Source organism: Myotis nattereri (assembly GCF_964212035.1).
Source record: "Myotis nattereri genome assembly, chromosome: X".
Taxonomy (NCBI): Eukaryota; Metazoa; Chordata; class Mammalia; order Chiroptera; family Vespertilionidae; genus Myotis; species Myotis nattereri.
Genome location: NC_138078.1, coordinates 142,133,727 through 142,205,358, shown reverse-complemented (window position 1 = coordinate 142,205,358; position 71,632 = coordinate 142,133,727). Strand labels below are relative to the sequence as shown.

The following is a 71,632-nucleotide window of genomic DNA, read 5'->3' as shown; positions in this document are numbered from 1 at the left end:
CCTCTAGCAAAAAGGATTAGAACTCCTGGACTTGTGTGAACACAATATTTGAGGAAGAGAGAGCAGAGGATCCACCAAGCCTCCTGACCAAGCCTCCTATGAGATTTCCCTTCAAGCTAAATGGGACCTGACCACAGGTGGAAAGCAACTGCCTCGTCATTCAAGGGCAGAAGGATGACAGTGTGGTGGCACAGGAAAAGGTCCTTGGGACAATTTTGTTTTACCCACTTAAGCTCACTACTCAAGATCTTGTGCCCCTTCTCACCCAGAGGCTGGGTCTGAAAGACCTGCAATGGTTTTCTCCCACATCTTCAACCAGCAAATTATTACTCTTCAAGGTAGAGAAGAAAGAAAGTGAAGGTTGGAAGGTCAGGGGGTATCCAAGGGAGGGACCCTAAGGACTACCTTGCTGGGTGCCTCTTTGTTCCTTTCTGATTCTCAGGGGCCTGTGAACAGGTGGGTGGGACTAGCAGGCCTGGCCAGTGCTGTCTGGTCTTGGTTGCAAGTATTCTCTTTGGTTGGCAATGTCTAGACTGACCTCCCTTGCACTAGAACAGGGGTGGGCAAACTTTTTGACTCAAGGGCCACAATGGGTTCTTAAACTAGACCGGAGGGCCGGAACAAAAGCATGGACGGAGTGTTTGTGTGAACTAATATAAATTCAAAGTAAACATCATTACATAAAAGGGTACGGTCTTTTTTTTTTTTTTTTTAGTTTTATTCATTTCAAATGGGCCGGATCCAGCCCGCGGGCCCTAGTTTGCCCACGGCTGCACTAGAATGATGAGATCTGAGATCTTGGTGTGACTACTGGCATGTATCTGATTCTCATGTCTGTGCTTTTGACTGTGCTCCTAACTACTGTACTGTAATTTATAATCAATAAATCTCCAGATGTGCACCTCCATCTGGGCATTTGCCATCACCTTAAATATCACTTCACCAATGTCAAGCTCATTCATATGCCCTACTCCCCTCTCAGTCAATGCCATTTTCAACTTTGCTATTTATTAGTGTCTGGCACATAGTAGGTGCTCACCAAATGTTAGCTCCCTTCTGTAACTTACCCTCCATATCTCATCAGTCAAAAATCCCCGTTAATATGTCCATTTAATTGAATAAGCATTTACGGACACCTGTTGTGGAATGGGCACTGAGAAGAATATTCCTTTACAATATCTCTCATATCTATCCATTCTTCTTTATTCTGATGTTTTTAGAGTCCAGGAATTTATCACCTTACACCAAGATTTACTACTAACAACCTCCCGGACACAGTCTCTGCCCTCAAGGGGTTCCCTATCTGATGGGAGTGACAGAAACGGAAGCAGGCTAGTTATTATAATACACTTTGATCTGTAGTATATTGGGGGAGGTTCAAGGTCCTACAAAACACCCAGGAAGGGTGCTTTTGACTATGATTTTTCCCAATTCTGATCAGGAAAGAAGTGACATCTCAGCAAAGACATTAAGAATGAGTGAGAACTAGCCAGTCAGTTCCTTCTACAGCAAGTCAGAGATGAGGAGGGAAGAGAGCAGAGACAAAGGCCAATACATCAGTCTCTGCTGACCATCCATGGATTGAGAAAATCTGACCATCTCAAGTTCGGATGAGGAGGGGTAGACAGAGGGAGGCACCAAAGTTGAAAGAGCTAACTCTGTTCATAACTGGCTCAACTCAGTTACCACAGACAGATGCATGTGGTTAGAGCAGATCTTCTCTACATCGGGTCTATGGACCAGCAGTATCAGCATCTTCTGGGACTTGGTAGAGTTTCAGACTCTCGCGTCTCACCCCAGGCCTACTGAGTCAGAAACTCTGAGGGTAGAGCCTAGAATTTGGGGAGTAGAGACGTGCACGGGGGGCGGCGGGGGGGAGGTGGTTCTGGTGCCTCTAAAGTTTGAGAACCACTGGCTTCACGTACAGCTTGCTCATTTCCTGGTGGCTTTCAACTTTTGTTCAGAAGCAAAAATGAGAGAAGAAACAGACATAGACAACTTTTCAGATGTTTAATAATTGTAAGGTCCCAAAGTCAGAATGAGAGAGAAGAGTATTCGCCTGAGTCCTAGAGAAACCAGCCTGCCCCCTACCCCTCTTCTGTACCCAAGTCTTCAGACAGCCAGGTCTTGTAAAGGAAATGAGCCCTCCTTGCTGTTCCGCAGGGCTGTTAAGCCACATTTCTGTCATGTGACTCCAGCTTTTCACATTTCTCAGTTTCATTTCCCACATGAAGCTTTCATGCTTTCATGGCATTAGATTCTAAAAATACTGAGATGTCCTAGAAGCAGTTTCCATCTTTGCTCCTTGGATCCAGCAGTGAGGAACTCACAGATGGGGAGAGGGGAGGGAATTCACTTTCCTGTGAGGCACTATGGAATGGACTGTCATATCTATTTGCTGTGCTCCACTCTCAGAGGGGACAAGTGAGAGGGCTGAAGGCCAGGCCCAAGGTTCTATCCGCAACCTCACTAGACTTCAAGTAGTTTTGTCACTTCCCTCCAAGAGTTTTGTGAAACTATGTCGCACGCACACACACACACACACACACACACACACATTTTTAAGCTAGCATTTGAAATTTTTTATAAGTTTAGATAGTTGTAAAGCTTTTATTTCTGGCTTACTGTAAATATTCACAATTTTAAATATCTCTGCCCGCATTTTCCTTGAGAAAGCTTTATTTACCCTCCGCGGTGTGCGCACATGGACTTGAAGAACAGGCACTAAGACCACACAATCTTTCAAAAGGCACTGATGGGGCTTGTTTCACAGCGAGCTCCTGGGGAAGATGGTGCTGCCATGTTGTAAGGCACAAAACAGGCTAGTTATTTTGGAAGGTGGTCACTTCTTTTCTTTTAATATATTTTTATTGATTTCAGAGAGGAAGGGGGAGGGAAAGAGAGAAACATCAATGATGAGAGAGAATCATTGACTGGCTGCCTCCTGCACGCCCCACACTGGGGTTCGAGCCCACAACCCGGGCATGTGCTCTGACTGGGAAGCGAACTGTGACCTCCTGGTTCATAGGTTGACACTGAGCCACACCGGCCGGGCTAGCTGGTCACTTCTTATTGCCATCAGGCCAACTTCAACCTTATGCAGTTGTGGCTCTGTGAGCACACTGAATCTTCTGTTGTGGGGACTCCATCTGGAGGACTAAAGAAAGTAGCCTCTTCACTCAAACATGTCCTGTATCATTGAGACATTTGGCAACATCATCCCCAAGGAAAAGATCCTGATATGTTCCATGAGAACTCCATAGGTGGCATGTATTTCTAAAAGTGGCATCCCAGCCCCGCAGGCATAGGATGGAATCATGACTAAATTGTATCTGTGAGAGGGGCTGAGCAGCTGGCTCAAATCAGCCAGGCTTCTCCCAGCTCAGTAGCCAGGCCTCCTTGCCTACAGGGGCCCACATTCTCAGTGATGGTGGCGGAGAAAATGAAAAAGAGGACCCCTTCCTGCTCTCACTTTGAGCCAAATTTTGTTTTCTTGAGATTAAAAATGCTTTGGTATGAACATAATGGTATTTTTGTAGCCCTTCTCTTGTCAAGTCATAACACATTTGCCTGATTTCAACCATGATGTTCTCACTCACCTAAAATGTTGACTTCTATTTCAGCTGGAGGATATAAAGAACTATGGTCACTGCTCAGTGAGTGCTTTCCTTCACACAGAGGCCAGCAGACCTAATCATTAGTGACTTGAAGGGCTCCATAGTAAGGTATTAAAATAAAATAACCTTAAGGATCTAAGGGCTGTACATACCAATAGGCAATGGATTATCCCCTGGTAACTTTTTCAGGGACTGGGTGCTTGGTAGGTAATTCCCTTGTACTTCTGAAAAGTAGGCAATGTGAATGAACACGTGAGCAGAGATGAATACTTCTTCTTTCCCCAGGGTGTAGGCTAAATGTCACTTCTTTTCTATAACTATCAACATTTCCTGACTAGTCAGTCCCCAGATTCTGAGGTCCACCTGGGGCAGGTGCAAAGGACATCCCTCTAGGCACAAGCTTGCCAAGGACTTCAGAGTCCTCAGTTACCCAGCAGTGGTTCTCAACCTTCTGGCCCTTTAAATACAGTTCCTCATGTTGTGACCCAACCATAAAATTATTTTCGTTGCTACTTCATCACTGTCATGTTGCTACTGTTATGAATCGTAATGTACATATCTGATATGCAGGATGGTCTTAGGCGACCCCTGTGAAAGGGTCATTTGACCGCCAAAGGGGTCGCGACCCACAGGTTGAGAACCGCTGCCCTACAGCCTTCAGCTTCTATCCATTGCCCACAGTTCAGGATTGCAGTGATGTCAGGATAGGTAATAGGAAAGTCCAGCCTTCTGCCCAGCCAGTGTGGCTCAGTGGTTGTGTCTAGATTTATGAACCAGGAGGTCACAGTTCAATTCCCGGTCAGGGCACATGGCCAGGTTGCAGGCTCGATCCCCAGTGTGGGGTGTGCAGGAGGCTGCCAATCAATGATTCTCTCTTATCTACGATGTTTCTATCTCTTACTCCCTCTCTCTTTCTCTCTGCAATCAAGTTTAAAAATATTTTAAAATAAGAAAGTCCAGTCTTCTTGCTAAGGACACACAAAGGCCAACCATACATCTAGACTAACACTCTATGACAGGGGTGGGCAAACTTTTTGACTCGAGGGCCACAGTGGGTTCTTAAACTGGACCGGAGGGCCAGAACAAAAGCATGGATGGAGTGTTTGTGTGAACTAATATAAATTCAAAGTAAACATCATTACATAAAAGGGTACGGTCTTTTTTTTTTTTAGTTTTATTCATTTCAAACGGGCCGGATCCGGCACGCGGGCCGTAGTTTGCCCACGGCTGCTCTAGGAGGAGAGAGACACCTCCCAGAGTCCTGTGGTTCACAATGTAACTCAGGAAAATAATCACAATTTTCCAATCCACAGTCAATATGGAGAGGAGAGAGCTTACTTGGGGGTTACCTCTGTTGCCCTTATTAACCAGAGAGAGACAGAGTCTTAGAAAATACAAATTGATCTTGGCAAGAAAAACCTCGGGGAAAATAATTAGAGGTGTATGCCAACCACATTACTGAAGTTGTGAGTAGCCTCTAACGGCAGCCTCAATTATAAACGTGGCCTTGATGGAACAAACAGATTGACCCTTTGTGCCAAAGAGTGACAACAAATAACAAGTTCATGCTGCAACCTCACAGCCCAACACCTGGGACTTCTGCACTCCTTGTCCAAAGCTGCATTTCAGATCCTTTGAGGAATGAGTGATTCTTGTTCAGACACCAGAATTATTAGACCATTACCATCATTTACTATGCCTCTCTCCTGTGCCAGAGTCTATGCAAGAGTTACAGACTAATAAGGGACCAAACACGGACCCTTGAGGTACACAAGAATCGAACATCAGTCTGCTTAGAATAGAAACTGAGAGCAAGACTTGACTGAGGGGTAGACTGGAGCTGGAGTTTCAAGCTCAACTCCACCCCTTCCTGGCTGTGTGATTTGAGATGAGCTGTGATACTTAATCTCAGCTTTAGAATTTTTTCCTCCTTGACATGGGACAAATACTAGTTATCTCACCTCATTTGTGGTGAGCCAGCAAGGCCATGGCATACTCAGCCCCAGGGCACCTTATGTGCCACGCCAGCTCAGCCAGGTTCAGTGACCCTGAGAGGGGGCGATGAAGGATTGAGAAAAGACAGATAAGAAAAGAAGGCTGGGTCTGGGTAGGACACTGTCCTCTCTGATGGAGAGCCTCTCTGACGGAGAGCTACCGATAGCGCCACAGACTACAAGCTGAGTCTTTATTTTATAGCAGATTCCACGAGGCAAAGTCAGGGCGTGGTCAAGATGTTTACAACATCCTTGTGGGTTTTGACCCTAGTCAACTACATGCACCTGAACTCTATCAAGCCCACATCACTCAGGCACGTGGGGCCACGTGTTCGGACCATAGGTTCAAGCTTACAACTATAGCTGTTGGCTATAATTGTGCTGGGAGGGCTTTGCCCTCCAAGCTGGGACGTGCACGTGGCAATGAGAGGACTGTTGACCTCTCATTAGTCCGAGGCTTGAACCTGTCCAAACACTGTAGCCGCTCTCCACACTCGTTGTTTGGAGGAATATCGAGAAAATACATGTGTAACTAACTGGTCTGTAAATACAGGTGTTCATTCAGGAAAAAGCCCAGCATTTCCCCACCCACCCCAGCAGGGCATTTACACTGGAACACAGTTGCCTCATATCAGCACCAGCAGGTTGAGCATCAGTCGTCTAGGCCAGTGAATTCTCTTTGTCTCTTCCCTGGTGCCAAGGTGGAGACAGACCTCAGACATGTTTCCCATGAATGTTGAATGTTCAACATGTTCCCGAGGGACAGAGAGGTGGCTGAATGTAAACCAAACTGGACAGCCCTGTGGTCAGGAGTCAGGCATGATATCATAGTTACTGGGGATCAGACATGATGATGATGTACAACTCAGGAGTTCTCTACCATGATTAGTGTTCTTAGATGCACGGTGGTGATAGAGTTGCACTGATGAAAAGAATGTTTCCACTGAAGTTGAGAGAGGGTCTAAAAGTCAGGTGATGGTGCAGAGCCAGGAGTTAGGGATGCTGGCACTCAAAAGGGTTTTAATTAATGACACTTTCATATATCACCTAAGGTTAAACAGAAATTTTCAACTCTAGGTCAAATCTGGCATGGTTAAATACTCACGCAGGTTTGGACAATTTTCTTCATGTACACTTGAATGTAAGATTGCTAAGGAACGCCTGTGAAATGCATTTGTAAGTATTCACATAGCAATCATAGCCTAAATGCTGATTGATATCACTATACTGAGATGATGGGGAGGAGGAAGCATGTGTGTGGTGTGTGTGAGAAGGCTAACCCCTATTTTTGTAAAAAACTACTGTTTGAAATTCCCTGCTATTAGATGATCCCTTATTCTGTGAGTCAACTCTGTTATTTTTAGATGGCCCCTTACTCTGTAAATTAACTTTGCTGTCTAGCTGCTTGAATAATAGGGAAGATAAACTTGGCTGTCTGACCTTGTAGGCTAGTCACCTAACATAAGGTCTGGAATAACCCTTATTTGGGAGACAAAAGGGGTAGGAAGATATAAGTAGGGAAAGCTTCCTCCATGGTTTTGCCCAGAAATTTGAGAAACATCTCCCTCTGGTCCCACTGGCAAATAAATGGTGTAACTCCATTTCTCTGGGCATTGCTTGGTTTTTCTCCAGTCTTCTGTAAGCATCATTTCTTTCATAACATGTGCATGGTGGTTTCTATGAAAAGTGGTGAAACAGGGTTAGATTCTGAACTTCCAGCGTGGGATATAAAACAGAAAGCAACAAGTGAACTCATAGACACAGACAATGGTATGGTGGTTGCCAGAGGGTAGGGAGGTGGGAAGAGGAGAAACTGAAATAATATGATTTATGTTCTTTTCCATCTGACTTATTTCCCTTAGCATTATATTCTCAAGATCTTATCCATGTTGTCATCATTTCTTATGGCTGAGTAGTATTCCATTGTATAAATGTACCACGTCTTTATCCAAGCATTCATCAAAGGACACTTAGGTTGCTTCCATGTCTTGGCTACTGTGAATATTGCTGCAATGAACATGGGGTTACATAACATCTTTACAAATAAGTGTTTTCAAATTAGCCAGGTATCTAAGAGTGTTTGCTAGGTCATATGTTAGCTCTATTCTTAATTTTTAAAGGAACCTCCATACTATTTTCCATAGTGGTGTTACCAGTTTACATTCCCACCAGCAGCGAAAGAGGGTTCCTTTTTCTCCACATCCTCTCCAACGCTTGTTATTTCTTGTCTTATTGATAACTGGAGTCCCAGTGCACGAAATCCATGCACTGGTAGGGTCCCTAGCAGCTGCCAGCTGGGTACTCCCTCTCTTCCCCCAGCTGCCTGCTGCTGCCTGGGCCTCCCTCCCTTCCCCCAGCCAGCTGTCTCGTCAGACTCCTGGAAGAACTCCTGGTCAAGGGGATAATTTGCATACTACGCTGTGGCGAGCTAGCTCGGCCATGGCATACAGCCCCACATTGGGCGCCTTATGTGCCTCGCCAGCTCAGCCAGGTTCAGTGAGCCAGAGAGTAGGCAGTGAAGGATTGAGAAAAGACAGACAAGAGAAGAAAGCTGGGTCTTGGTGGGACGCTGTCCTCTCTGATAGAGAGCTAGTGACAGCGCCATGGACTACAAGCCGTGTCTTTATTTTATAGCCAAATTCCACAAGGCAAAGTAAGGGCGTGGTCAAGATGTTTACAGTATTCTCATGGGTTTCGATCCTACTCAATTACATGCACCTGAACTCTATCAAGCCCACATCACTCAGACACGTGGGGCCACGTGTTCGGACTTTGCCCTCCAAGCTGGGACTTGCACATGGCCATGACAGGACTGTGCCCTCTCATTAGTCTGAGGTTTGAACCTGTCCAAACACTGTAGCTGCTCTCCACACTACACTTTTATTATATAGGATAGCCACTCTAAAGTTGTGAGGCGGTATCTCATTGTGGTATTCATTTGCATTTCCCTTATAGCTAGTGAAGGTAAGCATCTTTTCACATATCGGTGGCCATTTGCATGTCTTTTTGGGAAAAGTGTCCCAAAGTACTCTGTCCATTTTTAAATTAGATTGTGTTTTGTTGTTATGTTGTATGAATTCTTTATATATTTTGGATGATTCCGTTTGCAAATATCTTCTCCCATTCTGTCGGTGGCCTTTTTGTTTTGTTGATGGTTTCTTTTGCTGTGCAGAAGCTTTTTAGTTTAATGTAGACTCATTCATTTATTTTTGCTTTTACTTCCCTTGCCTTTGGGGTCAAGTTCACAAAAACCTCTCTGAGACCAAGGTTCATACGTTCGGTAGCTATGTTTTCCTCTATGCATTTCATTAAGATCTTATATTTAAATCTTTAATCTATTCCAAGTTAATTTTTGTGTATGTTTTTAAAGAACAGTCCAGGTTGTGGCTTTCCAATTTTCCCAACACCAATAAATATCACTTTAAACAATTGGCTTCCCATGCACGTGCACACAAAGGTGGATCCCTATCTCACTACTTACTTCAAAATAAATCTCAGATGGCTCCAAGAGTAAATACAAAAAAAATGAAACATTAAAAGAACTGGAAAATCACAAGGGTGGATATGTTATATTCTGAGAGTGTTGCAATTAGTCTGAGCTCAGAAACCCCAGAGGAGAAAAACAATCAAGTCACTACTAAAATTTAAAATGTATGTGTGGCAAAAGGCAAATGGGAAAAATACCCATCTCGATTTAAAGGAGCTGATTTCGTTAACAAATATTTTTCAAGACAAAGCAAACAACCCAATATAAAAGTAAGCTACGAATCTGTCAATGTAAGTAACAATCAAACCTGTAGTGAATTTTTGTGAGCTTATTTGAGCCAAACTGGACAATTGCCGGGAAGCAAAATCTCAATGGATTGAGAAAATGTTCTGGAAAAAAATGGCAGTTCTGTACCCTGCTTCATACATTACAATGAATAGGTGGGTTACATGATATCCATTGGTGATAGATTAGAGAGGTGGGAGAAAGCAAAGCAGGGAAACCTCTGCGATTGGATAAAAAGGAAAATGATGGACATACACTTCTTTTACGCTGGTGGCTACGGGATAGTTAACAGTCAACAATTAACTCAATAACAGTGAGGGGATTTCTGGTCTCCGCTGTGGTGCAGTATCTGTGCTTTCAGGGCTCCAGAAAAAGGAAATTACTTTGACATTCCAAGGTAGGTGCAAAAAGATAACAGACAGGCTTAATTAAGGTAAAGACTGACTTTTGTCAGGGAAGATTTTAGCCTAGGACATGACCACCTGCCATAAACTGCTTTTAGTTGATAAGTTTCCATCTCAGGCCATCCTTTGTGCTTACTGTAGGTCTCTGAGTTTGGAAGGCTGCCATGCAGGCCTGCCCTGAGCTTGTCAGGGTTAGCATGTGGCCCCTTTTTGTCCACAAATCTATGAATGTGGACATGGAGGTCATAAGAAAAAAAATACAAAGGCAAATAAACCAAGAAAAATATGCTCAGCCTCGCTAATATATTTTTAAATGCAAATTAAAACAAAGAGTCGTTTTTGCCCATGAGATTGGCAAAATCGTAAACAACTGGTATCCGTTTGAGTGAGGCTGTTATGCTGTTGTTGGAGCAGCCTCTCTGGAGGCCAAGTTGGCAGCATTGTTCCAATGTGAAATGTGCACAGCAAGCTCAGCAGGGGGGAAGCAGAGAGGGTCCAGATGGTCGCGGGAGAAAGTTCGGAAGGAAAGAAAAAGACAGGCAGGCTTCCTGGGCTGCTATTTCTGTGTCTCGGTTGAAGGGCTTCCTGTCGGCCTCGCCCTGTGCACTGCAGAGAGTACAAGTGGAGACTGTGGAACAGCCTGAGCAGCAGAAAACCAGAATGCTTTATTTTTGATTTTTTAAATATATTTGTATTGATTTCAGAGAGGAAAGGAGAGGGAGAGATTAAATAGAAATATCAGTGATGAGAGAGAATCATTGACCGGCTTCCTCCTGCACGCCCCCTACTGGGGATCAAGCCTGCAACCTGGGCGTGTGCCCTGACCGGGAATCGAACCCAGGGCCCTTCAGTCCTCAGGCCGAGGCTCTATCCACTGAGCCAAATCAGTTAGGGCCAGAAGATGCTTTAGAACCTCTCTCAAACCCATGTTCAGCATCAGTCCTGTTTGGAGCTCCTTTCCTGGGGTTAGACACTCAGGTCTGGAGGACACAGGCCTTCAATCTCAAGGCCATGGTAGCACCCTTTGCTCTCCTCTTTACTCATTCAATGACTGAATGGTGCGCCTGATTGCAGACTCCCAGGGTAGCCACTAGGCAGAGACAGAGGAATGCTCAATAAATGCTCATTCCAGAACTGAGAGCGCGTGGTCTGGAGAGGAAACATGGAAAGAGGAAGTGGGGAAAAAAATAGATGTTTGCTGGTCAGCTTTGAATAGGTAATTCCCGTACTCTTGAGCTGCTTTTGCATGCCAAGACCCTCCCTTCTCATTCCTCCTGGTGGCCTAGGATATGACCTGGCATGAGAGTGTGGTGATAATGAGGCAGCTTTCACCATTAGATAACACCATAGTGGAAGGTGAAGGGAGGAATCAGACACACTTAGGTAGGTCTTCATTGACTGCTATGCCTTGACATCATCTTGCACATGAATTTATGCTTCGAGTTAGCTGGCCGACATCCATATTCCCAACATCTCCTCCTACCATTCTCATTGACCAGCTTTTCTGGCTTCTGCGTGGAGATTTGGGACAGGCAGAGAATCCCGAGGTTGCTTGTGGCAGTAGGGTTTTGAAGTTATCCCACACCGGAACTGTCTCCTCTAAATTTGGGAACTGTTGGTAGTCATGTTTGCCGCCATTTGGGAGCTGAATCGCCCATAAAAGGGGCCACCCCAGAGTTGCAGCCACGTACTTTCCTTCCTTGCCACAATGTGCAATGCATAGTTTCCCAAACAAGTACATGAGACCGGCCAATGTTTTGGGGGTGTCCCCACACTCACACAGTCGTCCATGTGCATCTAGCATACAGGCCACCCCTCCCCACATGGAATTAGATGGCCAGCTCAGGATTTCCCCCACATAGGACCCTTTCCCAAGACCCATTTCATCAGTCTCCTGGATGGCTCGCCGATTGTTGGGATATACAGACCCAGGGCAAAATCCAGGACTGAAAACTCTACCTTGGTAGTCGGAGGGCAGGGGAAGACCAGAGGGAGGCTGGCTACTCCACTATGGTAATCGAGTTTATGAAGGGAATCTTACACCTGAGGCACATTTGGGGCGGCTGCAAGACCAAATGAATCCCCACACCACTTGACAGGCAGCAAAGAATTATGTAAAGGGAGGGAGAGTCACAGGTACTAGTACATGAGTGCTACCAATATGGAAATTGCATGCTTGATCAGGTCAGGACAGTGGCCTACACCAGGAACTAGCCACAGTGGGAGGCAGAGGAGGGGTATGGAACCCAAAGTGAGGGAGGTGAGTCTGGAACCCAAGATGATGGCAGCACAGAGGTTCTTTCACTACCTTAATTGGCAGCCAATAGGTAGATGGGCACATTTCCCCTCAGGAAGCCACTCCATGGCCGTGTCCAGCCCTTTCCCTGGCATTGTCAAATGCAATCAGTATCAGCTGGGAATAATGACTCTGATGGACTCCTATTTCATTCATTAAATAGTCGCTTGCACCCCAGTTGGTTGAGCGTTACCTGGTGCACTGAGAGGTCAGGTCAGCACTTGGTTTCCCGGTTTTCAGGCTCCATCTCCAGTAAGGGGCATGCGGGAGGCAGCCGATTACTCTCTCTCTTTCTCTCTCTCTCCAAAATCAATAAAACATTTTTTTTAAAAGTCTTTTGGTCTGTGAGCTAAAGATGAAAGAAACTGAAGTCCCGACTCACTCTCTCCAACCTCCCCCCGCTCAGACTCAGAGGTGCTTGGTGGTTAGCGGAGCCAGAGTTCTGCATCTGGGCCAGCATCTAGAGCAGCAGTTCTCAACCTGTGGGTCGCGACCCCTTTGGCGGTCGAACGACCCTTTCACAGGGGTCGCCTAAGACCATCCTGCATATCAGATATTTGCATGACGATTCATCACAGTAGCAACATTACAGTTATGAAGTAGCAACGAAAATAATTTTATGGGTGGGTCACAACATGAGGAACTGTATTTAAAGGGCCAGAAGGTTGAGAACCACTGATGGAGGAATTGGCCTTGACAATTAGGTTATTTCAGTGCCAACTCACCCAGGATTTTCTCTGTTAAAGAGTCCAAATAGTTAATAGGATGCACACAAATCTCTACCCCTGGCCATATAGTCCTAGCAGAATGATGGTCCCAGAACTCAGTGCCATATTGGTCAAGAATCTGTGATGTCTAGTGGGAAAGAGATACTGAAAATCTGGATGTTTTTGAGCCAGATGGTAGCTGAGCTATCACTGCTTTAGAACATCTGGGAATTTGCAAAGGTGGCAGCGCCAGTTACTTTGGTCTCATTTGAAGTGACTTTCTTTCAAAGTACTAAATTACTCTTTTAAAACCTCTTACTTTTGCCCTAGCCACTTTGGCTCAGTGGATAGAGCATTGGCCTTCAGACTGAAGGGTCCCTGGTTCGATTTTGGTGAAGGGCACATGCCTGGGTTGCGGGTTCAATCCCCAGTGAGGGGTGTGCAGGAGGCATCCGATCAATGATTCTCTCTCATCATTGATATTTCTATCTCTCCTTCTTTTATCCTCCCTGAAATCAATAAAGATATATTTAGAAAAAATACATAAAACCTCTTTCTATTCCTCCCTTTGGGCCCCATTTCTAGGTAATGCCGGCTCTAAAGCGAGTCTTTGCACTACCTGGTGCAAGCGCGGGCACTTTCAGCCCTGGGCCACGTGGTGTGTCCACGGTCCTTGCCAAAGAGCTGCTGCGGACTTGACCTCTGCCTCCAGACCAGATTTCTGTCTTGGGCTTCCGTTGGTTTTTGCGGAGCCAGCTTGCTCCAGGAAAGCTCAGTGACTGTGTTTTCCACACGTGCAGGACAAGGTCGCATTGAGAAGGTGTTCCCAAAGCCTGGTGCATGGCCTCTGTCTCCATTAGGAAGCAGAAGAGCTTTTGTGTTAAAAACTGTGGCCAGTCCAGCCAATGTTGCTCAGTGGTTGACCGTCGACCTATGAGCCAGGTGGTCACAGGTCAATTCCCAGTCAGGGCATGTGCCTGGGTTGCCGGGTAGATTCCCAGTGTGGGGAGTGAAGGCAGCCGATCAATGATTCTCTCTCATCAAGGATGTTTCTGACTTTCTTTCCCTCTCCTTTCCTCTCTGAAATCAATAACAATATACAGTGGGGCCTTGACTTACGAGTTTAATTCTTTCCAAGACCGAGCTCGTTAAGGAGCTCGTTAACTCAAATTACTCTATCAACTCAATGCAAAAAATCGGCCAAGAGACAGCTGGTATCTCAAAAAACTCGTTAGTCGGGACACTCGTAAGTCAAGGCCCCACTGTATTTTAAGAAAAGAAAGAAACTGTGGCTGAGAGGAGAGAGGGGGAAGAGGAAGGTGGAGGGACTGGAAAAGTGGCGCACACCCACCGTTGACAGTTGGAAGACCCTAGGCCCTAGGGTCTTTGGCCCCTTGAGTGTGGTCACGAAGTTTCAATCGCACTGTACATGTGCGCTCGCACGTGGTGTTTTGTGGAAGAGCCACACTCAAGGAGCCGCAGTTTGCTGACCACGGCCCTAGGGGAAAGGGTCGGAGACAGAGTGTATGGGAATGATTTAAGGGGATAGTATGTGATTCTAAGCACAAACAAGCCTGTTTTGGGGTCCTGTTTCCTTTTTCCGGGGTGTGGCAAAATGCTGGAAAGAGGACCTTCTTCCTGCTGCTGCTAGAAGCCAGCACCACCCTGGCCCTCAGAGGACTGGTAGATTCTAAGATATGACAATGGCCTTGGCTTGGGCAGTAGTGCTAAGGAGGCTTTTCTGAGCAAGCCCTGTGGGCAATGGAGGTGAACAAAATGGAAACCGGCGGCGGCCAGCCCAAAGTGGCTGCTTCATGAATGCAGGGGACCCCAGAAGTATCTTGGGTCCTGCTACTAAGATGCACAACATGGTGCAGGTTAGACATTGAGCTACCTGTAGACCAGGACTGGGGAGATGAAAGTATTAGATGGAAGTTTAGGGCAGCTGAGTAGGAGCATTCTCCAAGGTTCATAGCTCTTATTCTGCCACTTCATTCAGTGAAGCTACTTTGATGGCATGGAATAATGTGAAGCTGTTAAAACTTATTCGGGGGAGACAATACAGTTCAAAATTCTCCGTGCAAGATGAAGTTTAAAGACATTAGAGGAGCCAGAGCCGGTTTGGCTTAGCGGATAGAGTGTCGGCCTGTGGACTGAAGGGTCCCAGGTTCGATTCTGGTCAGGGGCATGTGCCTGGGTTGCGGGCACATCCCCAGTGGGGGATGTGCAGGAGGCAGCTGATCGATGTTTCTCTCTCATCGATGTTTCTGACTCTCTATCTCTCTCCCTTCCTCTCTGTAAAAAATCAATAAAATATATTTTTTAAAAAAAGACATTAGAGGAAAGCCCAGAATAAAAGTCTTTCAGCCCTGGCTAATCTTTATGCATGGTTGTCACTTTTAAGATTAGAAAACACAAGTTGTCACACAATAAGTATAATCTGGTGTCAATTTGTTAAATATATTTTTATTGATTTCAGATGGGAAGGGAGAGGGATAGAGAGATAGAAACATCAATGATGAGAAAGAGTCATTGATCAGCTGCCTCCTGCAGGCCCCACACTGGCGATCGAGCCTGCAACTTGGGCATGTCCCCTGACTGGGAATTGCGACCTCCTGGTTCATGGGTTATGCTCAACCACTGAGTCACACTGGCCGGGTTGGTGTCAATGTTTTTAAAAGAAAAATTACATATGTGTATGTATATGCACACATCTAGGTATGTTTGTGAAAAGGCCTGGCATCTTATACTCTGTAGATCCCTAAAAATAGGAGGTAGTGGTAGGTAATCACCCTCATTTTTATTCACTTCTGTGTCGTTTGAATTCTACAATGTCATGTGTTATATCTATCATTCAATATATATATACACTCTTCATTTAAAAAATGGAGGCCCTGATCACACTGATAATGTCCCTTGTGGACATTACAAAAAATAACAGAATCTTAGTGTTGACGGTTGAGGGGCTTAAAAGACCTCCAGTCTTGTGCTCCATTGCCCACTTTGTGCTTCTTGCTAGCAAGGCTTGATCACTTGATTCGAATCCAGCCAAGCCTGTGCATTTCTGCCTCTAAAATTAGCCCAAGACCCAGTCACATGCTGGTGATTGCACAATGGGGCTTTAAGTTTCAGCAGATCTGCGTTAAATCACATTGTCAAGATCTATATTGTATTTTTTGACAGTATGGCTCTGTTTATAGAAAGTCCAAGAACAGACAAATTTAATCAAAGGTGGTGGAAATCAATTCTGGTGTTGGGGGGGTGGGGGTATGGAACTACTAGGAGGGGACAGTAGAGAACATTCTGGGGTACTGGAAATGTTCCCTATGTATATTTAAAGAAACTTTTTTAATTTGTCAATTGGTTAGACAAATTATAAATTATATAAGTTACGAAGGATACCCCGATAAGTCTAGTACCCACAAGGTACGATACATAGTTATTACAATATCATTGACTATAGTCCCTATGCCAGGGGTGGGCAACCCCTGGCACGCGTGCCAAACATGGCACGCCAGTAACTTTTGCTGGCACGCGAAACCCTCTCTTATAATCTTCCATTTACAATTTTGTTCTTAATATCGGCTTTTTTATTTTTCAGATAAATTCAGTGTAGGTGCATCTTAGATAAATAAATAATTTTACATAACAAGTTATCTTAAAGACCATAGACATGGACTGACGAGAGAGGGGAAGAGCAATTTCTATGCCTCTGCCTTAACTCTCCCTGCCTTCCTAGATCCAACCAGTGTTTTGGTTTCAGCCTCAGATGCAATGGGTTTTCATTGACAAGACAACCGCCTCACCTACTTATTCAAAATTTCACTCTATAAAAATGAAACCTTCTCTCTCGCTTTGCCCACCAGTACTAACGAAAGGGGAATAAATTTCTATGTTTCTCTCAGCAGCAAAAGTCCCACTGATAATATCAAACGGAGTCATAAAGTTTTCTGTCGGACTATCAGTGTACATGTATACATTAAAAAATAAATGTATTTTTCATCATCATATGCTGTGTTTTTTGTCGCGCGAATGAATTTTATAATTTCTTCAAGGTTCTTCACATACGTACACCTTAAGAGATATCAAGTAGGCGTAACATGTTCTCAAAAAATTAGGGTTGGCACACAGAAGAACTCTGAGTCAGAGATGTTGCTGGTTTTGGCACGCACTCACAAAAAGGTTGCCCACCCCTGCCCTATGCTGAACTTCACATCCCTGTGACTATTTTATAACTGCCAATTTGTACTTCCTAATCCTTTCACCTTTTTCACCCAGCCCCTAACCCCCTGCCACATGGCAACCATCAGTTTGTTCTCTGTTTCCATGAGTCTGTTTCTGTTTTGTTTGTTCATTTATTTTTTCTTTAGATTCCACATATAAATGAAATCATATGGTATTTGCCTTTCTCTGTTTGACTTGTTTCACTCAGCATAATAGCCTCTATGTCCATCCATGTTGTCACAAAAGGTAACATTTCCTTCTTTTTTTATAGCTGAGTAGTATTCCATTGTGTGAATGTACCACAGCTTTTTTTATCCACTCATCTACTGATGGACACTTGGGCTGCTTTCAAATCTTGGCTATTGTAAATAATTCTGCAATGAATATAGTGGTGCATATATCTCTTTGAATTAGTATTTTGGGTTTCTTTGGGTAAATACCCGGAAGTGTAATTGCTGGGTCATAAGGTAGTTCTATTTAAAAAATTTTAAAGAACCTCCATACTGCTTTCCATAGTGGCTCTACCAACTTAAAATCCCACCAACAGTGCAGTAGGGTTCCCTTTTCTCCATATCCTCACCAGCACTTTTTGTTTGTTGATGATAGACACTCTGACAGGTATGAGGTATATTTTTATTGATTTCAGAGAGGAAGGGAAGGGAGAGATAGAAACACCAATGATGACAGAGAATCATTGATTGGCTGCCTCCTGCACACCCCCTACTGGGGATTGAGCCCGCAACCCAGGCATGTGCCCTTGACCAGAATCGAACCCGGGACCCTTCAGTCCGCAGGCCAACACTCTTTCCACTGAGCCAAACCAGCTAGGACAGGTATGAGGTTTTAATTTGCATTTCACTGATGATTAGTGATATTGAGCATTTTTTCATATGCCTATTGGTCATCTGTATGTCATCTTTGAAAAAGTGTCTATTCAGGTCCTTTGCCTGTTTTTAATCGGATTGTTTTTTTTTGGGGGGGGGGTTAATTATAAATTATAACATATGAGTTTCTTATAAATATTGGATATTAACCTCTTATTGGATGTATCTTTGGTGAACCTGTTCTCCCAATCACAAGGTTGTCTTTGCCTTTTGTTGATGGTTTCCTTTGTTGTGCATAAACTTTTTAGTTTGATGTAGTCCCATTTGCTTTCTTTGTTTTTTTGTTTGTTTTCTTTGTCTGAGGAAATATATAAGAAAATATATTACTAAGAGCAATTCAGAGAGTTTACTGCCTATGTTTTCTTCTAGGGGTTTTATGGTTTGGGGGTCTTACATGTCAGTCTTTAATCCATTTTGAGTTTATTTATGATGTAACAGGGTGGTCTGGTTTCATTTTTACTGTGTCTTTTGCGAAGGAAATGTAAGTAATTGGGTTTGCGCTGTGACCTGGGAAAAGCACTCCCCTCGATGGGGTGGACCACAGGGATGGCCTCCTTCCTGACCTCTCCCCTAGGACTTCTGGAGGCCTGCCTCCACTTCTATTTAACGTGAGTGACAAAGAATAGCAACTCCTCTAAGGACACTTTCTTCCTAATAGCTGTCAGGCAATACTTCTGAGAGCTGCTCCCTGTGGTCCAGACATGCAGGAAAGCCACTTTCTGGGCTCTGGGAATCTGTGCCACCAATCCAGGCCACTCACCCCACCGCTGCTCTCCTTCTTGCGCTTCTCACTAACAGCAGATGGTGACAGAAGAATCCCTGACAGGGCTTCTCCCCGGATTTCCACTTCAGCACTGATCTGCCCTTTCCAGGTAACACCAAGTCTGTTATCCAGGGCTGTTCAAGGGGCATGAGAAAAGAGCAGGGAGGACACACCAGTCATATTCCCAGAGGGACAGTTGCCCCACACTCTCTGTGAGGATGTAGGTTGTACCCCGGAGTGTGATAAATAGCTAAAAATTTCTTCAATGCCAAAGTAATAAAAGACTGATTAAGTTATCATCTATTTTGATTTTCTATTTACTTTTGTTTATAGACTTTGTTTGTTATTATGTTATTATTTAAATTATAATTAATTGCCTTAGAATGCATCCATACTGTAGAATGCAGTAGTTAAAAAGAATGCAGTAAACCCGTATGTACTGACTGAAAATCTCTCCCAGACATATTATTAGGTCAAAACACTAAGGGCAATAGGTTTGTACACTATGATCTCATTTAAGCTTTGTAATGTGTGAGTGTAGTGAATATGTGTATATATGAGTGTGTATGTTTTTATATGTGCATTGTGTATTGTGTGTGCCTATATGTGTATGTGCACATATGTATGTGTGTGTTTGGTGTTGTGTACATGTGTACATCTGTGTGCATCTGTGAATATGCACACATATGTGTGAATATGCATCTGTGTGTACATGTGAATGTGTGTGTGTGCATACCTGCGTGTGTGTGTGTGTACGAACGTGTGTGTGTGTGTACGAACGTGTGTGTACATGCATGTGAGGGTGTGCATGTGTGTGTGTGTGTGAGGTTTGTGTGTTTATATGCACAGGACAAACCAGGGAAGGAACTGAATCTCACAGCTAAGAATGTCTAGGAGAATGGGAAGCATCATTGAAGGAGCAGCAACTTTCACATTGTCTTTTACTTCTCCCTTTTAAGTGTTTAGATCATGTGTGACTTTTAATTCCATTTTTGTTTATCTCAATATTTTCAAGGTTTAGGGCCCAAATCAAATAAGAAGTCCCTACAGTCTTTCATGGCAGAAAGAGTGGAGTGAGTTGGTGTGGCAAAGCTAAAACAAGGGTCCAAGTGTGAGGAAGATAAATACCAACCCAGAAAGCACACTCTCACCCATAGACAGTTATCACAGGACGAACAAGAGGCTGAGAGCGGGGAGGTGGTGGAAGAGGAGATTCAGGCAGGGTTGTGTGATTTGTGGACAGGGCTGTTGATGGGGAAGAAGAATTCATGACCAGCTGTTCTAAAGGGTGGAGTGGGCAAGTTGCCCTCTAGGGAACCGTCCAGCTCAAAGACTCCAGGTGCCCATTAGGTCAATAAAAATCAAAATGATACTCAGTGAAACATGCAAGTGGCTGCAAAATTGGAATCACAACGACCGCCTGGGCCTATCATCAGAATGCGTTTTTGGGTCTCACTGCCCACTTTGAGTCTCAGTAGCCCTGGGAGAAATTGTATGTCCCTAAGTGAGTTCCTGTGCTTTAGGTGACAACTCCACTTCCACGGGACCCTTACCTCCTATTAATTTTAGATTTTTTAGCTCTCTAGAATCTTTAGAAATCTTGTCCTCTTTTCTTCTGGGAGGGAGGGACACACAGAAAGAAATTGAAGGCTAAACACAAGGCTTCCTACTTATAACTTGGGTCCTGCTAAGGGAAGAGAGAAGCAAACATGTCCCTATAGGCCAGGAAGCTGCCTGGCCTTATCCCCTTGCTCCCACACTCTAGACCAGCCGTAGGCAAACTACGGCCCGCGGGCCGGATCCGGCCCGTTTGAAATGAATAAAACTAAAAACAAAACAAAACAAAACAAAAAAAACCTGTACCCTTTTATGTAATGATGTTTACTTTGAATTTATATTAGTTCACACAAACACTCCATCCATGCTTTTGTTCCGGCCCTCCGGTCCAGTTTAAGAACCCATTGTGGCCCTCAAGTCAAAAAGTTTGCCCACCCCTGCACTAGACACAGAGCATTGAAAGTCACTGTCCTGCCAGGCACTCTTGCCCCATGGTCCTGAGAGTTCTCATTTCCACCCCAACTCTCTCTTAGCTCTGTCCTATTCGCTCCCACCTTCTGACCTGGCCCACCCTGTGCCTCTGCTCTTCTCACTCTACAACCTCCCTGGACGATCATGACCTCAGTCATCCCCAATACGTGAAAGATTTCCCTGCTTTTACTCAGCCATTTATTCAAGCATATATGGTAGTCAGCTCCTCAATGCCCGATGCTGTACTAACTCTAGAGGATGCAGAAAAAAAGCAAGAGGCATTTATTTATTCAACAAACATGATCAATGTTTCTGATATGTGCCAGCCACTATTTGAGAGGTTGAGTAAGACACCATTCTGGCCATTACAGAGCTCCCAGGCTGTTGAGGTAGACAGACAAATAGTCAAAGAATTACAGGACTCAATAGTGAGTAATAAGGTTGGGGAAGCCTGGAGTGCTGTTCGTATCTAAAGGAGGGACTAACTCAGCTTACGCATCAGGGCAGGTGTCTGGAAGGAGGCGACACATAAGCTAGGGTCCCCCTGCAACTGAGGAGCGCTGAAACAGGAGAGGCAGCAACTATTGCTGGTGACACTTCTTCCTCTCTGGGTATTGTGTTCACAGCCCTTTGGATGCAGGAGTCCTGGGAGATGGAGATTGCGGGGTGGGGGTGGTAAAGAAGGGACACTATAGCCAATGCGCAAAGTGAAAAGTGTGTTTAATATCAACCCGCCAGACCTTATATCCTACAGGAATTAGGGCCAGTCTCCTCTATTTAAACCTATTCAGTAACATCAACCTCAGCGCTTCCCCACCCAGGCAACTCTTCAAAATGTAAACAGAAAGACTATCATTAGGGTCTATGAAAAACAACTCCATATGTGGGCTTTACTTATCCCAGTTCATTTTTTTAATAATTCAACAGGTGAACTAAAGTGACATCACAAAAGCAGCTCTTTATTCTCATTGAACGGAGGGCAGAATGTAAGAAGCTCACAGAACGTAGACCAGGGCCAAGCCTGGCAAAGTGGGTTGGAGGCCCTGGAGGGGTGGCTACACTTCTATCTGTGGAAAGGGCTGCAGAGTCTCCCACAACTTGGACAATTGCTAGAAAACTCCCCAGGAGTTCTACAGGGGAATATAGGATGGCCCCGCTGCAGAAAAACCACACCTTCAGCTCAGAGTTTATTATCTTGGGCTTTGGGGATCTGGCAGAACTGCAAATCTTCTTTTTTGGACTCTTTTTAATCATGCATCTTGTCACCCTAGCAGGCCACACAACCATTGTGCTCATCACCCTCATTGACTCCTGCCTCCAGACCCCCATGTATTTCTTTCTTCGCAATCTGTCCACCATTGAAATGTGCTATACATTGGTCATTGTCCCCAACATGCTGGCCAGTTTCCTGTCCCGCAGCCAGCGGATGCCCATGCTGGGCTGTGCTCTGCAAATGCACCTCTTCATCGCTCTGGGAGGAGCAGAATGTTTCCTCCTGGCCGTGATGGCCTACGACCGCTTCGTGGCCATCTGCACGCCCCTGCGCTACACACTCATCGTCACCAGGGTCCTCTGTCTGCAGATGCTGGCTCTGGCATGCGTCAGCGGCTTTGCACTCTCGCTCACTCTTACCACCCTGATATTCCTCTTGCCCTTCTGTCAGTCCCATGAGATCAATCATTTCTTCTGTGACATCCCTGCTGTGCTGTTCCTGGCCTGCTCAGACACACGAGCCAATGAGATTGCCGTCTTCGTGGTCTGCACGCTCATCCTGTTGATTCCCTTCTTACTGATACTGCTCTCCTACGGATTCATTATCACCGCCATCCTCAGCATCCACTCAGCCCAGGGCAGGAGCAAAGCCTTCTCCACCTGTGCCGGGCACCTGCTGGTCTCTCTTCTGCACTACGGCTGTGCAATATTCATCTACATTCGCCCCAAGTCATGCTACACCCCAGAACAGGACAAGATCGTGTCCTTAATCTACACCAATGTAACTCCCATGCTCTACCCCATGATCTATAGCCTCAGGAACAAGGAAGTCAAGGGTGCCCTCAGGAGACTCCTAGGGAGCTATAACCAGATGAGGCGGCAGCCTAAAGCCAGGTGAAGGGCAAAGTGGAGTCCACCAGGACTAACCTGGCCCCTGACAAGAACCCAGTGGGTCATCGCACTGCACCCTTTGCGGCTCCACTCCCCCCACTGAGAGCTGCTCCCTGGTTCTGCATGCACCTGAACCTTACCACCCTCTTCTATGGTCACAGAGATGGAACGGATCCTGAGGCTGTCCAAAACGCAGCCGTCCAGGGGTATTTTGCTGTCCCTTCATGGACAATGACATTCATCATCTGGGACACTGTCAGTGGAATGGACACCGACAGGAAGAAGGTTATGAGCCTTAGCTGGTTTGGCTCAGTGGATAGAGCATCAGCCTGCAGACAGAAGGTTCCCAGGTTGGATTACAGTCAAGGGCACCTGTTTCGGTTGCAGGCTCCTCCCTGGCCCCGGCCCTGGTCAGGGAGCATGCAGGAGGCAACCAATCGCTGTGTTTCTCTCACTTTGGTATTTCTCTCTGTTTTTCCCTCTATCACTCTCTCTAAAAATTAAAAAATTAAAAGAGGTGATGAGATGACTCAACCAAAACATTAAGGCACCACTTCTCTGGACAAAGAGTTAGCAAGGATAAAATAGAAGAATTTCCCAAGCCTAAACTAGGCAAAGTGAAGGCGTGGAAAGGCAGAGCCTCCCAGAAATTTAATCTTGCATCACCACAAAACAACCTAGGGATCACTTGAGATACAACAGTGCAAAGCAAACAGCAGCAGCCCTGGGGGCCTGTGACCTGCTCTGCCCCATCAGCTCACCATCCTCACGAAGGCATTTCACTCACTGTCCACCCCAGTCCAGCCTCTGGGCCAGGTGACCCTCCTCCTTGCGTTGCTTAAAGGGCCACTTGCTCCTGGTAGGCAGTGCAGACTGCCCTTCCTCCCCCCTGCCCTGCCCTGATTGGGGAGGTGCCCCTCCACCGTGGCCACAAGTGCTTACTCATCGCCCAGCACTGAAATGAATTGTCCCTGCCTGGCCTGGGGGCACCTGCAGGCAAGAGGTGTGATTACTCTCTGTTACCAGAGACCTGGCACCTAACAGGCACTCAGTACACAGTAACCAAACTGTGAGCCCCATGGCTTCGGCTTACCTTCCCACCCCGGCTGCTAGTGAATGAAAGCCTTCACACCTGCTGAGCCGAGGCCACTGTGTTCAGGGACTCCTGTCAGACGGAAAGATCTCAAGAGAGTGTTTGCTGACCCCACTCCCACCCACAGGCTGGGCTCTGTGCCATGGACCCTGAATTTTCCTCCATCATGGCACTTAGCAAGCAAGAATTGTTGATGGAATAAATGAATGAATGATTGGGCACCTTGTGTGTAACAGGCACTGGGCATAGCACTGGGGCTACAGAAGAGCAACACAGACCCTGCCCTCAAGGAGCTCACCAATTATCCTGGGGGATTGGGCACCGAAACAACTTTATTTCACACAATTGTTACCAGCTCTTCAGAGGAAGGAGTGACTTGTCCCAACCCCAAACCTAGGAACACCCACATTCTGCTAAAAGGGTCAGGAATGGGGCGACTGGGTCCTTGATGACCCTTCATTGGACAAGTAAACCAGCATGATGACCCTCTCCCTGTAGACTTCACAATCAGTCAATACATGTCTTTATAGTTTAAGCCCCAAAAGCATTCCTTACTGACACACAAAAAAACAGTATCTTTAATTTTTACTCCAGTAGTCATAATATCTGCTCTGTTATGTTTGTAAACAGCTCCTTGGGACACAAAGGTGCCCTAAGCCCAGTGCAAAGGTTATTTTGCCCTGCTTTAACTTCCCAAAAGTTTAAGGCAAAAGACATGCAAGTCAGCCCTCTGGGATGGCATCTCCGGCTGCATTTTAAATTAGTTCCATTTAGCCCGGTTCATAGGTCAGATGTTGAGCATGGACCTATGAACCACGAGGTCACAATTCAATACCTGGTTAGGGCACATACCCGGGCTGCAGAGTGGAGGGCAGAGGCCCCTGACCCACTCTCAGGCCCAACGACAGGGACCCCCAGCGGCAAGCTGTTCACCGGGAGGGTAGCTGGGCGGGCACCCGCACAGGCTGTGAGGCTCACCCGCCAGCCTGTTGCTGGGCAGGCTTCGCGGGATACAGTCACGTGCCCAGGGCACTCATTGGCTGGGTTTCTGGCCAATGGCACAGGGCCTGTTTGCGCCAGCCTGTTGCTGGGCAGGCTTCGCGGGATACAGTCACGTGCCCAGGGCACTCATTGGCTGGGTTTCTGGCCAATGGTGCAGGGCCTCTTTGCGCCTGCGCTTTGGGGAGTTCAAGCTGGGTCACTGGCTAGGGGGCGGAGCTTCCTGTCAGACCATTAGTGCCTCAGGGGGAGCGGCTCTCAGAAGTCCCAAGGAGAGGCTGAGAGGCCATGGAGGATGACGACGGTGTCCCAGGCCACGGGGCCGAAGATGGGGAAGAACAGGCCATTCCGAGCGACCCTCGCAACCCAGATGGCCCTGGAGGCCACGAGGGCCCCGGGACAGGTGGCAGCGGGGAGGCCGGTGCTGTCGCCATGGAAGTGCCACAGGTCGCCTGGGCCCTCGACGCTCCTGGGCCAGACGCAGAAGCCGAGCCAGAGCCCATGGCCGGAAGGCCAAGAGCAGGCACTGTGCACTTGTATCCTATTTGAGGAGGGGCCGGGTGGTCAGGGGGACGGTCGTAGGCCAGACACTGGGTCGGGAGGAGGGGTCAGCCTGGGTAGGGAGGGAAGAGGGCCGGGGCCGGCCGGGGGTGGTTGGGCGGGGGGCTGAGGGGATGGGTAATGGCGGACAGTGGAGATGGTGGGGGAGGCGGCCTGAGGGACCAGGAAGGAGGGACCATACGTGAGGGGACTAAGACGCGGGAGAGTGGCCTGAGCGGAAGCAGCAAAGTCTGGATGGGATGATGCCTTAACTGACTCTCCTCTAGCGTCCTCCTGGTACCCTTCAGGTCATCCTTGGAGGCACAGATAGCCTATTTTTTCCTGACCCTTGGTTCCCAATCTGATGCTGCAGGAAGTCACCAGGAGGTCACGGTGTCTGGCAGACTTATTGTTATGTTAGTTCTAAAGAGGGTCATGGTGGGGACTGGAGGTAGGGCGGGCAGGTGGCTAGCGTGAGTCTCCCGAGGGTCTTTATAATATTGAATTGGAGATTTCCCCCAAAAGTCAGATCTAGCCCTGGCCAGTGAGGCTTAGTGGTTAGAGCCTGGGCAGGCACCCTGGAGGGTGGAAGGTCCTATTCCCTGTTAAGGGCACCTACCTGGGTTGCAGGTTCAATACCTTCCCCCCAGTCAGTTCATGGCCAGTGTGTAAGAGAAGCAACTGATCCACGTGTTTATCCTCTCACATTTGTATTTCTCTCTCTCCCTCTCTCTCTCTGCCCCTCTCTTCCTCTGTCTCTCTCTGGTCTCTCTTCCTCCCACATCCTTTCCACTCTCTCAAAAAAATAATAGCCCTAACGGGTTTGGCTCAGTGAATAGAGCGTCCGCCTGCAGACTGTAAGGTCCCAGGTTGGATTCAGGTCAAGGGCATGAACTTTGGTGCAGGCACATCCCCAGTAGGAAGTGTGGAGGAGGCAGCTGATCAATATTTGTCTCATTGATGTTTCTAACACTGTATCCCTCTCCCTTCCACTCTGTAAAAAAAAAAAAATGAAAATCAAAAAAATTATTTTAAAAAATAATAATAAACAAATAAAAAGTTCTAGGGATGTACTCATAGTGAACTGGGCCTGTCGCCCCCTGAGGGGACAGAGAGCGCTACGTGAAAATTTATCATATTTTATTTGATTTTCTTTTTCCCTCATTTAGCCTGCTGACTGCTGAAGACATTGATCAACTGGATATTTACATCTCTGCCTGTCTCCATGAGCTTTTCTTGCTGATTCAAACCATGCAGAATATTTTACCCCCATTTTTTCCTTGTTAATGCCAGGACAGTACATGGGGACTAAGACTTAGAGTCCCTATTGGTGCATGCTTCCCTGAGGCATGGAACCCTACAGAGTTGCCACATCATCATGGGGGCCTAATTGTTTACTTGTACAAGCCCTTCGGTACTCTCAATTCTATTGTTTCCCCATTTCTAGATTAGGGGGTTCTAAATTGCTTGTTATAGCAGAAATTAAAAGTGAACTGCTACTCTTCTCTGAGTGTGTTTTGTTATAAGAGCCTCCACATTCACTTGACTTTGCCCCTCGTGTGGAACTGAGGTGTGCAATTCAGTTACTCTAGTCAGTGGGGAACAATTTAGGAAATGGAGGAAAATGAAAATGAATTGTGTCATGCCATTCAGCATGAACAGCTGTCAGTATTTTGGAACATTTTCTTGGGTTTATGGATGCATTTACAGATTGGATGCACAAAAATAACATGCAATGTGTACTGGTAAGGTTTTCACGTTCAGGGTTACATTTTTCCGAACTACTTGTATTTAACATACTAGTAGCCTGGTGCATGAAATTCGTGCACATTAAAAGGGAATTAATTGCCCTAACTGGTTTGGCACAGTGGATAGAGCATCGGCCTGCAGACTCAAGGGTTCCAGGTTCGATTCCAGCCAAGGGCATGTACCTTGGTTGCGGGCACATCCCCAGTGGGAAGTGTGCAGGAGGCAGCTGGTCGATGTTTCTCTCTCATGGATGTTTCTAACTCTCTATCTCTCTTCCTTCCTCTCTGTAAAAACTCAATAAAATATATATATTTTTTAAATATATTTTATTGATTTTTTACAGAGAGGAAGGGAGAGAGATAGAAAGTTAGAAACATTGATGAGAGAGAAACATAGATCAGCTGCCTCCTGCACAACTCCTACTGGGGATGTGCCCGCAACCCAGGTACATGCCCTTGACCGGAATCAAACCTGGGACCTTTCAGTCCGCAGGCCAACGCTCTACCCACTGAGCCAGACCGGTTTCGGCAAAATATAATTTTTTAAAAGGGAGATAATTAGCGGAGATATTTTAATATTTCTATTTGCCCTTTTTCTATAATAGAAGTGTGAGAGATGAAAGGAAATTAGTAAAATGTATATGAAAATAGTATATGAATTTATTAATAAATAAAGTAACAAAAGGATATAACAACAGAAGCATGATATAAAAACCACAAAAACATGATATAAAAACAATAGTGATGCAAACAATGACTCATAAAGTGATTAAACTTATTCTAATATCTCCCTGTACACCACATTAAGAGTGAAAACACGTTCAGAGTGCTTGACTAATTTCCCTTGTGATGAAGTATTTAGAACTTTAATTGTAATGTCACATGCTCTTCAAACTCGAGAGAAAGCAACATATAACTGACCATGTACAAAAACGGGTTTAGGTAAGAATATGCCTACTCTGTCTAGAGTTTGTCCTTGTGATTTATTAATAGTCATCACAAATGCTGGCATCACGGGAAACCGTCGTCGATTCAATTTAAATGGGAGGCCAGTGTCAGATGGGGACAAATTAATTCTTGAAATCAGAACAACCTCTCCCTCTGCAAATCCTGTTAATACTTCAGCTTCAATAATGTTAGGTCATAATTTTTTGATAATAAATCTGGTACCATTACAAAGACCCCATTTACTATTGAGATTTCTCAATAGCATGATGATTGCACACACTTTCAATTTTAATTTATGACACAGCATTCCCGAAGGAGTAATACTATTAACACATTGTTTGCGGGTAGTTTTTATCGCACGCTAACAGGTGGCGCGGGCCATTTTTGCTAATTTTTTGCACAAATGGCAACGTTCAGTAAAATTACGATAACTTTAGTTTACGTATTTATACGTTACCCGCATTCTACCGCTAGTCTATAAAAAACGTATTAATACGTGTCCCGCGCTCTACTACACTGGTAGAACGTATAAATACGTAAAACGTGTAAACACGTTTCCCGCATACAATGTGTTAAGAAATTCGATGGGAAAATTTTCCTTTTCAGCATCGTCTGTGGAATCAATGGAATCATCACTCATATGTGTGAAAATCTCCGAGTATATCCAAAATTTTTTCATTTAATTTTTGAACATGCTCATTTTTTGGACAAAGAATTGCACATTTAGATATGTTTTTAATATTATCTATAGATATAGTATTTCCAATGGTAGCTTCAATAATAGATCCATTACAAATCATTTCACAGGGGATTTCAATAATACCCATTCCTAAATGAAAACTGCTATCAAGTTTTCCATCTCCAAGTTTTACTAACCATCCACTATAAGCAGAATCCTCTGATCTCATATGCGTTGTAAGAGACAACTTTCTGAAACATCCCCAAACATTGTAGTACTTCAAACTCCTTTGTACTATGGCTAATCCTATAGCATGTGGTACAATACTGAGACATTGTCGAAAATCCCCTCTAAGAAGGAGAACTTTCCTACCAAATACAACATTCAAATTCATAGTTTCCCTTAGTAATCTGTCTACGGCATTAATATATAGTATGACTGGATGCCATGGTGCATTCATCAATAATGAGAAGTTGGGCCTTTTGAATAGTTTTAGCAACTTCACTGATTATATCGAGTCTAGAAATTAAAGTTTCATTTAATGGAATCGGTAATTTATACTGGGAATGAAAGGTGCTTCCACCGAGAAGTAAATTTGCAGCAATTCCTGTAGACGCTGTGGGTAAAATAGTACCACCACGACCTCTAATATTATGTACTAAAACTTTATACACATATGCAGGTGAATAGGATTCCTAGCTGGCAGGCCCCTGACAGCAAGCTGGCCAGCTGTCAATTCCGTGAGGAATGGGGCTCCCTCCTCTCTCCTGTCAGGGTCCAGGGTGCAGGTGAATGGGGTTCCTGCCTGGCAGGCCACTAATAGCAAGCTGTCCAACAGCAGATTCTGTGAGGAATGGGGCTGCCTCCTCCCTACTGTCAGGGTCTGGTTTGAAGGCCAGCCACGCCCCCTGTTGGGCCAGACCCAGAGTTCTACCACGCTGTGGCCTCCGCCTCAGCAACCCAGGACTGACTGCTGCTGGGCGCTCCTGGCGCTCTGAGGATGGATTCTTCCATAAGGCCTTGTGGGAAGCATCTCGGGGAGGGCGAAGCCCTTGGCATGGCAATCCAGGACTCAGTACTTCCATACTCTGCTCCGAGGGCGGGTTCCAGCCTGAAACCTTGCCCTGAGGGTGGGTTGCTGCCTGAAACCTCGCCCTCCGAGGAAACAGCTGGGGAGGGCGCAGCTATTTCCAAGACAACCCCTGCAGGACTGACTTCCTTCCTGTTGGACGCGCCTGGGGTTGTGATGTTACACCCAGGGTTTTTATATAAGTAGATGATCTCTCCCTCTTTCTAAGAAAAACTTGAAATACATGTCACTGGATGCATAAAAGAAGTACAATCATATAGTTGCTTAACATTTAGTGTTTCTGTTTTCCTTCTGGTATAAATAATAATTCAATGCAATTCTTCAATATGATAGTGCATGGATGGTTATTTCCTCAAGATACATTCCAAAAGGCATAATTCCCGAGTTAAAATGTTATGTTTATTTTTTAAGGCTGTTAATCTATACAGTACACAATTGCTACCAAAAAGTGTGCCCTTCTCCCTAGCTGGTTTTGCTCAGTGGATAGAACATCTGCCTGCAGACTGAAAGGTCCCAGGCTCAATTCTGGTCAAGGCCACATGCCCAGGTTTCAGACTCAGTCCCCGGTGTGAGGTGTGCAGAAGGCAGTCAGTCAATGATTCTCCCTTATCATTGATGTTTCTATCCCTCCCTCTCTTTTCTTCTCTGAAATCAATAAAAATATATGTTAAAAAAATATAGTGGCTCCATTTATGTTAGTGTTTACAAACCTGTCCGGTAAGCGATGATGCCATCCTGGCCTTGGGCAGGCTGGGGAGGGTGGCTCGGACACAGTCAGGGGATTGAGTGGATGGGAGGTGCGGTGAGAAATTGGGAGGCTGCGGAAATACCTGTCACCAAGACAGTGAATGAAGAGAGGGAAGCATTTGGAGGTCTGGAAAATAGGACGTCATTCGGGGGCGAGTTGGGATCCAGGTGCCAGCAGGACATGCAGGTTCCGGTGGCTATGCTGATTTGAAGCTCAGGAATTCAAGAGAGGTGTTGAGAATCTTGCAACTAGTAAAAAGGTCCTTGCCGATGTAACCATCAGTTTCCTTGAATGTATATTCCCTGGCCCTGACACTTCTTAGGCTTAGTCATTACATATTGTGCCTAGTGTGTTTTTAAATATATTTACTACATTCTCAACAAGTCTTCTTTGATTCAGAAATGCAAAGGCCTTAACCGCTGTGTAGACAGAAGTGTTCAGGCTAGACCTGGCGCTACGGACACGAGGCTGTGCTGTGAGAGCACCTCCTGAGTATGTCACTGCGTGTGCATGTGTTTCTTGCTCATGCACACATGTGCACGTGTACTGCGGTACGTGGAAGGGTTAGAAGAGCAAAATATTACCTTGTGTCATCCTGAAAATGCTGATGACAGCAAACTTGCAGTTGCCTCTAAGTGGCCATGTCAGATAGGCTTTATGTGTGGAGTTTAGGAAGGATTGCTCTTGGGAAGCAGCTCAAAGTCATGAGGACAGCAGGGCTGTGCCACATGGGCCCCACAGTCATTAGACTGGGTCCCCAGGCTCTGTGACTTCAGGGACTTCACCACAGTCCTCCTACCTGCATCAGGAAAAAGGGCCAAGGGCAAACACCTTCAAAGTAAAGATTGGCCTTCAGTGAATAGAAGAGGATAATTCAAACTTGAGCAAAGTAGTTCACTTGGGAACTAATTCAAAGGTTCTCTGAACCACAATTGCTAAAAAGTTCTATTAATTTTTCTCTGTTTACAAATGTAATTGATAGCCACTGTCAAAATTAGAAAAAAAATGGGCAAGTTTGCAAAAAAATAATTACCCATCATCTCCCTACTAAAGATAACCACAATGAAATGAGGTCATTCATGTTTAGTATTTAGGACAGTGACTGGGACATGGTAATCACTCAAAGCATGTAATTCCTTATTTTTGAAATACTCACCTGAGGAGTTGTTCTTACTAATTTTTAGAAGGAGAGGAAGAGAGAGAGAGAGAGAGAGAGAGAGAGAGAGAGAGAGAGAGAGATTTCTGAGGTGTCCATGACTGTTTAATGAATGAAATAGGATGGGACAAATGAGCACTGAGGTCATAAGCTGTTCTTACACATCTCACTGAGACACAGGAGGGAAGCATGTGAAGGAATGCATTTCCATTTCTGCTACTTATTTGTATGAGGTAGAAATGTTTATAATGAGTAGGCGTTTATGTATCATACACACAATAAAATCAAAGTGTAAATACCAGAAGGAAATTTAGATGAACTTTGGTTTTTCGGTAGAGAAAGACTTTCCTAAGCCTAATAAAATAATAATACTCAATAACATGACCGTGGCCGGGTGGCTCAGGTGTTTGGAGCGTCATCCTGTACATGAAAAGGTTGTGGGATTAATTCCCTGTGTGAGCACATCCTAGGTGATGGGTTTGACTCCCAGCCATGCCCTTTGGGAGGCAACTGATCCATGTTTCCCTCTCACATCTATGTTTCTCTCTCCCTCTCCCTCTCCTAAAAATTAATAAGAATAACTCAGGTGAGTATTTAAAAAATAAGAAATGTCATGCTTTGGATGATTACCATGTTCCAGTCACTGTTCTAAATGCTAAACACGAATGACCTCATTTCATCCTAAAATGCGCCAACATTTTCACTGTGGTTATCTTTAGTAGGGAGATGATGGGTAATTATTTATTTTCCAAACGTGCCCATTTTTTTCTAATTTTGACAGTGGGCATCAATTACATTTGTAAACAGAGAAAAATTAAGTTATTCAACAACTGTTGTTTAGAGAAACTTCTAATTAGTTCCCAAGTGAACTACTTTGCTCATGTTTGAATTATCCTCTTCTATTCATTGGGGGCCAATCTTTCCTTTGAAAGTGCTTGCCCTTGGCCCCTTTTCCTGATGCAGGTAGGAGGACTGTGGTGAAGTCCCTGATGTCACAGAGCCTGGGGACCCAGTCTAATGACTGTGGGGCCCGTGTGGCACAGCCCTGCTGTCCTCATGACTTTGAGCTGCTTCCCAAGAGCAATCCTTCCTAAACTCCACACATAATGCCCATCCGACATGGACACTTATTCCTCTAGAGCAGCCATGGGCAAACTACGGCCCGCGGGCCGGATCTGGCCCGTTTGAAATGAATAAAACTAAAAATAAAAAAAAAGACTGTACCCTTTTATGTAATGATGCTTACTTTGAATTTATATGAGTTCACACAAACACTCCATCCATGCTTTTGTTCCGGCCCTCCGGTCCAGTTTAAGAACCCATTGTGGCCCTCGAGTCAAAAAGTTTGCCCACCCCTGCTCTAGAGGCAACTGCAAGTTTGCTGTCATCAGCATTTTCAGGATGACACAAGGTAATACTTTGCTCTTCTAACCCTTCCAAGTACTCCAGTACACGTGCACATGTGTGCATGAGCCAGAAACACATGCACACGCAGCGACATACTCAGGAGTCGCTCAGCACATCACAGCCTTTTGTGTCCATAGAGCCAGGACTAGCCTAAACACTTCTGTCTACACAGCGGTTAAGGCCTTTGCACTTCTGAATCAAAGAAGACTTGTTGAGAATGTAGTAAATATATTTAAAAACACACTAGGCACAATATGTAATGACTAAGCCTAAGAAGTGTCAGGGCCAGGGAATATACATTCAAGGAAACTGATGGTTACATCGGCAAGGACCTTTTTACTAGTTGCAAGATACTCAACACCTCTCTTGAATTCCTGAGCTTCAAATCAGCATAGCCACCGGAACCTGCATGTCCTGCTGGCACCTGGATCCCAATTCTCCCCCGAATGACTTCCTATTTTCCCGACCTCCAAATGCTTCCCTCTCTTCATTCACTGTCTTGGTGAAGGGTAATTCCGCAGCCTCCCAATCTCTCACCGCACCTCCCATCCACTCAATCCCCTGACTGTGTCCGAGCCACCCTCCCCAGCCTGCCCAAGGCCAGGATGGCATCATCGCTTACCCGACAGGTTTGTAAACACTAACATAAATGGAGCCGCTATATTTTTTTAAAAAAAAATTTTTATTTCATAGAGGAAGGGAGAGGAGAGAGAGATAGAAACATCACTGATGAGAGAGAATCACTGATCAGCTGCCTTCTGCACACCTCACACAGGGGATCGAGTCTGCTACCCGGGCAGGTACCCTGGACCAGAATCGAACCCAGGACCTTCAGTCTGCAGGCAGATGTTCTATCCACTGAGCCAAACCAGCTAGGGTAGAGGGCACACTTTTTGGATAGCAATTGTGTACTATAGATTAACAGCCTTAAAAAATAAACATAGATTTTTAACTCAGTCATTATGCCTTTTGGAATGTATCTTGAGGAAATAACCATTCATGCACTATCATATTGAAGAATTGCATTCAATTATTATTTATACCAGAAGGAAAACAGAAACACTAAATGTTAAGCAACTATATGATTGTACTTCTTTTATGCATCCAGTGACATGTATTTCAAGTTCTTCTTAGAAAGTGGGAGAGACCATATCCTATATAATCCTATTTAATACAGAGCAAATATGCAAGGGTGTCATCACACCGTCACACCTTTGCACCCTCGTGCTGGGGCCAGGGGACCTGAGGCCACACCACCTGCCCTGGTGCCAGGGCCAGGGGACCTGAGGCTGAGCCTGTGGATCTCAGGCCATGCCACCCGGCCCCAGTGCTGGGCCAGGGGTCCTGAGGTTGTGCCCCCCCCACAGAGCAGCTTGATGGGGGACCTGAGGCCACATCCCCTGCCCCGACTCCAGAGCATGAGGATCTGAGGCAGTGCCTCCCACCCTGGTGCCAGGGCCAGGGGTCCTGAGGCTCTGCCCCCCGCCCAGCACAGCTTGATGGGGGACCTGAGGCTGCACTCCTGCCCAGTAGGGCTTGACAGGGGAACTGAGGCTGCGCCCCCCACTCTGCTTGGCTTGACGGAGGTGGGGCCAGCCGGGTTGGGTCTCACGCGATTTCAAGGCACACGCAGGTGGGCAGGGACTTGACTCTGGGTCCGGAGGCATGTCCTAGACCAGGAGTCCTCAAACTACGGCCCGTGGGCCACATGCAAAAACAAATACTGTATTTGTTCCCGTTTTGTTTTTTTACTTCAAAAGAAGATATGTGCAGTGTGCATAGGGTTTTTTTCATAGTTTTTTTTTTAAACTATAGTCAGGCCCTCCAACAGTCTGAGGGACAGTGAGCTGGCCCCCTGTTTAAAAAGTTTGAGGACCCCTGCCTAGACCGACAGGAGGGAGATTTTCATAAACATTTTACTAATTTTCTTTCATCTCTGACACTTCTATTATAGAGTAAGGGCAAATAGCTATATTAAAATATTTCCTCTAATTAATTCCCTTTTAATGTGCATGAATTTCATGCACCAGGCCACTAGTGTTAAATATAAGTAGTTAAGAAAAATTTAATCCTGAACTTTCACAACTTATACATTGCAAGTTATTTTTGTGCATCCAATATATAAATGCATCCATAAACCCAAGAATATGTTCCAAAATACTGACATCTGTTAATGCTGAATAGCATGACACACTTCATTTTCATTTTTTCCCATTTCCTAAACTGTCCTCCATTGACTAGAGTAACTGAATTGCACACCTCAGTTCCAAACCAGGGACAAAGTTGAATGAATGTGGGGGCTGTGGTAACAAAGCACACTCAGAAAAGAACAGCAGTTCACTTTTATTTTCTGCTGTAACAAACAGCTTAGAACCCACTCCTCTAGAAATGGGGAAACAATAGAATTGAGAGTACTGAAGGGCTTGTACAAGTAAACAATTAGGCCCCCATGATGATGTAGCAACTCTGTAGGGTTCATGCCTCAGGGAAGCATGCACAAAGAGGGAATCTAAGTCTTAGCCCCCATTTACAGTACTGGCGTTAAAAAAAACATGGGGGCAAAATGTGATTCATGGTGTGAATCATCAGGGAAACCTCGCGGAGACAGGAAGAGGCAGAAATTCTCAGTTGGTCATTGTCTTCAGCAGTCAGCTGGCTAAATGAGGGAAAAAGAAAATCAAATAAAATATGATAAATCGCCTTAACCAGTTTGGCTCAGTGAAGAGAGCATCGGCCTGTGCACTGAAGGGTCCCAGGTTCGATTCCGGTCAAGGGCATGTACCTTGGTTGCAGGCACATCCCCAGTAGGGGGTGTGCAGGAGGCAGCGGATCGATGTTTCTCTCTCATCAATGTTTCTAACTCTATATCCCTCTTCCTTCCTCTCTGTAAAAAATCAATAAAATATATTTTAAAAATATATATATATATATGATAAATCTGCACCTAGCTCTCTCTGTCCTCTCAAGGTGGTGACAGGCCCAGGTCACCATGAGTATCTCCCTAGAACTGACTTTTTATTATTTTTTAGAGAGAGTGGAAGGGATGTGGGAGGAAGAGAGACAATAAAGACACAGACAGAGAATCAAGAGTGAGAGAGAGGGAGAGAGAAACATAAATGTGAGAGGAGAAACACATGGATCAGTTGCTTCTCTCACACACGGGCCATGAACTGACTGGGAGGAAGGTATTGAACCTGCAACCCAGGTAGGTGCCCTTAACAGGGAATAGGACCTTCCACCCTCCAGTGTGCCTGCCCAGGCTCTAACCACTAAGCCTCACTGGCCAGGGCTAGATCTGACTTTTGGGGGAAATCCCCAATTCAATATTATAAAGACCCTCGGGAGACACACCCTAGGCACCTGCCCGCCCCACCTCCAGTCCCCACCATGACCCTCTTTAGAACTAACATAGCAAGAAGCCTGCCAGACACCATGACCTCCTGGCGAACTGCCCCAGGATGAGGTTCGGAATGGATGGCCAGGAGATGGAACGCTATCTGTGCCTCCATAGATGAGCTGAACGGCACATTAAGGACGCTAGAGGAGAATCAGTTAAGGCACCATCCCATCCAGACTTTGCTGCTTCCGCTCAGGCCACTCTCCCCCGTCTTAGTCCCCTCACGCATGGTCCCTCCTTCCTGGTCCCTCAGGCCGCCTCCCCCACCATCTCCACTGTCCGCCATTACCCATCCCCTCAGCGCCCCCCCACCCCCGGCCGGCCCCGCCCCTCTTCCCTCCCTACCCCAGGCTGACCCCTCCTCCCGACCCAGTCTCTGGCCTAGGTCCGTCTCCCTGACCACCCGGCCCCTCCTCAAATAGGATACAAGCGAAAAATGACTCGTCTTGGCCTTCCGGCCATGGGCTCTGGCTCGGCATCTGCTTCTGGCCCTGGAGCATTGAGGGCCTCAGGGACCTGTGGCGCTTCCCTGGGAACTGCACCGCCTTCACCTCTGCCGCCTCTCCCGGGGCCCCCGGGGCCTCCAGGGCCATCTGGGATGCCAGGGTCGCCTGGAATGGCCTGTTCTTCCCCATCTTCGGCCACGCGGCCTGGGACACCGTCGTCATCCTCCATGGCCCCTCAGCCTCTCCTTGCGACTTCTGAGAGCCGGTGCACCAATAAGGGAAGATGGGTTGGTCCGGAGCCTCGCCCCCTAGTGGGTACCACCACTTGAACGCCCAGAGCGCATGCGCAAACAGGCCCTGCGCCATTGGCCAGAAACCCAGCCAATGAGTGCCCTGGGCATATGAATGTTTCCCACGAAGCCTGCCCAGCAACAGGCTGGCGCAAACAGGCCCTGCGCCATTGGCCAGAAACCCAGCCAATGAGTGCCCTGGGCACGTGACTGTATCCCGCGAAGCCTGCCCAGCAACAGGCTGGCGGGGGAGCCTCACAGCCTGTGCGGGTGCCCGCCCAGCTACCCTCCCTGTGGACAGCTGGCCGCTGGGGGTCCCTGTCGTTGGGCCTGAGAGTGGGTCAGGGGCCTCTGGACCGGTCCCCCGGCAGTCCCGCCTGGCCCCGCCTGCCCTGCCCCCGCGAACCCCAACTCAGACCCTGGAGGAGGCGGGATGGATGGGCCTTGCTCCTTCAGCACCAGTTCCCACCCGGGCACTGTGACTTAGTGCGGTTCCCCAGCATGGGGGAAGGGTAGCTGCCGGCCCCTCTGCCTCTGCCCGCACGCACACCGCCCTGTCTCACACGTCAGGATGGGACGGGCGGGGTCCAGGCGCTCAGGAGGGACCAGCAAGTTGGACACAAGCAGAAAAGGAGCCGCAGCACCACCTCTGGTCAATACCTAGTACCTCTGCCCTCTGTTGGCTCAGTTCCTCCTGAGCGCTGGGCAGGCTTGTGGGAAACAGACACCTGCAAAGGGCACTCATTGGCTGGGATTCTGGCCAATGGCGCAGGGCCTGTTTGTGCGCATGCGCTCTGGGCCTTCAAGTGGTGGTACCCACTAGGGGGCGAGGCTTCCAGACAACCCCTCTTCCCCTGAGAGGTGAGCGGCTCTCAGAAGTCCCAAGGAGAGGCTCAGGGGCCATGGAGGATGACGACGGTGTCCCAGGGCGCGGGGCAGAAGATGGGGAAGGACAGGCCATTCCGGGTGACCCTGGCATCCCAGATGGCCCTGGAGGCCACGAGGGCCCCGGGAGAGGCGGCAGCGGGGAGGCCGGTGCTGTCGCCAGGGAAGCGCCACAGGTCGCCCGGGCCCTCGACGCACCTGGGCCAAACGCAGATGCCGAGCCATTGCCCATGGCCAGAAGGCCAAGACCAGACATTTTCCAGTTGTATCCTATTTGAGGAGGGGCCGGGTGGTCAGGGGGACGGACCTAGGCCAGACACTGGGTCGGGAGGAGGGGTCAGCCTGGGTAGGGAGGGAAGAGGGCCGGGGCCGGCCGGGGGTGGGGGTGCGGGGGGCTGAGGGGATGGGTAATGGCGGACAGTGGAGATGGTGGGGGAGGCGGCCTGAGGGACCAGGAAGGAGGGACCATGCGTGAGGGGACTAAGACGGGGGAGAGTGGCCTGAGCGGAAGCAGCAAAGTCTGGATGGGATGGTGCCTTAACTGACTCTCCTCTAGCGTCCTCCTGGTGCCCTTCAGGTCATCCTTGGAGGCACAGATAGCCTATCATTTTCTGGGCCTTCCTTTCCAACCTCACCCTAGGACTGTTCGCCAGGAGGTCACAGTGTCTGGCAGGCTTCTTGCTATGTTAGTTCTAAAGAGGGTCATGGTGGGGACTGGAGGTGGGGCGGACAGGTGGCTAGGGTGGGTCTCCCGAGGGTCTTGATAACATTGAATTGGAGATTCCCCCAAAAGTCAGATCTAGCCCTGGCCAGTGAGGCTTAGTGGTTAGAGCCTGGGCAGGCACCCTGGAGGGTGGAAGGTCCTATTCCCTGTTAAGGGCACCTAGCTGGGTTGCAGGTTCAATACCTGCCCCCCAGTCAGTTCATGGCCAGTGTGTGAGAGAAGCAACTGATCCACGTGTTTCTCCTCTCACATTTGTATTTCTCTCACTCCCACTCTCTCTCCTTCCCCCCTCTCTCTTGTCTCTCTTCCTTCCACCTCCCTTCCACTCTCTCTCTCTAAAAGAATAATAAATAGAAAGTCAGTTCTAGGGAGATACTCATGGTGAACTGGGCCTGTCGCCACCTGAGGGGACAGAGAGAGCTCGGTGCCGATTTATCATATTGTATTTGATTTTCTTTTTCCCTCATTTAGCCGGCTGACTGCTGGAAACACTGACCAACTGGCAACTTCCATCTCTGCCTGTCTCCGTGATCTTTCCCTGATGATTCACGCCATGCAGCACATTTTGCCCTCATTTTTTTTTTGTTAACCCCAGTACTATAAGTGGGGACTAAGATTTAAGTCCCTATTGGTGCATGCTTCCTTGAGACATGTACCCTAGAGTTGCCAAATCATCATGGGGGCCTAATTGTTTACTTGTACTTGCCCTTCGGTACTCTCAATTCTATTGTTTCCCCATTTCTAGAGGCGGAGGTTCTAAGCTGTTGGTTACAGCAGAAAATAAAAGCGAGCTGCTGCTCTTTTCTGAGTTTGTTTTGTTACCACAGCCCCCACATTCATTTGACTTTGTCCCTGGTTTGGAACTGAGGTGTGCAATTCAGTTACTCTGGTCAGTGGGGAACAATTTAGGAAATGGAGGAAAATGAAAATGAATTGTGTCATGCCATTCAGCATGAACAGCTGTCAGTATTTTGGAACATTTTCTTGGATTTATGGATGCATTTACAAATTGGATGCCCGAAAATCACATGCAATGTGTACTGGTAAATTTTTCAAGTTCAGGGTTACATTTTTCTGAACTACTTGTATTTAATATATGTTCTCTCCCTCTTTCTAAGAAAAACTTCAAATACATGTCACTGGATGCATAAAAGAAGTACAATCATGTAATTGCTTATCATTTAGTGTTTTTCCGGTTTGGCTCAGTGGATAGAGCGCCGGCCTGCGGACTGAAGGGTCCCGGGTTCGATTCTGGTCAAGGGCATGTACCTGGGTTGCGGGCATATCTCCAGTGGGGGATGTGCAGGAGGCAGCTGATCGATGTTTCTCTCTCATCGATGTTTCTAACTCTCTATCTCTCTCCCTTCCTCTCTGTAAAAAATCAATAAAATATATTTTTTAAAACATTTAGTGTTTCTGTTTTCCTTCTGGTATAAATAATAATGCAATGCAGTCCTTCACTGTGATTGTGCATGGATGGTTATTTCCTCAAGATACATTCCAAAGGCATAATGACTGAGTTAAATTTTTACGTTTATTTTTAAGGCTGTTAATCTATAGTACACAATTGCTATCCAAAAAGTGTGCCCTCTACCCTAGCTGGTTTGGCTCAGTGGATAGAACATCTGCCTGCAGACTGAAGGGTCCTGGGTTCGATTCTGGTCAAGGGCACATGCCTGGGTTGCAGGCTCGATCCCCAGTATGGGGTGTGCAGGAGGCAGCTGATCAATGATTCTCTCTCATTGATGTTTCTATCTCTCCCTCTCCTTTCCTCTCTAAAATCAATAAAAATATATTTTAAAAAATAATAAATTAATAAATAAAATAAAAACCAAAAGTGTGCCTTCCCACCAGAATTCTAGTTTGCCCACCTTCTGATACCAATAGGCCAGCGGACACAGGGTTACTTCTCAGCTGAGGGGCCCTGGCACCTCCATCCCCACCCCTACCCCCACTTTCCACCCCCCACCCTTGAGCAGCAAGACTTTGCTTCTAGGAAGAAGGACAGCCCATGAGGGCTGTGCCAGCAGAGGGCAGAGCAACTGGGAGTTGTCCTAAGGTGGTGCTCACACTCCTGTGGCCCTTGTGTCAAACTGGTCCCTCGTGAGCACCTGGGCTGGACTGGCCCAAGCCTGGGGCCTGGAGACATGGCAGCATGTGTACCGGGCTCCTGGCAATCACAGAGCAGATGCAGGGTCTGGCAGCTACCTCCCTCCCCCAGGTTGGGAGGCACCATGGAGTGTAGACAGAGAAGTGCAGAATGGTGTGGAAGGAGCAAGGCCCATCCATCCTGGGCTGGAGGATGCTGAGGGGGAGGCAAGGCCCAGGAATGACTCCTGTTGTAACTGAAAAACGCACGTTCTGCTCTGTGGGCTCACCAGAACTTGCCAGGCTTGTGCTGGTGCAAAAGGAAAGAGGTTTTATTCAGGTGCCAGCCCTGGAAGAATGGTGGACTCGGGTCTCAAAGACAACCCCCCTTCTTTCTCAAACCCAGTTCTTAATAGAGATAGCGAGGGGAGAACTTTTTTCTATCCAATTATCTTGCTAGCTTTTGGGGTGTTTGGGACAAATGCATTGCTCCTTCTAGCCTTTGGGTGCTTGGGCCCTATCCACTTATAAATTCTGGCTTCTGGCGCTTGTCCATGCATCTTTTGGCATGCTGGGTGTAAGAACCACCCCCTTGCCATCTTGGCCAATGTGGGAGACTCCCCAGTGCTCCTTCAAGGCACGCATGTCCCACCCTCAGGAAGCCTGAGGTTGCTGCTGTACGCAACGTCCACACATCCAGGACAAGCCCGTTAGAGTCCCTGGGGAACCCCTGCATCTTGGGCGCCCACATGCTCTGAGCAGCCCCTGTGCAGCTGCCCCTCCATAGTGGCCAGCCGGGCCTGCGCTCCGACTGAGAGCTGCCTAAGGTAACTCTGCTGGTAATACCCTCAGGGCTGGGTCCTGCACAGGCTTTGCAGACTCTGGCCACATGTGGAGCCCTGGGAGGACAGGCTGGGACTGGCCCAGAGGCACCTGACTCACTCCCAGAACTCGATGACAGGGACTGGCAGTTAGCAAGCTGGTCACCCATGAGGGTAGCTGGGCTGCACCAGCTCAGGCTTTGAGGCTCACCACAAGCTGGGGGCAGGGCAGGCTGGGCAGGAAACAGTCTCGTGCCCAGAGGCCTCAAGAGGGGTTTCTGGGAAGTGGCACAGGACCTGAAGGGTTGAACAATTTCTCCCGCTAGAGGGCAGAGCTTCGGAGGGAGCCTCATTCCCTCTGCCATTAAGCTGCCTCTCAGAAGTCAAAAGGCTGAGGAACCATGCAGGCTGGAGACCAAGGTGCAGGCGGTGTGGCGGAAGATGCTGAAGGCCAGGGCAATCCAGATGGCCCTGGAGACCAAGAGGGACCCGGTACAGGCAGCATGGGAGAGGCTGGTGCTGAAGGCGGAGGAGCTCCAGTCATGAGGGCACTCGACCCTCCCGGGCTGGGCGGAGGTGCCTTGCCAGGGCCCAGTTCACATGCTGGGTCCACAACCAGAAGGCCAGGAAGACAACAGCTCAATTAGTATCCTTTTTTGAGGAGTGGCTGGGAGAGGCAATGGGATGGGGAAGAGGGGGTCAGCCTGGGGGTACTGAGGGGAGAGGGGAGCCCCCGGTGGCTGAGGGGATGGGCCAGTGATGGGCAGTTGAGATGGTGGGGGGAGGTGGTCTGAGGGACCAGGAAGGAGGGAAGGGCGGGGGAGGGAGGGCTTAAGAGGGGTGACAGTGACCTGAAGGGAAATAGGACAAGTGTGGATTGCATGGTGCCTTAACTAAACCTCCACTAGCTTCCTCCTGGTGCCCTTCCCATCACCCATGGAGGCAGTGAGGGCTGTCCAGGCCCTGGCCCGCCATTCCCAACCCCTCCCCAGGGCGGTTCGGAAGGAGCTTATCGTATCTAACAATCTTCAAATTATGTAAGTTCTAAAAAGGGCCAACTGCCGAAACCGGTTTGGCTCAGTGGATAGAGCGTCGGCCTGCGGACTGAAAGGTCCCAGGTTCGATTCCGGTCAAGGGCATGTACCTGGGTTGCGGGCACATCCCCTGTGGGGGATGTGCAGGAGGCGGCTGGTCGATGTTTCTCTCTCATCGATGTTTCTGACTCTCTATCTCTCTCTCTTCCTCTCTGTAAAAAATCAATAAAATATATTTTTAAAAAAATTAAAAAAAAATAATAATTTTAAAAAAAGGGCCAAGTGGGGAGTGGTGGCAGGTGGTAAGGGTGGTTCTGCGGAGGGTCAATCTAATAGTGAATTGGAGACCCCCACCCCCCCAAAAACAAGTCAGGAGGTCCTCCTGGTGTACTGGGCCTGTCACCACCAGAGGGGCCAGAGAGCTAGATGCAGAGTTATCACATAACTTGATTTTCTTTCCCCCTCATTCAGCCGACTGAGTGCTGAAGACCCTGAACAAATGGGACTTTCTCTCTGCTCCTGTCTCCGTGAGCTTGGCCTATTGGTTCTGAACACGCAGCGCATTTCGCGCTCATGTCTGAAAAGGGGCTGGGACTAAGCTAGAGGTCCTCCCTAGGTAGTGCATGCTTCCCTGAGGCATGGAACCCTACAGAAGCTGCCACTTCATTATGTGGGCCTTGCCTAATTGTTTGCTTGTATTGCCCCTTTGTTACTTTCAATTCCATTGTTTCGCTGTTGCTGGAAGAGGGTTTCTAGATTGTGTGTTACAGCAGAAAATAAAAGTGAATTGCTACTCTCCTCTGAGTACATTTTCAGTTACCCAATCCTCCATATTTACTTGCCTTTGTCCCTGGGTTGGAGCGGAGATGTGGAATTCAGCTTTTCTAATCAGTTGAAGACACTTCAGGAAATGGAAGAAAATGCAAATGATTTGTCATGCCATTGTGCATTAACAGCTGCCAGTATGTGGGAATATTTTCTTAGTTTTATAGTTGCTTTATATATTACATGCACAAAAATAGCATACAATTCAGTCAAACGTCATTTCTCCACCATCTCCCATCTTCAAAAATTAGGTTCTCAACCAAGTTGTTCACAGAAAAATGCCTAGATTGTGGAACCAATCTTCAGTTTTTGAACTGACAATCCTTTCAAGCTGATACGTCAGCGTGACAAAGCATCTCTCAGGCAAAAAACAATGGAAAGAATGCTTTTGTTGCTGGCTCAATCAACATCAAGGATAAGCACAATTTTAAAACATAAGGAGGCCATCAAGAGTGCCAATGTTGCTAAGGGTGTGAAAGAAACTGATCACAGCCCTAGCCAGTTTGGCTCAATGGGTAGAGCGTCAGCCTGTGGGACCAAGGGTCCCAGGTTCGATTCTGGTCAAGGGCACGTACCTCGAATACAGGCGTCTCTCCGGTCCAGGCCCTGGTTTGGGTTCCTTCAGGAAGCAACCAATTGATGTGTTTCTTTCACATTGGTATTTCTCTCTGTCTTTCCTCTCTCTTCCACTCTCTCTAAAAATCAATGGGAAAATATCCTCTGGTGAAGATTTTAATAAAAAACTGATCACAGGCAATGGAAGAGGTAGGAAAACTGTTGTTGATTTGGATAAAGGAAAAGCAGTTAGCCAGTGACAGCATTTGGGAGGCAGTGATAACTGAACAAGAAAAGATGCTGCATGCTGACCTGAAAGACATCCCTGGACCAAATGCTAAAAGTGATTCCTTTAAGGCTAGTAGGGGTGGCTCGATAAACTTAAGAAAAGAAGTGTTTATTTACACCTTAAACAGTACATTAGACATGCACTGTATATATGAAAAGTTACAACAGAATCATTTGGGGGTCTGGAATGGATTAATTCAATTTACATTATATTTGATTGGGGGGAAAATGATTCGGTTTTCGAACAAATCACTTCTCCAACAGCCCTCCAGAATGAATTAAGTTTGAAGTTCCACCATATATAATTTTTGCAAGATCAGGATTAAATTTTTTCTGAACTATTTTCATTTAACATATGAGTTTTCCTCTAAGAAAAAACTTTAAACACATATCATTGGATGCATAAAAGAAGTACAATAATTTAATTGTAAAACATTTAATCTTTCTGTTTTCCCTCTGCTTATAAATAACTAGAGGCCCGGTGCATGAAATTCGTGCACAGGTGCGATCCCTAGGCCTGGCTGGCGATCAAAGCATGAGCGTCTGGTGTGGAAGGGCAAGTCCTAGCCGACCTCTGGGCCCTGGGCAGCACCTGGGCCCCTGGGCCCCCACCTGCCTGAGTCATGGCGCCCGAGTCCCCATGCAGAGATGCGGTGAGCACAGCTAGACGACATGGGCCAGGGTGCAGCATGGGCCTCTGGGCCACCCAGTAGCGCCACACAGAAGCCGGGAGGGCAGCGTGTTCTCTCCTGGCCAGCCTCACAGACCAGCTCCTGTGGGCTGCGGCCTGGCTCACCTGAAAGAGGCCGCGCGGGTGCAGGATGAGCTCCTTGTGGGTGCCTAGCACCTGAGCATGGGGGCTTCCCCAGCATTCGAGCCCTGGCGTCCTGGAGTAGAGTGGCAGGGGGAGTGAGAGCGAGCTCAGCGGATACCCCGCATTCGCATCACACCTCTGTCCCAGTCACCCCAACCCCCAGGTATCCGGCAAGAGGTCGCAGCCCTCTGCCCGGGCTCCAATGGAGGTTGGTTGCTACCACCCACCCCAGTTCCTCATCCGAGCCCAGGGCCTGCTGGCCACTGGTCACTGTCGACAGGGCGATCGGTCGGGGCTGGGCCCCTCCACCCAGCTCCCTCAGCGCCTGGGAGCCAGGCCGCGGCCCTGCCCCCTGCCACCGCTGCTGGTCGCCGTCTGCAGGGCAATCAGCTCTCCACTTGCACCTGCCTTGGCCTGGTGCTACCCACTCACCTGCTCCACCATCCCACTGCAGTCCCACTCTCGTCGGGCCAGCAGTGCCTCCACTGCTGCCTGCTGCTAGCACCGCATCGCCAACACCCGCCATGTTCCAGCTGCTCCCTGGTGGTCAGTGCACATCATAGAGAGTGGTTGAACTCCTGGTTGAACAATTTGCATATTAGGCTTTTATTACATAGGATGATTCATTGGAATTATTCTATATGATTTTGCGTGAATGGTTATTTCCTCAAGATAGATTCCAAAAGGTAGAATTACTGAGTTAAAAATTTGTTCCTATTTATTTTTTAAGGCTGTTAGTCTGCAGTACGCAATTGCTATCCAGAAAGTGAACCCTCCCACCACAATTCTAGTTTGCCCATGATTATTTCTTACCATTAGTCCTGATTCCTGCCAAAATTAAAAACAAAAACAACAAACTTAGTTTGCATGGGAAGATAAAACAACCCAGTACTGGAATTAGAATTTTGTCCTTACTAAGATTTCAAAGAAGTAAAGAAAAGTGTTGAGAGGATTAGTTACACATTTTGGGGGAGGAGTTAGCTCTCTCTGATATACCTTGTTTTCAACAAATTTGCCTCCCTAACCCGGTATGACCTCATCTATAATAATAAAAGCATAATATGCTAATTAGACCAGACGTCCTTCTAGACGACCTTCTGGACAAAGTCGGGGTTGTGAGGGAAGCCTGGGTCCTGGGTGCAAGAGGGAAACCAGTGACAGCAGCCAGGGGAAGGAAGGTCTACTCTTGCATGAATTTTCTACATTGGGCCTCTAGTCTTAAATAATTACATCCGCAAACACCCAATTTCAAAATAAGATCTTATTAACAGGCACCGGGGATTAGGACTTCAACATATCCTTTTTGGAGGGCACAATATAACCCATAAGAATCCTCCATTATTTCCCATTTCACTCAGAGCACAAGCCCTTAGTATGACCTCTGAGGTCTTACAGCAACTGGCCCGCCAATTCTCTGACCCCTATCCTGCCACTCTCTTCTTCACTCACACTGCTCCAGCTCACTGGTCTACTCCCTCTCCCCACCACCTTCTAGCCTTTGTTCCAATCTCACTCACACAATGAAGTCTACCCAACCACCCCATTTAAAATTGAAAACCACTCATCCCAGTACTCCTTATCTTTCCCCCCGCTTTATTTCATACCATAAGACTCCCCACCTGCTCACACACTACATAATGTAGTTATTGTTTTTTTAATATATTTGTATGGATTTCAGAGAGGAAATGAAGAGGGGAGAGAGAGAGAAAGAAACATAAATGATGAGAGAGAATCATTGATCAGCTACCTCAAGCATGCCCCACATTGGGGATCTAGTCAGCAAACCGGGCATGTGGCCTGACTGGGAATTGAACTGTGACCTCCTGGTTCATAGGTTGATGCTCAACCACTGAGCCACACCAGCCTAGCTGTAATTATTTGTTTTGTTTCTTGACTGTCTCTCCCCATTAGTATATAACTTCTATGGAAGCCTGGAACAGTGTCTAGCAATAATGTTTCTTAAATTATTGATTAAAGTTAATAAAGAAAATATTATTGTGGCCAAAGAGTAGGGTAGAACTTAAATGTTATTTAAAATTAGTAAGGGAGAAAAAAACCCAAGATGGCGGCATAGGTAAACACCGGAGATTGCTGCTTAGCACAACCACTTCAAGAATACAACTAAAAGATGGAACGGACATCATCCAGAACCACAGGAAGGCTGGCTGAGTGGAAATTCTACAACTAGAAGGAAAGAGAAAAGCATACCGAGACTCAGAGGAGCTGCGGTGCGGAAGTACAGAGGTACGGAGGCGCACATGGAGAGGGCTGGCGGCTGAGGACACGGTTGTCTTTTTCAATCAGTAGGGAGTCTCAAGCTCTGAGTTCCAGTTCCAGGTGAGTCTCTGGGGAACCTGACTCATACGGGAGAAATTGGACTGTCTGGTATCGGTCGGAACTTGAGGGCAGCTTTCTCTCGGAAGTGCTTGCAACGATTGCCAGGACACTGAGAAGCAGAGCCTCTGAGAGCAGCCATAGCTGCTTGCTCCACCCTGTTGATCCCCTGGGACCCCCACCCCGCCCAAGCTGTGCACCGGCTTTTGCATATGAAAGGCCTGGCCCTTTGCAATCTGAAAATTACCTAACAAAATTGTAGTTGGCCCAAGGCCCCAGAGAAACTTGCATTGCTTCACAGCTGAGCTCCTGCTGGGTAGCCTCAGGCAGAGGCTAGATTAGCACCTCCTTAGAGATCCAGGAGCCAGTGTGCCAAGTGGTCAGAGTGGCACCATCCAGATTGCAGCTCCTTGGATCCATAAAGGACACACTAAGGGGGCAGACTGAGTGAGCACCAAAGCCCCACTGAAGCAAGTTTTGCCCCAGAAGGGTGTTTCCAGCACACAAGTTCTCCCACTGCAGACACAGCTGATTCTCGTAGCCAATTGGCCTGGAGGTCAATTCCTCCCATTGATACCTACAACAATCAAGGCTTAACTAGGACAAGACTGTTCACAAAGCCCACAAGGGGGTGCACCAAGAGTGTCCACCTCAGGTAATTGGGGAGGCTGAGCCACTGGGCCCTATAGGACACCTAACACAGAAAGCCACTCTATCAACACAGGGAAGAATAAAAAAAGCGGAGACAAAGAAACAGGACACAAATGACAGAAATGGAGGAAAGCAAACTACTGGATATGGAGTTCAAAACCACACTTTTAAGGATTTTCAAGAACTTTCTAGAAACTGCCAATAAATTTAGTAAGACCCTCAAAAAGTCTGGTGAGACCGCCGATAAATGTAGTGAGACCCTCAAGAAATCTAGTGAGACCCTCGAGGTTATGAAAAAGGACCAACTAGAAATTAAGCATACACTGACTGAAATAAAGGATATGCAGAGTTCCAACAGCACACTACAGGATCGCAAGAATCAAGTCAAAGATTTTAAATATGAAGAAGCAAAAAACACTCAACCGGAAAAGCAAAATGAAAAAAGAATCCAAAAATAGGAAGATAGTGTAAGGAGCCTCTGGGACAGCTTCAAGCATACCAACATCTGAATTATAGGGGTGCCAGAAGAAGAGAGAGAGCAAGATATTGAAAACCTATTTGAAGAAATAATGACAGAAAACTTCCCCCACCTGGTGAAAGAAATAGACTCACAAGTCCAGGAAGCGCAGAGAACCCCAAACAAAAGGAATCCAAAGAGGACCACACCAAGACACATCATAATTAAAATGCCAAGAGCAAAAGACAAAGAGAGAATCTTAACAGCAGCAAGAGAAAGACAGTCAGTTACCTACAAGGGAGTACCCATACGACTGTCAGCTGATTTCTCAACAGAAACTTTGCAGGCCAGAAGGGAGTGGCAAGAAATATTCAAAGTGATGAATGCCAAGAACCTACAACCAAGATTACTTTACTCAGCAAAGCTATCATTCAGAATTGAAGGTCAGATAAAGAGCTTCACAGATAAGAGAAAGCTAAAGGAGTTCATCACCACCAAACCAGTATTATATGAAATGCTGAAAGGTATCCTTTAAGAGGAGGAAGAAGAGGAAAAAGGTAAAGACACAAATTATGAACAACAAATACACATCTATCAACAAGTGAATCTAAAAATCAAGTGAATAAATAATCTGATGAACAGAATAAACTTGTGATTATAATAGAATCAAGGGCATAGAAAGGGAGTGGACTGACTATTCTTGGGCGGAAAGGGGTGTGGGGGATGCGGGAAGAGACTGGACAGAAATCGTGCACCTATGGATGAGGACAGTGGGGCGGTGAGGGTGAGGGTGAGGACCGAGAATGGGTTGGGAACCGGGAGGAGGGGAGCTATGGGGGCGGGGGGAGAGAAACAACTGTAATAAACTGAACAATAAAGATTTAATTAAAAAATAAAATAAAATTAGTAATGGAGCCCTGGCCAGTTTGGCTCAGTGGATAGTGTCGGCCTGCAGACTGAAGGGTCCAAGGTTTGATTCCCGTCAAAGGCACATGCCCAGTTGCAGGCCTGGTCCCCGTAGGGGGCGTGCTGGAGGCAGCTGATCTATGATCATCTCTCATCATTGATGTTTCTTTCTCTCCCTTTCCTTTCCACTTTGAAATCAATAAATATATACATTAAAAAATAATAAAAAATAAAATTAGTAAGGGAAGAATATCAAGAATATATTTTTAAAACAACCTCCTGGTCATCAAGAAGATAACGGCAATCCTAGTTTTGTAACGGGGCAAAAGATATGAATGGTCTAGTTTCAGAAGAAGAAACCCCCAAAGATCCCAAGGATATGGTGCAGTGGAGATGGCCACAGTCCTAGCAGAGGGCACCCTGACACAACTGTGTCAAATAGTCTGCCCATCCGGAAAACCCGGCAACTGTGCCCTTGGGAAGCTGTCACCTACCCCCTTAAGGAGTTTATATGAGGATGTTCATCACAGCATTCTTTGTGGAGGTGGCAGACGGGGCCACCTAGGTGTCCAACTGACTTTCTCTTCTGCCCTTGGTTCAGACCATTGGGTGTGTCAGGCCACAGGCACTGAATGTTCCCCATCTCCACCGAAAGCTTTTCCAGGGAGGCTCAGAGCTGACCAGGGTCGTCTGTAGTCCATTTGCTAAAGGTGGGGGATAAAAATCACGTTAAAGGTGATGACTCCCTTACACCCAGCGCACACCCCCTCTCCTGAGACCTGACACTCGAGTGTCTCCTTGTATGCACGACGCGGCCCCTCTCTGCCTAACACTGGCTCTTAGGCCCTGAGCACTTGCCCCCACTCCATCTCGGCTCCTTCTACAGCTGACACAGCCCGCGTGCTGCCCTTCACGGTGAACATCTTTTGAACCGCCTGCAGGTGGTGTTGGTCATCTGTGGCCATGGACCTGCCGGCCATCTCTGCCTCCAGGAGGCAGCTGAAAGCACAGTGAGCTTGCTGGGGAAGACGTGGTTAAGGCGCCATCCGCAGCTGAATTTTCCAGTGCCTCGGGCTTCCTTATACCGCAGAGGCTGGCCTTCACCCCAGGCTCCCGCTCAAGTTGATTACCAACAACTCCCCACAACAGCCAGGGCCACACCTGGGATAATTTTGATAGCTGTGTTCACTTCGCTCTATTTGTACACATGGTCAAACTTCCAGGCCAGGATAAAATTCCCATATTCCCATTATTCATCACCATGGGACCTGCCTTGTTGATGGCCATTTGAAGTTCAACCATGCCCCCAAACTCAGCTCACTGGGACGTGAGTCATTGGGATGACCTCGATGGGGAATCACTTGCACCCCTGATCCACAAGGTTCTTTGAACCTTTCCTGAAACTGGCATCACAATAAAGCACTGGTATAGCCCACCACAATCTTCTCCTGGGTCAGGCAGCCTCCGCCGCCTTTGATGAGATTGAGATCAGCATCTGCTTCATCAGCACCATCGAGGGCAAGGGCGAGGGCGATCTGTGGGTGTTGGTCCAGGTCACTGAGAGTTAAGCCAGACTGCAGGATGAGCTGATGGACCTGGAAGGAGGTGGGAACACAGACAAGGTTCACATTCCCTTGTGTCATTCTCTCGGCTATTTGCTGCATAGCATGGGCAACTGTAGAACCACTTCCAATCCCCAGTACTTGGTTATTCCTCATGAGATTCTCCTTCTTTGAGAGGCCTACAAGTTTCTTGGCCTCCTTACCATTGGTGCTTGTTCTGCCTGAGCCGCCTCGAATCGCAGACAACTCACACCGGGGTGGGCCGAGGACCAGCCCTGGGTGCTAGAGTGGCAGGGCTAGGACCAGCCTGTAGATGGTGCTCAGGATGGTGCCCCTTTACATAATCCTCTTAGAAGTCCCAATGTTTGATCTCACATGTAGTTCACTCGCACTCTGCAGCTCAGTTGGCCAGGGTGAAGGTATGCCTAAGTCCAAGGTCAAAACTGTCTCTCTGAACCTTAACAACAGCTCTGCTTGGTCCATTAACATGGTTGTCTGGGTCAGTACAAATTCCCTGCTCAGCTTAGCAGTGATGACGAACCTATGACACGCGTGTCAGAGGTGACACGCGAACTCATTTTTGGGGTCGATTTTTCTTTCTTAAATGGCATTTAAACATTTAAACATATAAAATAAATATCAAAAATATACATTTTTGTTTTACTATGGTTGAAAATATCAAAAAATTTCTATATGTGACACAGCACCAGAGTTAAGTTAGGGTTTTTCAAAATGCTGACACGCCGAGCTCAAAAGATTCGCCATCACTGGCCTAGGGAATCAGATGAACAGAGAATCTATGTGGGCAATCAAGCATTAAAGCAGCTTATGGCTCAGACAGAGAAAAGTGGTTAAAGAGGAGGCAGGGAGGGAGTGTCCAGAATTAATGACCCCTTTTATGGTGCACTTGATACCAAATGTGGCACTTTCCCAATGAAATGCTTGTTACCTTGTCTACGGGAATATTCTTTCGGGCTCTTTACAGCATTCAATCATTCCACAAACTCTCTGACTACTTATGATTTATCAAGCACTCTTCTAAGCACTGGAAAAAAAGAGATAAGAAAGTCCATGCCCTCGGGAACCAGCAGTCGGAAAACTGGATACCCGACACATAAATAAATGCATGCAAAAGAGGGTTATGCGCTATTAAAAAAGCAAACCTGAAATTAGAGGGCTTTCGGGCAAAGAAACCATATTGGAGGCCAGGACAGATGACATAATTTTCAGAGCCCAGTACAAAATGAAAATGCTGAGCCCCTAAGTTAAAAATCATTATGAATCTCAAAACAGCAGCAATAAAGAGTTCATTCAGAATCACTCCCGGGCTTTTCCTGCACCAAGGATCACTGTTATGAGACTGAGTATCATGGCAACCCGGTATGCAGACACTTGGGTGATTCTTTGTGTCTCAATCCTATTTCTACATCCCCTGAAACCAGCAGAATACTTGTCCATATTTCCTGGAACAGCTCCTCAGGATTCACAGACAAGTGATTCCAAGGCAGCTTATTCTGTATCTAGACTGTTAGCTAGCCGAGATCAGTCTTCAGTGATGTGGTAAGAGGCGAGTTCAGTTGAGTTCAGCCAGATATCCTGAGTTTCTGAAAATGCACGCCTTGGTCCACTGGTGACCAAGAGCAGCAAATGTTCTTGAACATGACAAGAGCTCTAATAAGAGCGAGGAGTGCTTAATTAAAGAAGTAATTAGACACATTTGTAATACCTTAACTAATAATAATAATAATAATAATAATAATAATAATAATAATAAAAGAAGTAATTAGCTTTGTACATAGGACGCTTAGAGTTTGAAAGAGAATACTTATTTGATGGTTTGTGGGGAGAATGCAATGCTCCCTCTCCTCTTATCCCACCCTAGAAAAGGGTGTGTTTGAACTGAGTGAAAGTAAAGGACATAAGGGGGCTGTGGCATGAATGATAAAACTATTTCAATGAGCAGCTCTTTATTCTCAGTGATCAGAGGGCAGAATGTAAGAAGCTCATAGAACATAGACCAGGGCCAAGCCTGGCAAAGTGGGTTGGAGGCCCTGGAGAGGTGGCTACACTCTCATCTGTGGAAAGGGCTGCAGAGTCTCCCACAACTTGGACAATTGCTAGAAAACTGCCTTTTCCAGCCCAGGAGTTCTACAGGGGAATATAAGATGCCCCGCTGCAGAAAAACCACACCTTAAGCTCCAAACAGCCGATCAGTGATTCTCTCTCATCGTTGATGTTTCTGTCTCTCTCTCCCTCTCACTTCCTCTCTGAAATAAATGCACCTCTTCATCGCTCTGGGAGGAGCAGAGTGTTTCCTCCTGGCCGTGATGGCCTACGACCGCTTCGTGGCCATCTGCACGCCCCTGCGCTACACACTCATCGTCACCAGGGTCCTCTGTCTGCAGATGCTGGCTCTGGCATGCGTCAGCGGCTTTGCACTCTCGCTCACTCTTACCACCCTGATATTCCTCTTGCCCTTCTGTCAGTCCCATGAGATCAATCATTTCTTCTGTGACATCCCTGCTGTGCTGTTCCTGGCCTGCTCAGACACACGAGCCAATGAGATTGCCGTCTTCGTGGTCTGCACGCTCATCCTGTTGATTCCCTTCTTACTGATACTGCTCTCCTACGGATTCATTATCACCGCCATCCTCAGCATCCACTCAGCCCAGGGCAGGAGCAAAGCCTTCTCCACCTGTGCCGGGCACCTGCTGGTCTCTCTTCTGCACTACGGCTGTGCAATATTCATCTACATTCGCCCCAAGTCATGCTACACCCCAGAACAGGACAAGATCGTGTCCTTAATCTACACCAATGTAACTCCCACGTTCTACCCCATGGAACAAGGAAGTCAATGGTGCCCTGAGGCTCTAACTGGTTTGGCTCAGTGGATAGAGCATTGGCCTGCGGATTGAAAGGTCCCAGATTCGATTCCTGTCAAGGGCATGTACCTTCGTTGCGGGCATATCCCCAGTAGGGGGTGTGTATAAAGCAGCTGATTGATGTTTCTAACTCTCTATCCCAGCCGTGGGCAAACTACGGCCCCCGGGCCGGATCCGGCCCATTTGAAATGAATAAAACTAAAAAAAAAAAAAAGACCGTACCCTTTTGTGTAATGATGTTTACTTTGAATTTATATTAGTTCACACAAACACTCCATCCATGCTTTTGTTCCGGCCCTCCGGTCCAGTTTAAGAACCCATTGTGGCCCTTGAGTCAAAAAGTTTGCCCACCCCTGCTCTATCCCTCTCTCTTTGTCTCTGTAAAAAATCAATAAAGTATAATTTTTAAAAAAGGTGCCCTCATGAGACTCCTAGGGAGCTATAACTAGATGAGGCGGCAGCCTAAAGCCAGGTGAAGGGCAAAGTAGACTGACTCCACCAGGACTAATCTGACCCCTGACAAGAACCCACTGGGTCATCTCACTGCACACCTTGTGGCTCCACTTCTCCCTTTGAGGGCTGATCCCTGGTTCTGCATGCACCTGAACTTTACCACACTCTTTCCTATGCTCAGAGAGATGGAACAAATCCTAATCCTGAGGCTTTCCAAAACGCAGCCATTCAAGGGGTGTTTTGTTGTCCCTTCGTGGACAATTACATTCATTATCTGGGACATGGTCAGAGGCATGGCCACCAACAGGAAGAAAGTCATGAGCTGACCCAAAGAAAACATTAAGGCACCACTTCTCTGGACAAAGAGTTAGCAAGGATAAAATAGAAGAATTTCCCAAGCCTAAACTAGGCAAAGTGAAGGCGTGGAAAGGCAGAGCCTCCCAGAAATTTAATCCTGCATCACCACAAAACAACCTAGCGATCACTTGAGATACAACAGTGCAAAGCAAACAGCAGCAGCCCTGGGGGCCTGTGACCTGCTCTGCCCCATCAGCTCACCATCCTCACGAAGGCATTTCACTCACTGTCCACCCCAGTCCAGCCTCTGGGCCAGGTGACCCTCCTCCTTGCGTTGCTTAAAGGGCCACTTGCTCCTGGTAGGCAGTGCAGACTGCCCTTCCTCCCCCCTGCCCTGCCCTGCTGGGGGAGGTGCCCCTCCACCGTGGCCACAAGTGCTTACTCATCGCCCAGCACTGAAATGAATTGTCCCTGCCTGGCCTGGGGGCACCTGCAGGCAAGAGGTGTGATTACTCTCTATTACCAGAGACCTGGCACCTAACAGGCACTCAGTACGCAGTAACCAAACTGTGAGCCCCATGGCTTCGGCTTACCTTCCCACCCCGGCTGCTAGTGAATGAAAGCCTTCACACCTGCTGAGCCGAGGCCACTGTGTTCAGGGACTCATGTCAGACGGAAAGATCTCAAGAGAGTGTTTGCTGACCCCACTCCCACCCACAGGCTGGGCTCTGTGCCATGGACCCTGAATTTTCCTCCATCATGGCACTGAGCAAGCAAGAATTGTTGATGGAATAAATGAATGAATGATTGGGCACCTTGTGTGTAACAGGCACTGGGCATAGCACTGGGGCTACAGAAGAGCAACACAGACCCTGCCCTCAAGGAGCTCACAAATTATCCTGGGGGATTGGGCACCGAAACAACTTTATTTCACACAATCGTTACCAGCTCTTCAGAGGAAGGAGTGACTTGTCCCAACCCCAAACCTAGGAACACCCACATTCTGCTAAAAGGGTCAGGAATGGGGCGACTGGGTCCTTGATGACCCTTCATTGGACAAGTAAACCAGCATGATGACCCTCTCCCTGTAGACTTGACAATCAGTCAATACAGGTCTTTATAGTTTAAGCCCCAAAAGCATTCCTTACTGACACAGAAAAACCCAATGAGCATCAGCTATTTCCAACCTTGCCTGTCTCCTCAATTTGTAGCTCCTCCTACCCACCTCATGATGCGTAGGCGATGACCCCATCTTCTACACCAAAGAGGCCCCAGGGCCACCAGAGGGGCACTCCTCAATGGCAGTGGCAGATCTGGGTGGACAGGAACCATGTAGATAGATCATTTTTCCCAGTGCCCAGCCCTGCTTGCTTTTTGGTCAGAAGGATCACCTAGAGCAGTGGTTGGCAAACTGCGGCTTGCGAGCCACATGCGGCTCTTTGGCCCCTTGAGTGTGGCTCTTCCACAAAATACCACATGCAGACGCGCACATACACTGCGATTGAAACTTCGTGGCCCATGCGCAGAAGTCGGTATTTTGTGGAAGAGCCACACTAAAGGGGCCAAAGAGCCACATGTGGTTCATGAGCCGCAGTTTACTGACCACTGCCCTAGAGCAGCGGTGGCCACCTGGTGATCCTCAGACCACTGGTGGTCTGTGAGGTCCGAAAGGTTGGCGACCAGTGCCCTAGAGGCTCTGCCCAGGAGCTTACACACCAGCAGATTCCTGGTCACAGTCAGGGCTATGGGTGCTGTGCCAAAGTTAGGCTCAGGTTGCTATCAATGGGCAATGCTATTCCCCATCTTCTGGGATTGTGGTGAGGATTCGTGGATAAGCCCGGAAAGCGATGCCTGGGCAGCACCTGGCATACAGGGTGCCGATCAATGGAAACAGGGATTAGCGAGCTGATGGGTACTGGGTCCTTCCATGTTGCCCCCTCACCCTCCGGATGCCCTTCCTTCGGTGCCCTCAGAGCTGGGAGAGGCTGCAGCCTGGAAGGTTTGGGGGGCTGACTCCCTGAGGAGGTCCTGCGGGAAACTTAGATGGCGACTCCAGCTGGATCCCAGGGAAGGTGGTGATCATTGATTCCATATGGCTACGGAGAGAGCGATCAGGAGTGAGGGGGAGACAGACAGCGACCAAAATGGTAGCAGTTTGTTGCCCACAATACCCCACTGCAGCCCCATGTGGGCCCTGTGCTGCTGGGCCATCTGATGCCCTTACAAACGGTGCACGGATGCCCATCTATTTGGACAAGGCATCGTGGTTCATGCCAAATATCTTTTTAGATATATTTATTGCATTCCATACAAGTCCTCTTTGCTTCAGAAATGTGAAGGTCTTAACCGCTGTGCAGCCAGAGGGTTTAGGCTAGATCTGGTGCTATCAAGATACAGGCTGGATGTGCTGAACACCTACATCGCTGCGGGTGCATGTGCTGCTTGCTCATGCACACATATGCACCTGTACTTAGAAGGATTAGAGAGAAAAATATTACTTTGTGTCATCTTGATGAAATGCTGATGACATCAAACTTGCAGTTGCCTCTAGAGCAGCGGTTCTCAACCTGTGGGTCGTGATCCCTTTGGCGGTCGAACGACCCTTTCACAGGGGTCGCCCAAGACCATCCTGCATGTCAGATATTTACATGACGATTCATAACAGTAGCAACATGACAGTTATGAAGTAGCAACGAAAATAATTTTATGGTTGGGTCACAACATGAGGAACTATATTTAAAGGGCCAGAAGGTTGAGAACCACTGCTCTAGAGGAATAAGTGTCCATGTCGGATGGGCATTATGTGTGGAGTTTAGGAAGGATTGCTCTTGGGAAGCAGCTCAAAGTCATGAGGACAGCAGGGCTGTGCCACACGGGCCCCACAGTCATTAGGCTGGGTCCCCAGGCTCCGTGACTTCAGGGACTTCACCACAGTCCTCCTACCTGCATCAGGAAAAGGGGCCAAGGGCAAACACCTTCAAAGGAAAGATTGGCCTTCAGTGAATAGAAGAGGATAATTCAAACTTGAGCAAAGTAGTTCACTTGGGAACTAATTAGAAGTTTCTCTGAACAACAATTGCTGAATAACTTAATTTTTCTCTGTTTACAATTGTAATTGATGCCCACTGTCAAAATTAGAAAAAAATTGGGCAAGTTTGGAAAAAAAAATAATTACCCATCATCTCCCTACTAAAGATAACCACAATGAAAATGTTGGTGTACTTCGGGATGGAATGAGGTCATTCATGTTTAGTATTTAGAACAGTGACTGGAACATGGTAATCACTCAATGCATGTTATTGCTTTTTAAAAAAAATCTCATCTAAAAGTTGTTCTTATTAGTTTTAGAGGAGAAAAAGTGACAGAGAAACCTTGATGTGAGAGAGAAACAGGTCGGTTGCCTTCTGACTGGCCTGACCGGGAATCAAACCAACTACCTAGGACAGTGGTTGGCAAACTGCGGCTCGCGAGCCACATGCGGCTCTTTGGCCCCTTGAGTGTGGCTCTCCCACAAAATACCGATTTCTGCGCATGGGCCACGAAATTTCAATCGCACTGTATGTGCGCGCCTGCATGTGGTATTTTGTGGAAGAGCCACACTCAAGGGGCCAAAGAGCCGCATGTGGCTCGCAAGCCGCAGTTTGCCGACCACTGAATGTTTCCACACAGGGAATTGAACCTGTAACCTTTTGATGTATAGGATGACGCTCCAAACACCTGAGGCACCCGGCCGGGGTCATGTTATTGGTTATTATTATTCCCTTGTTAATAAGCTTAGGAAAGCCTTGCCCTGTCCAAAAAGCAAAGTTCATCTAATTTTTTTCTAGTATTTACACTTTGATTTTATTGTGTGATAATACAAAAAAACCTACCCATTATAAACAATTCATATCACTTAAAAATCAGTAGCATAAATGGAAAAGCATTCCTTCACATACTTACCCCCGTGTCTCAGTGTGATACATTAAAAGCAGCTTCTGACCCCAGTGCTCATTTGTCCCATCCTATTTCATTCATTAAACAGTCACTTGCACCTCCGAAGTGTCCTTCAAAGTATTTGTCCCGTGAGTCTTGGCTGCGTCAGCAGAGAGCTGTGTCCAGGTGCAAACTCCCCTGCACTCCCAGGCCCCCTGTGCACAGGCTGTGTGGAGGCAGGAGAAGGGGGCGTGCAGGGAGCTGGAGGGGAGCGCGGGCACTGGGAACAGAGGTGTCCTCCCCAGCAGTGTGGCCTCAGGGGACACGAGGGGCGCAGGGGCCCAGATTCTCAGCAGGAACAGGCAGCCTGCAGGCGAGGGTGGGCAGGAAGATTCCAGAGATAAGTAGACAGCACAGGAAGGCGCTCCTTAGCGGGTCAGAGCAGAGCCCTTCACGTGTCACCTGTCCAGCCTGCTTCTCCCTCCTCGGCCCCATGGCAGCGTGACCCAGTTATGCCAATCCCTGGGGGTCCTCCTTGTCACCACACTGTTCGCCCTCCCCACTCAGTCCTTGCTGGATCTGTGGCTCTTACCTGCTAACAGCTACTTCCTGTGTTTCCTCTTGAATCCCTTCACCCACCTGCCCTGCTTGCTGTGTTCCTGTCTGGGATTCTGTCATCCTTTCTCCCCAAGGAGACAGCGCCCTGGGAAAGGCTTTCTGCAGGCTTCCCTCCCTGCTGTACTATTCCCAGTTCCCGGAACAGTGTGGGGCGTGGAGACCCCAGAACAAGTACTTCCCCATGGGAGCAGCTGGATGTGGGGAGGCCTCCCCTGTACCCTCCGTCCCTTCCCCTCTCCCATCCCCCAAACACAAGCAGAGGTGGAGCAGGAGCGGCTTTGTAAAATAACATTTCAATTGTCACATTTCCAGGTTGATTTATTAGTGGGGTTTTTTTTGGTGTTTATTTTTTTAGGAGAAAGGGATGTCCCCTTTGATAAGTCCCATCCCCTCTCACCCCTCAACGTGATCTCAAGGTGTGGGGAAAGTCTTTTGAGAATCTACTCAGCTGTAAGATAGCACGGCCTGTCTTACAAAGCTTTCCCGCCAGGTTTGGGATTAGCTGTGACACAGACATGGCTTAAGTAAAGCTGCTACATGGAATACTTGAGATGTGGGAAGTGCATCAGCCTTAAGCTCAGATAGGGGCCCATTCCCTGACCCCTTCCCTGGCTGGTGCCCACAGTTGTGCCAAGCCAGGGGAGGAGTCCCTGATCCTTGGGAGGGACAGAACACCACATCTACCTACTCTTAACTTGTGGGCAGAAGGAGAGTGTTGGCACAGAAACACCCCTCCAGGCATTGCCCTAGCCCTGCCCACCTCTCTGTACCTTTCCTGGTGACTTGATCTCCTTTACAGACAGATCAGCTGACACAGGGTGTCCTACCAACTGAGGGCTCCTGGCACCTCTGACACCACCAGCCTTCTCCCCATCTCCAGCACACCCAGCCTCCCACACCTAGGGGGAGGGAGAGCCCCCAGGAGGGCTGAGCCAGCGGAGGGTAAAGCAGCTGGGTTGTCCCAGGGCTGGTGCTGCGGCTCCTTTTCTGCTTGTGTCCAACTTGCTGGTCCCTCCTGAGCGCCTGGACCCCGCCCGCCCCAGCCTGAGGTCTGAGACAGGGCGGTGTGCGTGCGGGCAGAGGCAGAGGGGCCGGCAGCACTAAGAGGTGCTGAAGGAGCAAGGCCCATCCACCGCCTCCTCCAGCGTCTGAGTTGGGGTTCACGGGGGCAGGGCAGGCAGGGCCAGGCGGGATCCCGGGGGACCGGCCCAGAGGCCCCTGACCCACTCTCAGACCAACGACAGGGACCCCCAGCGGCCAGCTGTTCAACGTGAGGGTAGCTGGGCGGGCACCCGCACAGGCTCTGAGGCTCCCCCGCCAGCCTGTTGCTGGGCAGGCTTCGCGGGATACAGTCACGTGCCCAGGGCACTCATTGGCTGGGTTTCTGGCCAATGGAACAGGGCCTGTTTGCCTGCATGCGCTCTGGGCCTTCAAGTGGGGTCACCGGCTAGGGGGCGGAGCTTCCTGTCAGACCGTTGGCGCCTCTGGGGGAGCGGCTCTCAGAAGTCCCAAAGAGAGGCTGAGGGGCCATGGAGGATGACGACGGTGTCCCAGGCCGCGGGGCCGAAGATGGGGAAGGACAGGCCATTCCGGGTGACCCTGGCATCCCAGATGGCCCTGGAGGCCACGAGGGCCCCGGGAGAGGCGGCAGCGGGGAGGCCGGTGCTGTCGCCAGGGAAGCGCCACAGGTCGCCCGGGCCGTCGACGCTCCTGGGCCAAACGCAGATGCCGAGCCATTGCCCATGGCCGGAAGGCCAAGACCAGACATTTTCCAGTTGTATCCTATTTGAGGAGGGGCCGGGTGGTCAGGGGGACGGACCTAGGCCAGACACTGGGTCGGGAGGAGGGGTCAGCCTGGGGTAGGGAGGGAAGAGGGGCGGGGCCGGCCGGGGGTGGGGGGGCGGGGGGCTGAGGGGATGGGTAATGGCGGACAGTGGAGATGGTGGGGGAGGCGGCCTGAGGGACCAGGAAGGAGGGACCATACGTGAGGGGACTAAGACGGGGGAGAGTGGCCTGAGTGGAAGCAGCAAAGTCTGGATGGGATGGTGCCTTAACTGACTCTCCTCTAGCTCCGTCCTGGTGCCATTCAGCTCATCCGTGGAGGCAGTGAGAGCGTGCCATTTCCTGGGCCCGCGTACCCAATCTCATGTAGCAGCAGTGGAGCAGGAGCTTATAGTGTCTGACAGTATTCTAACTATGTTAGTTCTAAGGAGGGTCATGGTGGGGGACTGGAGGTGGGGCGGGCAGGTGGCTAGGGTGGGTCTCCCGAGGGTCTTTATAACATTGAATTGGAGATTCTCCCCCCAAAGAAGATCCAGCCATGGCCAGTGAAGCTCAGTGGTTAGTGCCTGGCGAGCACACTGGAGGGTGGAAGGTTCTATCCCCTGTTAAGGGCACCTACCTCGGTTGCAGGTTCAATACCTGCCCCTGCCCCCATCAGTTTATGGGTCAGTGTGTGAGGGAAGCAACTGATGCATGTGTTTCTCCTCTCACATTTATGTTTCTCTCTCTCTCTCTCTCTCTCTCTCTCTCTCTCTCTCGAGCGCGCGCGCGCTCTCTGTCTCTCTCCCCTCTCTCTCCCCCCTCCCTCCCACCTTCCACTCTCTTAAAATAAAAGAAAATAAATAAAATAAAATAATAGAATAGAATAAATAAAAGTCAGTTCTAGGGAGGTATTCAGGGTGAACTGGACCTGTCGCCACCTGAAGGGCCAGAGAGAGCTACGTGCATGCCGATTTTTGTATTTTCTTTTTCCCTCATTTAGCCAATTCACTGCTGAAGATCTTGACCAACTGCAAATTTCTATCACCTCCTGTATCCATGAGCTTTGCCTGCTGATCCGGAACATGCGGCTCACTGTGCCCCCATTTTTTTACTTTATCCCCAGGACGACAAGTGGGGGCTAGGACTAACCTAGAGGCCCTCCCTAGGTAGTGCATGCTTCCCTGAGGCATGGAACCCTACAGGAGTTGCCACTTCAGTATGGGGGCCTGATTGTTTGCTTGTACTGGCCCTTTGTTACTTTCAATTCCATTGTTTTGCTGTTGCTGGAAGAGGGGCTCTAGATTGTGCGTTACAGCAGAAAATACAAGTGAACTGCTACTCTTCTCTGAGTGCGGTTTTCTATTACCTGACACCCTCCACATTTACTTGCCTTTGTCTCTGGGTTGGAGCGGAGATGGGCAATTCAGTTAATCTAGGCAGGAGAAGACAATTTAAGAAAAAAAAGAAAATGAAAATGAATTGTGTCCTGCCATTCAGCATTAACAGCTGCTGGTATTTCTGAATATTTTCTTAGCTTTATAATTGCATTTATATATTGGATGCACAAAATAATATACAATGTATAAGTTTTGCAAATTCAGGATTAAATGTTTCCTGAACTATTTATATTTTCTTTTCTTGTGATGAGAACTTTAAAAATATACTCTATTTATTTGCTTGTTTGTTTATTTTATAATTCTTTGTTGTTGTGTTGCATGTCACCCTTTTCCGCCCATTGAACCCCTCCAGCCCACTCCCGCCCCCCACCCCAAGCCCTTACCACCCATTGTGGCCCTGGGCCATGCATATATGCATACAAGGTCCTTGGTTGATTACTTCCCACCACCCACCCTCCTCCATCTTCCCTCCCATATTCCGCACTCTGTTCCATGCCTCCATGTGTCTGCATCCGCTCCATTCATCAGTTTATTTTGTTATCTGAGAAAAACTTTAAGTACATGTCTCTGGATGCATAAAAGAAGGACAATCATATAATTGCTTAACATTCAGTGTTTCCGTTTTCCTTCTAATACAATGATTCAATGGGATTCTTCTATGATTTTGCGTGAATGGCTATTTCCTCAAGATAGATTCCAACAGGTATAAGGACTGAGTTAAAAATGTACGTTTCTATTTCTTTTCTTAAGGCTGTTAGTCTACAGTACGCAATTGCTATCCAAAAAGTGTGCCCTCCCCCCAGAGTTCTAGTTTGCTCACCTTCTTATACCACTAGGTCAGCAGACACAGGGTTATTTCTCAGTTGAGGGACCCTGGCACCCCTAGCCCTCCCCTGCCATTTGCCACCCCCACCCCTGAGGAGCAAGACTTTACTCCTAGGGGTAAGGACAGCCCATGAGGGCTATGCCAGCAGAGGGTAGAGCAACTGGGAGTTAGTTGTCCCAGGGTGGTGCTCCCGCTCCTGCTACCCTTGTGTCCAGCTGGTCCCACCGGAGCATGTGGATCCAGCCGGCCCAAGCCTGTCACCAGGAGACATGGCAGTGTGCGTGCCTGGCAGAGGCAGTGGGGCTGGCAGCTACCCCTCCCCCCGGCTAGCACCACGAAGTGACAGTGCCCGGGTGAGAAATGGGTGGTGCTGAAGGAGCAAGGCCCATCCATCCCAGCTCCTCCAGGGTCTCAGCTGGGGGTGCATGAGGGCGGGCAGCGCCCAGGAGGGACTCTTAGCGGACCTGTACAGGCTTTGAGGCTCGCCCAGAAACATGGCGTTGGGCAGGCTTAGGGACGGGGGCGGGGGCGGGGGGGGGGGCGGGCAAACAGTCACGTGCCCAGGGCCGCTTCTGGCCAATGGGGGCAGGGCATGTTTGTGCATGCGCTCTGGGGCGCCGAGTGCGATCACCTGCTAGGGGGCAGAGTAGCTTCCGGTTAGAACTTGGGCGCCCCTAGATAGGCGCTCTCAGAAGTCACAAGCAAAGGCCGAGGAGCCATGCAGGCTGAAGAGGGAGGCGCAGGCGGCGTGGCCGAAGATGGGGAAGGCCAGGCCAGGCCAGGCGACACTGGCAACCCAGATCGCCCTGGAGGCCACGAGGGCCCCGGGAGAGGCGGCAGCGGGGAGGCCGGTGCCGATGCCGGGCCAGCGCCACAGGTCTCGCGGCCATTCGCTGCTCCTAGGCCTGGCGCAGATGCCGGGCCAGGGACCAGAGCCAGAAACCCACAGCCACCACGGCGAAGAAGGCTCCAGTTGTATCCTATTTGGCAAGTGGCCGGATGGCCAGGGGGACACAGTAGGCAGGGAGGAGGGGTCGGCCAGGTCTAGGGAGCAAAGAGGGGAGAGAGGTGAGTCGGGCGGCTGATGGGATGGGCCAGTGGTTGGCAGTTGAGATGGGGCGGGGAGGTAGCCTCGGGGACCAGGGAGGGGACTAAGATGAACGAGAGTGGCCTGAGGGGAAGTAGCAACGTCTGTATGGGATGGTTCCTTAACTGAATCTCCTCTAGCTCCATCACAGTGTCTTTGCAGTCACACAGGGAGGCAGTGTTGGCCTTCCAGTACCTGGCCCGGTGTCCCCAGCCCCAACCCATGGTCGTTAAGCAGGAACTCATCGTGGTGGACCACCTTCTAACTATGTTAGTTCTACACAGGGCCACGGTGTGGGGGACGTGGGGTGGGTCAGGTGGCCAGGGTGGTTCTCTGGAGGGTCGTTATAATAGTGAGCTGGAGACCCACGGAAACGTCAGGTCCAAGGGGTTACTTGTGGTGAACCGGGCCTGTCGCCACCTGAGGGAACAGAGAGAGCTCGGTGCAGAGTTATCATATTTAATTTGATTTCCTCCCCCCTTCTTTCAGCCAACTGACTTCAGAAGACCCCGGCCAGCTCCTAATGTCTTTCTCCTCCTGTCTCCATGAGTTTTGCCTGCTGATTCGGACCATGCAGCACATTATGCCTCCGTTTCTTTTCATTAACCCTAGGTCCGAAGAAGAGGACGAAGGCTAACCCAAGGTGCCTCCCTAGGCACTGCATGCTTCCCTGGGCCATGGGTTCCTACCGGGGTTGCCACTTCATCATGGGGGCCCAATTGTGTGCTTGTGTTGGCCCTTCCGCACTCTCACCTCTATTGTTTCCCTGTTGCTGGAGGATGGGGTTCTTAATTGTTTGTTACAGCAGGAAATAAAGGCGAACTGCTGTTCTTGTCCGAGATTATTTTCAGTTACTGCACCTCCAAATCTTTTTTCGCCTTTGTCTCTGGTTTCGTGGGGAGGTGAGAGATTCAGTATTAACTGCTGTCGGTATTTTGGAATATTTTCTTTTATAGTTCCATTTATGTATGAATGGCACAGCAGTAGTATATGACGTGTAATTTTTCCAAGTTCAGGATTAACATTTTTCCGAACTATTTTCATTTAACATATGAGCTCTTTATTTTTCAAAAAATTTTTAAATACATATCAATGGATGCATAAGAGAAGTATAATAGTGTAATTGTTGAACATTTACTGTTTTCATTTTCCCTCTTATAAATAATGATTTGATGGAGTTCTGTATAATTTTATTTGAATGGTTATTTCCTCAAGATAGATCCCAAGAGGTAGAATCGGAGTTAAAAATGTATGTTTCTATTTATTTTTAAGGCTGTTAGCTTACAGTACACAATTGCTGTCCAGAAAGTATGCCCTCCCACCAGAATTCTAGTTTCCCCAGCTATTTATGACAGTAGTTCTGATTCTTGTCCAAAATACCAACAATGCCCTGACCGGTTTGGCTCAGTGGATAGAGCGTCGGCCTGGGGACTGAAGGGTCCCAGGTTCGATTCCGGTCAAGGGCATGTACCTTAGTTGCAGGCCCATCCCCAGTCGGGGGTGTGCAGGAGGCAGCTGATCGATGCTTCTCTCTCATCGATGTTTCTGACTCTCCCTCTCCCTTCCTCTCTGTAAAAAATCAATAAAATATATTTAAAAAAATACCAACAATGACACACACACACAAAATACAACTTAGTTTCCATGAGGAGATCAAACAACCCAGGAACACTAAAATAGGAATTTTTTAAATATATATTTTTATTTCAGAGAGGAAAAGAGAGGGAGAGAGAGATAGAAACATCAAAGAGAGAAATTCATTGATCAGCTGCCTCCTGCATGCCCCACACTAGGGACTGATCCTGCTGTCCAGGCACGCGCCCTGACCAGGAGCCAAACCATGATCTCTTGGGTCATAGGTCCATGCTCAACCACTGAGCCACACCAGCTGGGCATAGAATAGGAATTTTGTGGCTTACTCACATTTCAGATCAGTGATGAACTGTTGAGATGATGAGTTAAGCATTAGAGGGGAGGAAGTTAACTCCTAATATACCTAGTTTCTGGCAACCTTGCCAATCTTGCTTATAGTTTTTATAGCTTTTATGAGGATTACATCAGATTTTCATCCTAGGTGATCAGGTTGTCTGCAGATAAGGCAGTTTGAGATTATTTTGAATTGAGAAATTTTAAAAGAGAGGAAATGGAGAAAAAAACCCATAGAAAAACCGCAAAACTAAAATAGCAGACAGAAACATGAGGGAAAAGAAATAATAGAGATACAGTGCAATCAGAAAACAAAAGGTTAAATGCCTGTAATCAGTCTTCATGTAGCAATAATCACCCTAAATGTAAATGGCCTGGACTCTCCAATCAAAAGGTACAGAGTGGCCGGATCCATTAAACAATAAGACTCTGCTATACGTAACCTTCAGGAGACCCATCTCAGCCCCAAAGACACACATAAGCCCAGGGTGAGTAGGTGGAAGAGGGTACTCCAAACAAACGGCACAGTGAGAAAAGTGGGTTTAGTCCTATTTATATCAGACAAAACAGATGCCAAGGCAAAAAGGTAACAAGAGACGAAGATGGGCATTTATAATGAAAAAGGGGACAATTCATCAAGAAGACATAATACTTATTAACATACTAGTGGCCTGGTGCACAACATTCATGCACATTTAAAGGGGGGTAATTAGAGGAAATATTTTAATATTGCTATTTGCCCTTTCTCTATAGTAGAAGTGTCAGCGATGAAAGAAAATTAATAAAATGTCTATGAAAATCTTCCTCCTGTCAGAGTCTGGGGTGCGCCACGGGACCCAGAGTCAAGTCCCTACCCACCCACGTGCACCTCAAAGTTGCACGAGACCCAGACCCGGCCGGGCCTTCCCCCATTGGGCTAGATCCAGACCTGGCCAGTCCCACCCTTGTCAAGCCCCACCAGGCAGGGGGCACAGCCTCAGGTTCCCTGGCCTGGCGCTGGGGCAGGGGGCATGGCCTGAGGTCCCCCAGCCTGGGCCAGGGTGGCAGGCATGCCTCAAGGTCCCCTGTCAAGACCCGCTGGGTGGGGGACGTGGCCTGAGATCCCCGTCAAGACCCACTGGGTGGGGGGCATGGCCTGAGGTTCCCCGGCCTGACGCTGAGAGGAGGCTGCACCCTCCGGTCCCCTGGCAAGCCCCTCCAGGCGGGGATGGGGCCTCAGGTCCCCTGGCTCGGTGCTGGGGTAAGGGGCATGGCCTGAGGTCCCCCGTCAAGCTCTGCCGGGTGGGGGGCGCGGCCTCGGGTCCCGCGGCCCGGCGCTGGGAGGAGGATGCAGTCTCAGGTCCACCATCAAGTCCCACCAGGAGGGGAGCACAGCCTCAGGTCCCCCATCCAGCCCTGCTGGGCGGGGGGCGCAGCCTGAGGTCCCCTGACCTGGGGCAAGGGGAGCAGCCTGAGGTCCCCTGGCCCAGCACTGGGGCGGGAGGGACACACCTTGAGGTCCCCTGTCAAGCCCTGCCAGGTGGGGATGCGGCCTCAGGTCCCCCAGCCCGGCACCAGGGCGCAGGGTGCAGCCTCAGGTCCCCTGGCCCGGTGCTGGGGCAAGGGGTGTGGCCTGAGGTCCCACATCAAGCCCTGCCAGAGCAGGGGGTACGGCCTGAGGTCCCTTAGCCTGGTACCGGGGCGGGTGGCATGGCCTGAGGTTCCCCGGCCTGGTTCTGGGGCAAGGAGGCAGCCTGAGGTTCCCCAGCTCAGCACCGGGGCAGGGGCTCACCTTGAGGTCCCCTGTCAAGCCCCACTGGGCAGGGGTTACGGCCTCAGGGCCCCTGTCAAGCCACTCCAGGCGGGGACGCAGCCTAAGGTCCTCTGGCCCGGTGCCAGGGCGCAGGGTGCAGCCTCAGGTCCCCTGGCCCAGTGCTGGGGCAAGGGGCATGGCCTGAGGTCCCCCGTCAAGCCCTGCTAGGGTGGGGGGCATGTCCTGAGGTCCCCCGGCCTAGTGCCGGGGCGGGGGGCACAGCCTGAGGTTCCCCAGCCTGGCGCTGGGGCAGAGGACACAGCCTGAGGTTCCCTGGTCCAGCACCAGGGTGGGGGGCGCACCTTGAGGTCCCCTGTCAAGCCCTGCCGGGTGGGGGGGCATGGCCTCAGATCCCCTGGCCCGGTGCTGGGACAGAGGGTGCGGCCTGAGGTCCCTTGGCCTGGCGCCAGGGCCAGGGGCATGGCCTGAGGCCCCCCATCAAGCCCTGCCAGGTAGAGGGCGCAGTCTGAGGTCCCTGGCCTGGCTCCAGGGTGGGGTGCGCGGCCTGAGATCTCCTGTCAAGCCCCATGGAGTGGGGGTGTGTGGGCGCGCAGCTTCAGGTCCCTACTGATTGCTCATTCGGGCTCGTTACAGAAACTCAGCCTCCACTGTGGGTGCAGCCATCTTGTGTTACAGAAACCCCACCTCCGCTGTGGGTGCAGCCATCTCGTATTAGGGAAACCCCCGCCTCCGCTGTGGGTGCCGCCATCTTTGTGGCAGAGTGATGGTCAAATTTGCATATTCCCTCTTTATTATGCAGGACTAGTGGCCTGGTGCATGAAATTTGCGCACATTAAATGGAAATTAGAGGAAAAATTTTAATATTGTTATTTATTCTTTCTCTATAATAGAAGTGTCAGAGATGAAAAAATTAGTAAAATGTATATGAAAATCTCCCTCCTGTTAGAGTCTGGAGAGTGCCATGGGACCCAGAGTCAAATGCCCACCCACCTGTGCATGCCTCTAAATCCAGAAGACCCAGACCCACCTGGTCCCATCCCCATCAAGCCCCACAGGATGGGGGGCACAGCCTCAGGTCCCCCATCAAGTCCCGCCAGGTGGGGTTTGCAGCCTAAGGTCCCCCAGCCCGGCACCTGGGTGGGGGGCGTGGTGTGACAGCATGATGGCATGACAATCATTTGTATGTTAGCTCTTTATTATATAGGCTGTACACCCAATCTGGAAGCATCAAAATATACAAAGCAATTATCAATAGACTGAAAGCGAGAAATTGATAATTATCTATAATAATAAAAGCATAATATGATAATTAGACCAGATGTCCATCCGGACAACCTTCTGGATGAAGCCTAGGCTGAGAGGGAAGCCCAGGTCCCGGGTGCCAGAGGGACGCCAGTGCCGGCAGCTGGGGGAAGGCCTACTCTTGCATGAATTTCGTGCAACGGGCCTCTAGTGCAATAATAGTGGAGGACTTTAACACTCTACTTACACCTATGGATAGATCACCCAGACAGAAAGTCACAAGGAAATAATTGGTCTTAAATGACACATTTGGCTGGGTGGATTTAATGATATTTGTGGAATTTCCCATCAAATAACAAGAGATGGAAAGAACACCCTGAGATGGATTGGACTCTGAGTTGCTGGTGTTGGTGAGATAGTGGGTGTGTTCTTATTTGTTTGGAGGTTCGGCAGCACACCCCTGGGTCCAAGCCTCCTTTTTTGTGGCCCGTGCAGATGTAGCAACTGCAGTGTGGCTCTGGAAGCCAAACACTTCCTGATACTTGGACCACAGCAAGGGGAGTGTGTTCCAGGAGCCAACAGTGGAGTCAGCAGTTCCTGATTCTCCATCTGCCTTGTGACCTAGGTACCGACTCCCTTGGCAGGTCTTTTCTGTGGTGTTCTGGGCCATTCCCACAGCCTCAGCTGACATCCACTCTTTATATGTTTATACCAGCCCTTTATGTGTTTTGTAAGCACCTGGTTCTCTGTGTAAAACTAGCAGAGGCTTGCCGGATCTGCAAATGAACCCTGACCCCTACATGAGGACACTCCGAGTCATCCTAAGATGCCTGCCTCTACCGTTGGAGTGCCTGTCAGGGGACCAGCAGGACACAAGTGGAACCTGTAAAGTTTTCTACTAAGTTGTGCTTAATGAAAGGGCCATGTAGAGAGGTGTGAGCAGGGGTGAGGGACCAATAAGCAGTGCTGAGTGGGAGCAGGCTCGTGTGGGCTCCCGAGAGGTGTGTTAAATCATCGGAAATTTGGGAGCTGGATGCTCAATGCAGCCAATAATAAAAGCTTATTTTATTCTATTCTCTAAAGCACATATTGAGGTATGTTTAACATGTAGAGGGCTGTGCATATGTAATGTATACAACTCTACGAGTTTGGGGGTAAGCATACACGTGTTAGCCATCACCGCCATCAAGGGCATCAGCCAAAGTTTCCTCCCATGCCCTTTATTATTTTGTTGGGTATGTGTGATAAGAATATTTATCATCATACTCAACACAGCAAATTTAAGAATATAATACAGTATTGCTCACGACAGGCACTGTGCTGCAAAGTGATCTCCAAAGATCATTTATCTTGCATAATTCTTAGAATTTTCATTACATGAAATTACAATGTAATTATGATTTAAATGAATTATACTTCTGAAAGAAAGATACAAAACCCCACTTTCTAATTGTTTTCACTATGGTACTGTCATCTATGCTCTTGTAGTTAATTTTGTGTGTTGGGGCTGTGAGGTGGAAGGAGTGTCTAATCATGAAAGAGGACACATCTCTCCCTGACACTGTGTTCCATGACATCCGCCGGTGGTTTGAAATCAGCCAGAGTTAGAATACTGACACCACGGAAATTGGCAAATGGTACAAATCAGACCTTGGCTTATTGTTTTGTTGATTGCCTAGACTTAAGGAAGTGATGGAGGAAATGTGATTAATGACAGTAAATGTACCTGAAACTGTGTGTTGTTTGTAGCTGTCCCAATGTGATAAATAGCATAAAAATGTGAGGAAATGCGTTTGCCATATTCCAACATTATCGTTTGACTCAGCAAAGAAGTTGCTCACATCACTGATGGATGAATGTCTGTGTTGTTTGTTTTTGCCTTATTCATGAACGTGAATGAAAATACCAAGTGACAATCGTGTCAGGATCACACTGGCAATTACAGATTGGTGACAGATACAAGGGTTTGGCAAAAGTCAACTAAAACAATCTGTGAGTCCATGAAGTCTATGAAATTTACAATACATACTACACATTCCTTATGTGAGTCAGAATTATAAGAGTCAGAATTCTAATCAACTTCTATACATACGTCTATGCATACTTTCCAATTTCCCCAGCTGCCCACACACCAAGAACAAGCTGTCAAGCATTTACCAGCATGCCACAGCCACCAAGGGGTGGTCAGGCACCAG

General features: G+C 48.1%; 2 protein-coding genes and 1 pseudogene across 3 annotated transcripts; 2 read left to right on the top strand and 1 right to left on the bottom strand.

Annotated features, from left to right (window-relative positions):
* Nucleotides 1–21,836: 21,836 nt before the first annotated feature.
* On the top strand, nucleotides 21,837–22,799 carry LOC308511915 (olfactory receptor 10V1-like; the record flags this gene model as incomplete). Its single annotated transcript, XM_081081745.1, has 1 exon — nucleotides 21,837–22,799. One exon carries the CDS (start codon nucleotides 21,837–21,839, stop codon nucleotides 22,797–22,799), a length of 963 nt encoding a protein of 320 aa, XP_080937871.1.
* Nucleotides 22,800–38,226: 15,427 nt separating this feature from the next.
* LOC308511914 (ribose-5-phosphate isomerase-like) lies at nucleotides 38,227–51,433 on the bottom strand (annotated as a pseudogene). The gene is made up of 5 exons: nucleotides 50,846–51,433; nucleotides 50,580–50,714; nucleotides 45,350–45,440; nucleotides 41,321–41,340; nucleotides 38,227–38,416 (listed from the first exon to the last, which is right to left on the bottom strand). The product of its transcript is annotated as a ribose-5-phosphate isomerase-like (transcript).
* Nucleotides 51,434–53,553: 2,120 nt separating this feature from the next.
* On the top strand, nucleotides 53,554–65,153 carry LOC308511913 (olfactory receptor 10V1-like; the record flags this gene model as incomplete). Its single annotated transcript, XM_081081744.1, has 2 exons — nucleotides 53,554–54,134; nucleotides 65,129–65,153. 2 exons carry the CDS (start codon nucleotides 53,554–53,556, stop codon nucleotides 65,151–65,153), a joined length of 606 nt encoding a protein of 201 aa, XP_080937870.1.
* Nucleotides 65,154–71,632: the final 6,479 nt, after the last annotated feature.